Below are 72,089 nucleotides of genomic sequence, written 5' to 3' on the forward strand. Positions count from 1 at the left end.
GCAGCACGCCAGGCCTCCCTGTCCATCACCAACTCCCAGAGTTTACCCAAACTCATGTCCAGCGAGTCAGTATGCCATCCAGCCATCTCATCGTCTGTTGTCCCCTTCTCCTCCTGCCCCCAATCCCTCCCAGCATCAGGGTCTTCTCCAATGAGTCAACTCTTTGCATCAGGTGGCCAAAGTACTGGAGTTTCAGCTTCAACATCAGTCCTTCCAATGAACACCCAGGACTGATCTCTATTAGGATGGGCTGGTTGGATCTCCTTGCGGTCCAAGGGACTGTCAAGAGTCTTCTCCAATACCACAGCTCAAAAGCATCAGTTCTTCAGCACTCAGCTTTCTTCACAGTCCAACTCTCACATCCATACATGACCACTGGAAAAACCATAGCCTTGACTAGGAGATAAATAAAATAGAGGAGAGAAAAACAATATAAAAAATCAACAAATGGTTCTTTGCAAAGATCCACAAGAATGACAAAACTTTAAATACATTGCCAAGAAAAAAGACAGAAGATTCAACTACTCAAAATAAGAAATGAATATTGTGAGCATTACTGCTGAAATAATAGAAACAAAGAATTCAAAGAGAACACTATATACAATTGCACATCAGCAGATTAGATAATCCAGACAAAAGGAACAAATTCTTAAAATATTCCATCCAAGACTGAATCAAGAAGAAATAGAAAATCTGAATAGACCTATAATTAGTAAGACGATTGAATCAGTAATCCAAAAATTCCAATAAAGAACAGCCTTGTGCCACTGTTGCATTCTACTAAACAAAAAAATTAGTTAATAATCATCATTCTCAAATGCTTCTCAAAAATTGAAGAGAAGGGACTCTCTCTAACTCATTACATGAGGCCAGTATTACTCTTCTACCAAAGCCAGAAGAAAACAATATAAAAAAATAAAACAATAGATGGATATACTCATGAGTAATAATAGAAATATCTTCAGCACATACTAGCTAGCTGAATGCAGCAGCACATTAAATGGATTGTGAAAAATAACCAAATGAGATTTATTCCTGGAATCTAAAGATGGTCATTGATTAATTCTCTACACATGGACATCACCAGATGGTCGACACTGAAATCAGATTGATTATATTCTTTGCAGCCAAAGATGGAGAAGCTGTATGCAGTCAGCAAAAATAAGACCGGGAGCTGACTGTGGCTGGGATCATGAACTCCTTATTGCCAAATTCAGACTGAAATTGAAGAAAGTGGAGAAAACCACTAAATCCCTTATGACTATACAGTGGATGTGAGAAATGGATTTAAGGGACTAGATCTGATAGAGTGCCTGATGAACTATGGATGTAGGTTCATGACATTGTACAGGAGACAGGAATCAAGACCATCTTCAAGAAAAAGAAATGCAAAAAAGCAAGATGGCTGTCTAAGGAAGCCTTACAAATAGCTGTGAAAAGGCGGGAACCAAAAAGCAAAGGAGAAAAGGAAAGATATACCCATTTGAATGCAGAGTTCCAAAGAATAGCAAGGAGAAATAAGAAAGCCTTCCGCAGTGATTAATGCAAAGAAATAGAGGAAAACGATAGAATGGGAAAGACTAGAGATCTCTTCAAGAAAATTAGAGATAGCAAGGGAACATTTCATACAAAGATGGGCTAAATAAAGGACAGAAATGGTAGGGACCTAACAGAAGCAGAAGATATTAAGAAGAGGTGGCAAGAATACACAGAAGAACTTTACAAAAATGATCTTCATGACCCAGATAATCGTGATCCTGTGATCACTCACCTAGAGCCAGACATAATGGAATGTGAAGTCAAGTGGGCCTTAAGAAGCATCACTACAAACAAAGCCAGTGGAGGTGATGAAATTCCAGTTGAGATATTTCAAATTCTGAAAGATGATGCTGTGAAAGTGCTGCACTCAATATGTCAGCAAATATGGAAAACTCATCAGTGGCCACAGGACTGGAAAAAGGCAGTTTTCATTCCAATCCAAAAGAAAGGCAATGCCAAAGAATGCTCAAACTACCGCACAATTGCACTCATCTCACACACTAGTAAAGTAATGCTTAAAATTCTCCAAGCCAGGCTTCAGCAATATGTGAACCGTGAGCTTCCAGATTTCAAGCTGGTTTTAGAAGAGCAGAGGAACCAGATCAATTGCCAACATCCACTGGATCATCGAAAAAGCAAGAGAGTTCCAGGGAAAAAAGCATCTATTTCTGCTTTATTGATTATGCCAAAGCCTTTGACTGTGTGAATCACAATAAACTGTGGAAAATTCTGAAAGAGATGGAAATACCAGACCACCTGAGCTGCCTCTTGAGAAATCTGTATGCAAGTCAAGAAGCAACAGTTAGAACTAAACATGGAACAAGAGACTGGTTCCAAATCGGGAAAGGAGTACATCAAGGCTGTATATTGTCACCATGCTTATTTAACTTCTATGCAGAGTACATTATGAGAAATGCTGGGCTGGAGGAAGCACAAGCTGGAATCAAGGTTGCCGGGAGAAATATCAATAACCTCAGATATGCAGATGACACCACCCTTACGGCAGAAAGTGAAGAACTAAAGAGCCTCTTGATGAAAGTGAAAGAGGAGAGTGAAAAAGTTGGCTTAAAGCTCAACATTCGGAAAACAAAGATCATGGCATTCGGTCCCATCACTTCATGAGAAGTAGATGGCAAACTGGAAACAGTGGCAGACTTTATTTTTTTGGGCTCCAAAATCACTGCAGATGGTGACTGCAGCCATGAAATAAAAAGACGCTTACTCCTTGGAAGAAAAGTTATGACCAACCTAGACAGCATATTAAAAATCAGAGACATCACTTTGTTAACAAAGGTCAATCTAGTCAAGGCTATGAATTTTCCAGTAGTCATGTATGGAAGTGAGAGTTGGACTATAAAGAAAGCTGAAAGCTGAAAAATTGATGCTTTTGAACTGTGGTGTTGGAGAAGACTCTTGAGAGTCCCTTGGACTGCAAGGACATCCAACCAGTCCATTCTGAAGGGGATCAGCCCTGGGATTTCTTTGGAAGGAATGATGCTAAAGCTGAAACTCCAGTACTTTGGCCACCTGATGCAAAGAACTGACTCATGGGAAAAGACCATGATGCTGGGAAAGATTGAAGGCAGGAGGAGAAGGGGACGACAGAGGATGAGATGGCTAGATGGCATCACTGACTTGATGCACACGAGTTTGAGCAAGCTCTGGGAGTTGGTGATGGACAGGGAAGCCTGGCGTGCTGCAGTCCATGGGGTAGCAAAGAGTCGGACACAACTGAGCAACTAAACTGAACTGAGACAACTGTGAATTCTTTGCCTTGGGAGCTGATGTTGTGAGCTAATTCATCTCCCTTAGTCTGAGTCTTTCTAATAAACATACAAACATGTTCAATTTCATCCCATCTTAAATATTTAAAGAGTGACTTCAGTTCAGTGCACACATCTTCAAACTTAATACTCTAGTTTACAATTCCCCTTAACTGTAAACCTCCTCAACTGTGTTCTAATTTTACTGGAACCATTTTATGCTTCCTTTCCTTCTTTGTCCTCATTAAACTGAACTTCCTTCCCCGCTGTTAGTTATAACAGTGACCCTCATATTTCTGAGTTGAAAAGACATTTCTTTTTTAGGTATATATATATTAATGAATTGTAGATAAATTAGTCTACCTAACAAAGAAACATGACAATCTCTCATCTCAGGGCTAGGGTTGTTTGGATCTCAGGTGAACTTAGGTAAAAATTTTCAGGTTCATTTCTCTCTGAACCTTTCTTCACATACCTACTGAGTTCTCAGATGTACCTGGGTAATGTCTCTAACAGGAGAATCTCTGTGCAGATGTCTGAATTACTCTGGGTAATTGATGATGGAAGTTGAAGCTCTGTTCCCAAACAGGCCAATAGGAACGACTAAAACATTGGTTTCTGAGCCACAATAGGGACTCCAAATGCAACAACCAAGTCTTTCCAGTACCAGGGATTTACACACTGTAGGGCTGTAGTAGAAATAGTTATAGCTCCCTAAACTGCTCATTAGACACTGTTTCCATTGTTACTCCCATCTCTGAGCACACGAATTCCCTGTGGGAACACTGGTCTAAACACAAAGAAAATGATTCCTGTTCATTCTCTGTTCCCAGGAGACCAGATTAGAAATCAGGTGAATCTAGTCTTTATTCTTCCTTCTCCATGAACTCTCCTGCATTCCATAGGTTTCACCTCTTTACAGCTTATTGAGAGAATTAATTTTTATATAGATTGATAAGGAGTCTGGTACCCTCAAGGAGGAGAAAGGGGTCCGGAGGAAAAAAGGACAAACTTTTTTTCTACATTTCTGCCTCTTAGTCACACAAGACATTTTTTTCTTAAACTCTGAGTTGCTATGGCAACAAACTACTTCTTCTAAGACTAACTTTCTTTTCAGTTCAGTTCAGTTCAGTCGCTCAGTCATGTCCAACTCTTTGCGACCCCATGAATTGCAGCATGCCAGGCCTCCCTGTCCATTACCAACTCCTGGAGTTCACCCAGACTCACATCCATCGAGTCAGTGATGCCATCCAGCCATCTCATCCTCTGTCGTCCCCTTCTCCTCCTGCCCGCAATCCCTCCCAGCATCAGAGTCTTTTCCAATGAGTCAACTCTTCACATGAGGTGGCCAAAGTACTGGAGTTTCAGCTTTAGCATCATTCCTTCCAAAGAAATCCCAGGGCTGATCTCCTTCAGAATGGACTGGTTGGATCTCCTTGCAGTCCAAGGGACTCTCAAGAGTCTTCTCCAACACCACAGTTCAAAAACATCAATTCTTCAGCATTCAGCCTTCTTCACAGTCCAACTCTCACATCCATACATGACCACAGGAAAAACCATAGCCTTGACTATATGAACCTTTGTTGGCAAAGTAAGGTCTCTGCTTTTGAATATGCTATCTAGGTTGGTCATAACTTTCCTTCCAAGGAGTAAGCGTCTTTTAATTTCATGGCTGCAGTCACCATCTGCAGTGATTTTGGAGCCCAAAAAAATAGTCTGACACTGTTTCCACTGTTTCCCCATCTATTTCCCATGAAGTGATGGGACCAGATGCCATGATCTTAGTTTTCTGAATGTTGAGCTTTAAGCCAACTTTTTCACTCTCCTCTTTCACTCTCATCAAGAGGCTTTTTAGTTCCTCTTCACTTTCTGTCATAAGGGTGGTGTCATCTGCATATCTGAGGTTATTGATATTTCTCCCGGCAATCTTGATTCCAGCTTGTGTTTAATCCAGTCCAGTGTTTCTCATGATGTACTCTGCATTTAAGTTAAATAACAGGGTGACAATATACAGCCTTGACGTACTCCTTTTCCTATTTGGAACCAGTCTGTTGTTCCATTCCAGTTCTAACTATTGCTTCCTGACCTGCATACAGATTTCTCAAGAGGCAGATCAGGTGGTCTGGTATTCCCATCTCTTTCAGAATTTTCCACAGTTTATTGTGATCCACACAGTCAAGGGCTTTGGCATAGTCAATAAAGCAGAAATAGATGTTTTTCTGGAACTCTCTTGCTTTTTCCATGATCCAGCAGATGTTGGCAATTTGGTCTCTGGTTCCTCTGCCTTTTCTAAAACCAGCTTGAACATCAGGAAGTTCACGGTTCACATATTGCTGAAGCCTGGCTTGGAGAGTTTTGAACATTACTTTACTAGCGTGAGATGAGTGCAGTTGTGCGGTAGTTTGAGCATTCTTTGGTATTGCCTTTCTTTGGGATTGGAATGAAAACTTTCTTTTAGCCCAGAGCTATTGATTACACAACAAAATAATTCCTCTTGCTCAATGGTATGTTTTTTCCTAAGCTTCATACTAATGATTATATAACAACAATGTATCTTGCTTGAGAACATGTTTCTCCTTCTTAAGAACCTTCTGACTAATTCTCTTATCTTAAGATGTATGTTGTGGGAGTGGATCTGGTAAGACCTTTCCAAACTTGAGACATTCTTTTGATCTATTGTTAGTAACCAACTGAGAAAACTATATAGCTCCCTCGATAAAGACTAGTGTTGGGGCAGTCTCTGCCCTCTTCTGATGTCTGTGTTAGAAGCTTTCTCTATCCCTTTTTCACTGTAATAAAACTTTTGCCATATGAAACTGTGAAGCCACGTCTCTGGTCCCATCGTGAAATTCTCTCCTTTGTAGATCACAAGTCTGACACAGTTCACCGTTAAGTTATCATTATCCCAACCTTGAGTTACTGTTTCTTTCAAATCTGAGACTGATTACCTGTGTTTACTAGGTCCCATGAACTTCCAAAATATTGACTTGTGACAGGGATATCTCCCAATATATCTAGAAAATTAGTATCCTTTCCTCAACAAGAAACCTATGTGTACACAAATTAACCAAATATAAAACACCCAGTTGGTTAAAATAATAACAACAAAAAATTCTTTATCTTTTTAACAAATGGGAAAATGGGGATAAAAACACTATGATCTCACTATAGAAAAGGAAAGGACTCATAGAGACAATTTACAGTAGAGAAAATATGTATCTAACAAACCCATAAATACACTCAGCTTCATGGATAACAAAATAAATGGAAACTAAACATATTATATCATTTCTTTTCATGTGAACACACACAATGAGATGTGTGTCTTGAGATGTGTGTCTCAAGAACTGTTGTTGCAAGAATACATTTTCAAGCATTCCTTGGACTGGGTTTTCCTCATTAATATGCAAACAGTCAAATATGCTCTGTCTTAAAGCTAAAAAGAAAGCTCATCACTTCACTGTGTATCTCTCCTCAGTTAAAAGGATATTTCTCTATTCCAGTTAATTGCAAATGTCCTTGAACTTATATTCTACTTTTACTGAAATCATTGCACCCCTTCCATTCACTCTTCTAATCCAGCTTCCATTTAACTTTCAACATTGACCCTGCATTGCAGAGTAAAATATTCCATTCTCTTTGGGCATCATAAATAAATATATTAGTTATTTAATGAGGCAATCAAACAAAAAGTCACAGTAATTTTCATGCTCCAGGTTAGGCAGGAATGGATCTCAAATGACCTCAGGTAAACATTCTTGGATTTCATTTTCTCTGACCCAGTCCTATTGCATCTATGGGCTCTCAGACTCACCTGGTAAGCAGAGACTTGACTTTGTTGGCAAAGATCTGTATAGTCAAAGCTATGGCTTTTCCAGTAGTCATGTACAGATGTGAGAGCTGGACCATAAAGAAAGCTTAGCACCAAAAAATTGATGTTTTCAAACTGTGGTGTTGGAGAAGACTTTTGAGAGTCCCTTGGGTTCCAAGGAGATCAAACCAGTTTCCTAAAGGAAATCAACCCTAAATATTCATTGGAAGGACTGATGCTAAAGCTGAAGTGCCAATACTTTGGCCACCTGATGTGAAGAACTGACTCATTGGAAGAGACCCTGATGCTAGAAAAGATTGAAGGCAGGAGGAGAAGGGGACAACAGAGAACAAGATGGTTGTTTGGCATTACCGACTCAGTGGGCATGAGTTTGAGCAAACTCTGGGAGATGGTGAAGGACAGGGAAGCCTGGTGTGCTGCAGCCCATGGGGTCTGCAAAGAGTTGCACACGACTGTGCAACTGAATAACAGCAACACACTCTTTATTAATCTCTTATATTTAAGGTTTACAAATTTTCCTTCCATATATTGTCTTTTCTCTTGCTGCTTTTATTCAAAAACGTATTAGAAGTTCTAGTCAGAGAAATAGTGCAAGGAAAAGATAAAATGTCTTTAAATTGGAAGGAAGAAGTAAAATTTTAACCAGGTATAGATGACATAATTTTATGTTTAGAAAATGCTAGATACCATTTAAAAATTGTTAAACATAAATGAAGTCAACAATGTGCAGAACAGAAAATAGGTTGCAAACCTGTTGCATTTCTATACATTAACTACAAACTATCAAAATAGAAATTAAGAAATAATCCTTTTTAAAATTACATCAAAAAAATTAAATACCTAGGAATATATTTAACTGGGGAGGCATAAGATCTCTACAATAAAAGTATAAGATATTGTTGAAAGAAATTGAAGCAGACACAAATTAATGGAAAGATATACCCTGCTCATAGCTGAAAGAATGAATACTATTTAAATATCCATATTACCCAAAGAGCAATGAGCAATATGAGATCTCTAGTCCATCTGTTTATGTCTATGTACACATTGTATTTGAGATATCACTACTTCTAAAAAGTAATATCAAAATTAAGACCACAGAAAGAGAAAAGTGTGGCCACAATATCCTTTAGACCCCAGAGAAAATTGGCTAAGACAAAATTTCTTTTGCGATTACAAGCCAGTTCTTTTTGCATGTGCAATTAAAAACAGCTAGCTTGTTAAAAACATCCCTAGGAAAAAAAAACTTAACATTAACTCTTATGATGTCCTTGAGATACACAGCCCACCTTGGCTGAAATTTAAACATCCCGCAAAAAAACAGAGGAAGTAGGTCTGGCTTACAGGTGACTGTTTTTGAATGGAAAAAGATACAGAAAGTTAAAAAAGGCTTGTGAAAAGTGGAACCTGAAGAAAGAATTTTGTCCACAGTACAAGTTTTCTTCAGATGTTGAACTTTGCCTGTGAAATCTTCCATTGTTACCTTGGCTAAGTGAATAACATTTAAATCAAACAGTCAAGGCTATGGGAGATCCAAGACAGCCACTTGGCTTTTCCCGTCCCCCTGACAAACCTCATTTTTATTTGATGGGATAAAGCCTCCCCTAATCGAGAGGTTAACACCCTCACAATAAAAAAAAATTTTTTTTACTCATGTTCAGTCCACTGTTGATATAACAAGATGAGGTCCCCTCATGTTATCAATCAATAATACCTGCCCTGACCTTGGCCATAAATAAAATTTTTCCACTATTACTCAAGCTCAATCAGAGCAACAAACAAAATTTCAACCAAGGAATAAAACCTCCCACAGTTATGGGATGGATTTATGTAGTTAACATTAGGCTGCTGCTGCTGCTGCTAAGTTGCTTCAGTTGTGTACGACTCTGTGGGACCCCGTAGATGGCAGCCCACCAGGCTCCCCATCGCTGGGATTCTCCAGGCAAGAACAATGGAGTGGGTTGCCATTTCCTTCTCCTAACATTAGGCTACAGTAATTTAAATTTAAAGGCTCTTCTATACTGGGCACAATTAAATCATATTAAGGATAATCAGTCAGTAACACTAGAAAATAGTGTGGGTGCCTTATGGACAATACCAATATATAGTTTCCCTAAGAAATAAGGATTGGTATAGAACAAACTGAGTCAGATGACTTAGGTATATACTGGGATATACTGGGCTACACCTAATGGAAGTTCTGAAGTTCTTACTTATGACTTTACTATTACTGCTAGCTACACTGTTTTGTATATTGCCTGTTTCATAAAGTGTTGCCCCTTATGTTACCAAGTGTGTGACTGAGCCACTGATAAAATGATAGTATACAATTCATATGAGATCAATGATTGTAACAGTGTGACTCTAGATATGAGAATAAACAACAAAAGGGAATATCTTCCTGGACCACAAGAGACCAATAAGGACAAGTAGTCCAGAGAATTTTGAATACTCTTTTATGGCCTAGTCTAAAGCAATGGCACCCCACTCCAGTACTCTTGCCTGGAAAATCCTATGGACCGAGGAGCCTGGTAGGCTGCAGTCCATGGGGTCGCTAAGAGTCAGACACACCTGAGTGACTTCACTTTCACTTTTCACTTTCCTGCATTGGAGAAGGAAATGGCAACCCACTCCAGTGTTCTTGCCTGGAGAATCCCAGGGATGGGGGAGCCCATGGGCTGCCGTCTATGGGGTCACACAGAGTCGGACACGACTGAAGTGACTTAGCAGCAGCAGCAGCTAGTAACAGCACATTGAGTGGCCTGTCAATGAAATCTTCACAAGATCTGGGAATGACCATTCCTGGCACCATGGGACAAAATGGTCATGTAATGCCCCCAAACCAAGGTCAGATTCATGACCTTGAAGGGGCTCTGATAATTAGAAATTGGCACTTGCCAATATATTTCAGTTCGGTTCAGTTCAGTCACTCAGTCGTGTCCGACTCTTTGCGACCCCATGAATTGCAGCACGCCAGGGCTCCCTGTCCATCACCAACTCCTGGAGTTCACTGAGACTCACGTCCATCGAGTCAGTGATGCCATCCAGCCATCTCATCCTCTGTCATCCCCTTCTCCTCCTGCCCCCAATCCCTCCCAGCATCAGAGTCTTTTCCAATGAGTCAACTCTTCATGTGAGGTGGCCAAAGTACTGGAGTTTCAGCTTTAGCATCATTCCTTCCAAAGAAATCCCAGGGCTGATCTCCTTCAGAATGGACTGGTTGGATCTCCTTGCAGTCCAAGGGACTCTCAAGAGTCTTCTCCAACACCACAGTTCAAAAGCATCAATTCTTCAGCATTCAGCCTTCTTCACAGTCCAACTCTCACATCCATACATGATCACTGGAAAAACCATAGCCTTGACTAGACAGACCTTTGTTGGCAAAGTAATGTCTCTGCTTTTGAATATGCTATCTAGGTTGGTCATAACTTTCCTTCCAAAGAGTAAGCGTCTTTTAATTTCATGGCTGCAGTCACCATCTGTAGTGATTTTGGAGCCCAAAAAAATAAAGTCTGACACTGTTTCCAGTGTTTCCCCATCTATTTCCCATGAAGTGATGGGACCAGATGCCATGATCTTTGTTTCCTGAATGTTGAGCTTTAAGCCAACTTTTTCACTCTCCACTTTCACTTTCATCAAGAGGCTTTTGAGTTCCTCTTCACTTTCTGCCATAAGGGTGGTGTCATCTACATATCTGTGGTAATTGATATTTCTCCCAGCAATCTTGATTCCAGCTTGTGTTTCTTCCAGTCCAGCGTTTCTCATGATGTACTCTACATATAAGTTAAATAAGCAGGGTGACAATATACAGCCTTGACGTACTCCTTTTCACTCTCTTCTTTGACCTTCATCAAGAAGTTTAAATCATGGCCACTGAAGCTGCTCACCTTCAACACTCTCTGAAAGGAATTCGGGGTGGAAATTAGGAATGAGGCACTCTGTGCTCTGGAAAAAACTGCCTGAAGGGGACTTCAGATAGTTAGACACTTTCAGGAGATTTTTATGAGCCCTGATTCTTGCATCTTCTCGTACCTAGAGAAACACTAACATTATTGACAGGGACAGTTGCTTTGGCTATTAAGGAAAAATTACAGTTAAAGTCAAAATAGAGTAGCTATGAAAATAAGTAGGTGACACTGTGGTGTGATTTCAGACAAGTCCTTGTATTGTTAAGAACTTGAGTTTTCTGAGCTGTGTCAAACTTAAGATGCCATCAGACATTCTAAAAACAAAATCTGCCATCAGCAGGTGACTACAACCTTATTTTTTAAAGGTCTTTTCTTTTAACTGTTATATATTTTGACAATGAAATTACTCTGGATCATATGTTGGGAGAAAAAATGCATAATGACCAATAGCCACATGAAGGGTTAAGACCTACTTAGACAAACCTAGATAACTGGCTACCTGGCTACAAGTCTCCTCCAAGTGTTAAACCTAAATTAAGATTCAGGCTTAAATCTTAGGCTTAACTTTTTCTATTTTGTCTATTAGTGTTCAGGTTGCAATTCCTTCAATTACTTCTGAGTCCATTCCTATGGAGAGGATGACCCAAGCACTGACCCTGCCTGGACCACAATCAAAATTGTCACCAAACATAACTTGGTTCTTATTCTCTCTTTGACCCCTAGTTACAATAACTCTTTCACTGATTTATAACCTCTGTTTTTTTTTTTTTTTAATATCTGTTAAGTTTTATCTTCCTCAGATGACAACAGATTTACATCAAGATAATTATGATGCAGAAAGAAAACCCATGCCCCCAAAAGATTACAGCTATTCCTCTGAACAGATCCTGCACGAATAACCACAAAAGTCACCCTGGGGCCCCTTAATAAAACAAGGTGAAAGCTCTGTGACCCTAACTAAGTAGAGTCTACGAGCAGAAGACTGTCCATCTGTCCTTCATAACCTCAATTAAAATTTCTTGGGGTTCACGTCTCTCAAGGAATACTTGAAGTAGGAGATAGATGGGCCACTGGGCTGAATAGCTGGTGATTGTCAAACAAAGAAAAACTGAAGTTTTGTCCTCAGCCAGGTAAGAACAGCACCCAGTTCCCTTCCTCCATTGATATGGAGGGAGTACACTGACAGCGGGGAATTTGTTGCAGTGAAAAGGGAAAAAGAGGAGGGAGTTTTTCCCTTTCCTGAGAACAAAGAAGATAAAGAGAATGGTAAGCATGCCTGAACATTCCTAGTTTTTTACTTACCTACTCCTAACTCTGAAAGTCTGTAACATAAGCTTGCTTTTCTGCCCCTTAACTCTGCAGGAGCTACAATTCACATTTTTCCCTTTGCTGCTGCTAAGTCACGTCAGTCATGTCCGATTCTGTGTGACCCCATAGACGGCAGCCCACCAGGCTCCCCCGTCCCTGGGATTCTCCAGACAAGAACACTGGAGTGGGTTGCCATTTCCTTCTCCAATGCATGAAAGTGAAAAGTGAAAGTGAAGTCGCTCAGTCGTGTCCGACTCCCAGCGACCCCATGGACTGCAGCCTACCAGGCTCCTCAGCCCATGGGATTTTCCAGGCAAGAGTACTGGAGTGGGGTGCTCTAGCTAAATACATCCCCTATCTGGTGTTTACAACACCCTTCCCCTTGTAGTTACATATCAGAAATAAGGCCTCAAAGCTACCAAATGGCCACACTCAATTACTCGGTTACTGACGCCAGTTTATGACTGTCTTTGAAACAATGCAAGAGGAAGAAATCAAGATCCTATCACCTTTATTCCCCATCACAGACTCCCTACTGCAAGCTCTTGCCTTATATAAGCCCTTAGACTCCTCATGAAGGCGGGGATAGGGAGCCACAGTTCTTGAGGCAAGAGCCTACTGTGTTCCCCTCTCTGCCAGCTGAGAATTAAAACCACCTTTCTGTTTCCTCCAAACTTTGTCTCCATATTTTTTCATTCGGCTTCAGTAGTCAGAGAAGGTCAAGATTTTGGCCAGCAACAATTTCTGAAGAAGGAATTTGGAAAATCCTTAAGCTAACTGACAAAATTCAAAAGAGATAGAGTCTTAGAGCTGCTCTTGTTACCTGGACTTTGGGTTCAGCTTTTGTTTCTAGTGTAGAAAAGAGTGAGCATTTTAATTACAGGAGATTTGATGGAAGAAAATAAACCTGACAAATAGTGGGAAGATTTGGCTAGGAGGAGCCCCTGTGTGGAAAATCCACCCAGTACAGTCTTAGAGCCTGGCATGGGGACCCCTACTCTGGACCCAATGCTTTGAGGGCCCTCTTTGGTCCTCATCCAACTGCTCCTGTCTCTACTAGGTGAGAAGCTCTTGGGGTCCATGGTGCTTGTCATCTTGATCCCTGGCTCCTTCTCCCTTAGATCTCATACCTAGGTCCCCTGTACCATGAATCCCTACCCGAATGGCACTGATCTTGCTTCCTGAGTCTGCAAGAGCTATTCCTAGATGTTATCCTCTGAAGTGCAGCGGAGCCAAAAGACGGAGACGTTGAATGAAAGAGTACGCTGTTTGCACTGGTGGATGGTGGAGACTGCACCTAGATGTGCAGTCTAGGAATGTGAGTGAACTGGAGAAGTCTCTCATACAGGAGAGTGTGTCTAGGTAGAGACAGCACAAGCTGGAATCAAGACTGCTGGGAGAAATATCAATAACCTCTGATATGCAGATGACACCACTCTTACGGCAGAAAGCAAAGAGGAACTAAAGAGACTCTTGATGAAGGTGAAAGAGGAGAGTGAAAAAGCTGGCTTGAAACTCAACATTCAGAAAACGAAGATCATGGCATCCAGTCCCATCATTTCAAGACAAATAGATGGGGAAAGAATGGCAACAGTAACAGACTTTATTTCTTGGGCCCCAAAATCACTGTGGATGGTGACTATGTTGTTGACTCCAGGCTCACTCTACTCACAGCAACACAGGCCAGTGAATCAAAGAGACGAGGTGTTGAGGCAAGGAAAATGACTTTAATCAGGAAGCTAGCAGACTGAGAAGATGGCAGGTTAGTGCCTCAAAATAACCATCTTATCGGGTCTGGATGCCAGGTTCTTTTATGCCAGAGAGAAAGCAGCAATGAGGAACTAAAGTCAAAAGGCAGAAGAGAGAGGAAGAGGCAGTGGGGAAGTAAAGTGAAAGGGTCTTCAGTCTTCCAAAACATCTCTAAGAGAATGGCCAGCCTTTGGAAGGGGTATATTAATCTCTCCTGTTTCCAGGTGGGCAGGGACAAACTATCTCTCCATGAGCTGAACAAAGGCATTTTACTTTACAGTCAAGCAGAAAAGTAGAGTCCTCCAAACAAGCCACTGAGTATGATTATAGTAACAAGAGCGATGAAAAGCAAGTCAAAGGAACAGTTTGCAACAGAGTCAGAACTGGCTTCCTCCCTGCAACAATTTTAGCCATGAAATTGAAAGACTTGCTCCTTGGAAGAAAAGCAATGACAAACCTAGACAGTGTATTAAAAAGCAGAGACATTACTTTGCTGACAAAGGTCCATTTAGTCAAAGCTATGGTTTTTCCAGTAGTCGTGTACAGATGTGAGAGCTGGACCTTTTTTATAGGCTGAGTGTCAAAGAATTGATGCCTTCAAACTGTGGTGCTGGAGAAGACTCTTGAGAGTCCCTTGGACTGCAAGGAGATCAAACCCGTCAATCCTAAAGGAAATCAATCCTGAATATGCATTGGAAGGACTGATGCTGAAGCTGAAGCTCTAATACTTTGCCCATCTGGTGAGAGCTGACTCACTGGAAAAGACCTTGATGCTGGGAAAGACTGAAGGCAGAAGGAGAAGGGGATGACAGAGGATGAGATGGTTGGATGGCATTAGTAACTCAGTAGATAGGTTTGAACAAACTCCAGGAGATGGTAAAGGACAGGGAACACTGGCATGCTTCAATCCATGGGGTGGCAAAGAGTCAGACATGACTGAGTAATTGAACAAGAAAAGAAACACCAGAGTAAACAACAAGAGATGCCAGGCAGGCAGTGGATGGGGTCTTCACATGTTCTCTTCCCAATCTTGGGAACCAGAACCCCTAGGTTTGGAGGAAAAACTGAAGATGTGCAGGGAGGGACTTCTCAAGACCCTTAAGTCTACAAGCTCAGAACTTGGAGACCTGGTCCTGCAACCTGAAGGCATCTGGTATCGTTTGCATTGGGCAGACAGCCAAGCTAGATCTTGGGACCAAGAAGTGTCTGGAGCACTTAGAAACACATTGCTTGAGCTCTCCCAGAGAGCTGAGGCTGATAGAGCTAGAAGTGGCCCAACACTGAAGTCCCCAGGTGTCTGGGAGGGAGGCCCCCTGCAGGGTCCAGCCAATCTGGATAATTTCTCACATAAGCTGAACGCTTTAACTCCTCTGCTTTCTTAGACCTGGTTGCTTTATTACATCACCATGCTCGGCCCACACGTTCCCAGTCCAGACCAGAAGGCTCTCTGGGACTGCGCTTCCCAGCCCTCTTAGAGTATCCCATGAGCTCCATGGTCCAGTCCAGCAGTCTTCAGTAGTGAACTGGAGCACCCTAATTGGCTTCATCACCAGGAGCCCTGAGCTCTGCTTTGCTACCCCAGAGCTCCTACCCTCTACCTCTATGCTGTGTGCCAAGTGGCCTTAGTCATGTCCAGCTCTTTGCAACCTTGTTGACTATACCTTGCCAGGCTCCTCTGTCCATGGGATTCTCCAGGCAAGAGTACTGGAGTGGGTTACCATGCCCTCCTCCAGGGGATCTTCCCCACCCAGGGACAGAACCCAAGTCTCTTATGTCTCCTGCATTGGCAGGCGGGTTTTTTTTTTTTTCCACTAGCGCCAGCTGGGAAGCCCATTTCAGGCTCATGTCATTTGGCTTTCTGAACTTGTATTTGAAGCCTGCTAGGAATGAATCTTCCTGAAAAGCCAGGAATTTAGATTTCCCAATGAAAAGACAAATTCATGATGTCTTTACCCTCAACTGGCTTCTTTTCCCCTTTGGTTGATGGGGATAAGGGAGGGGATGTTGCTGCTTGAAAAACAGTTTTTGTTCCTTTTCTTTTCTATTTTTTTTTTTTAACCCTAACTGGGGCAAAGATTGCAATCTTCTGCCAGGAAGATTACAGTCTTCCCAGGAAGGAAGGACAGAGGAATGTGAAGAGTTGAGGTATGCCTTGTCTTGCCTCCTGGGCTTTCTAAGACCAGCAGGGACACTGAGATGACTTGTTAACCTGGCCAGCCTCAGCCCCTCAGTTCAGTCTCTGTACTCAGAGAGGCTGAGGGTGGAGGGGGTCAGTGGTGCAGAAATACCCTCTGCCTTCCTTCCCTGGCTCCTCTTCTCTCTCTTGTAGTGTGTTAGTGGGTGGGGCAGTGGGCGGGAGGCTGAGAGGCCTAGGGAAGGCAGGGAGGAAGAGCAGAGAACTTGACCATCAGTCTGCCAGCTCACCCTGTCCACTGAAAAAATATAAGGGGCCGAAAAGTTGAGAGGTTTATTCAGTGGGAATCCTGAGGACTTCAAGCCCAAGACACAGCAACTCAGGTGACCTGGAGAGAAATGTTTCTCTGTTGGGGGCGGTTGCGGAGGGGAGGGTGGGTATGGTGGGAGGAAAGGAGCCAGGTTATATAGAAGTTTGCAACAAGGGGCAGGTAATCTGAATATTAAAAGATTAATTAAGAAAAACTATAACCAGGAAGGGTTTTGAATTCATCCTGGATTTGCTTCTGTGATTTTATCCCTTATCTTGTTGCTTTTGTTATTATAGGCATACAAAATGGCCTGCCTCAGGGAGATAGCCTGACCCTGCCTACCTGGGGCCTCTGAGGTGACTCTGTGGTAAAGAATCCACCTACCAGCTTTTTCGCAACGGGTTTGCCACCAGGACACAGGTGTTGTAAAAACCACCATTAAACCTAAGAGAAAATGGGAAAGGAAAAGACCCACATCAATATGATTGTCATTGGACAAGTAGATTCAGGGAAGTCTACCACGACTGGCCATCTGATCTACAAATGTGGCTGGATCGACAAGAGAACAATTGAAACATTCGAGAAGGAGGCTGCTGAGTTGGGAAAGGGTTCTTCAAGTATGCCTGGGTCTTGGAGAAACTGTAAGCTGAACATGAGAGTGGTATCACCACTGATACTCCCTGTGGAAATTTGAGACTGGCAAGTACCATGTTACCATCTTTGATGCCCCGGGACACAGAGACTTCATCAAAAACATGATTACAGGCACATCCCAGGCTGACTGTGCTGTCCTGATTGTTGCTGCTGGTGTTGGTGAATTTGAAGCCAGCATCTCCAAGAATGAGCAGACCCGTGAGCATGCCCTTCTGGCTTACACCCTGGGTGTGAAACAACTAATTGTTGGAGTTAATAAAATGGATTCCACGGAGCCAGAAGAGATACAAAGAAATTGTTAAGGAAGTCAGCACCTACATTAAGAAAATTGGCTACAACTCTGACACAATAACATTTGTGCCAATTTCTGGCTGGAATGGTGATAACATGCTGCAGCCAAGTGCTAACATGCCGTGGTTCAAGGGATGGAAATTTACCTGTAAGGACAGCAATGCCAGTGGAAGCACCCTGCTTGAAGCTCTGGATTGCATCCTGCCACCAACTCACCCAACTGACAAACCCTTGCGTTTGCCCCTCCAGGATGTCTATAAAATTGGTGGTATTGGTACTGTCCCTGTGGGTCGAATGGAGACTGGTGTTCTCAAACCTGGCATGGTGGTCACCTATGCTCCAGTCAGTGTAACAACTGAAGTGAAGTCTGTAGAAATGCACCATGAAGCACTGAGTGAAGCCCTTCCTGGGGACAATGTGGGCTTCAATGTCAAGAACGAGTCTGTCAAAGATGTTCGTCGTGACAATGTGGCTGGTGATAGTAAAAAGGACCCACCAATGGAAGCAGCTGGCTTCACAGCTCAGGTGATTGTTTTGAACCATCCAGGCCAAATCAGTGCTGGATATGCACCTGTGCTGGATTGTCACCCAGCTCAGATTGCTTGCAAGTTTGCTGAGCTGAAGGAGAAGATTGATCGTCACTCTGGGAAAAAGCTGGAAGGTGGCCCTAAATTCTTGAAATCTGGTATTGCTGCCATTGTTGATATGGTTCCTGGAAAGCCCATGTGTGTCAAGACCTTCTCTAACTATCCTCTCAAGGGCTGTTTTGCTGTGCTTGACATGAGAGATGGTCGCTGTGGGTGTCATCAAAGCAGTGGACAAGAAGGTAGGTGGAGCTGGCAAAGTCACCAAGTCTGTCCAGAAAGCTCAGAAGGTTAAATGAGTATTATCCCCAATACCTGCCACCCCAGTCTTAATCAATGGTGAAAGAACAGTCTCATAACTGTTTGTCTCAATTGGCCATTTAAGTTTAATAGTAAAAGACTGGTTAATTACAACAATGCATCTTCCTTCAGAAGGAAAGGAGAATGTTTTGTGGACCGTATGTTTTGTGTGTGGCAATTTAAGTTAAGTTATTGGTTTTTAAAATCAGTACTTTCTAAAGAAAACAACTTGACCAAAAATATGTCACAGAATTTGAGACCCATTAAAAAAAAGTTTAATGAGAAAAAAGAAAAATCCACCTGCCAATGCAGGAGACACAGGAGATATGGGTTCAGTCCCTGGGTTGGGAAGATCCCCTGGAGAAGGAAATGGCAACCCACTCCAGCATTCTTGCCTGGAAAATCCCATGGACAGAGGAGTCTGGCAGGCTGCAGTCCATGGGGTCTCAAAGAGTCAGACGCAACTGAGCATGCCTGTTCAACTCAGCCCACCAATGAAGGAAGTGAAACTAACATATCCCCCTTCTGAGGCTTGCAGCTGTAGAAGATACTTGCAAGAACTGAATGGTCTTTATTTTGTTTTCTCACCTCCTGTATCTCCGATCCATAAAAGAACCTGGCATCCAGGCCCCAACATGATGGGTTTTTTTGAGCTTAATTTTGAGCCACTAGCCTGCCATCTTCTCAGTCAACCAGTTCCCAGAATAAAGTGCCTTCTTTATCTCAACATCTTGTCCCTTGGATTTATTGGTATATCCTGGGGCAAGCAGAGCAAACTTGGACTCATTAACAAAACCAAATCTCTCGTGTTAAGGAATTTAGCACTCTGATGCTGAAGCTGAAGCTCCAATACTTTGGCTACATGATGCAAAGTGCCGACTTATTAGGAAAGACCCTGATGCTGGGAAAGATTGAGGGCGGGTAGATAAGGGGACGACAGAGGACGAGATGTTTGGATGGCATCACCAATTCAATGGATGTGAGTTTGAGTAAGCTCCGGGAGATGGTGAAGGACAGAGAAGCCTGGCATGCTGCAGTCGCAAAGAGTTGGACACAACTAAACGACTGAACAATGTATAGGAAGATGAAAGTGTCCAGGCTTACTGAAATCATTTCTTTCATATGTATCTCAGCTATCTGGAACCAAAGCCTGCTTTTTGACTGTTCCCATCCTTAATTCCTCATTTACCATAAGGGGTAGTGGATGTGGCAGTTGGCTGCCTCCTGTGCTTTCTCACACCCTACCCCAGGTCCTCAGCCCTGGCTGATGGCTGTCAGATAGCTGGTATTGTTTCACCTGGGCTCAGAAGTTTACATTTGGAAGTCTGGAATCCCTGATGGCTGTGGCATGGCTTGTTTATTGGTATAGCAGAAAATATTTCATTTCACAAAAATATTTCATTTCACAACCAGCAGGAGGCGAAAGGTGAGGGGGGGACCCCAGGTACATGCCAATGCTTGTATGATCCTGGAAAGCTACCGAGAGAACCGACTCTGGAGTATAGAACCAAGAATAGATTTTAAAACCTTCAGTTCAGTTCAGTTCAGTTCAGTTGCTCAGTCGTGTCTGACCCTGTGACCCCATGGACTGCAGCACACCAGGCTTCTCTGTCCACCATCAATTCCCGGAGCTTGCTCAAACTCATGTCCATCAAGTCAGTGATGCCATCCAACTATCTCATCCTCTGTCAGCCCCTTAACCTCCCACCTTCAATCTTTCCCAGCATCAGGGTCTTTTCAAATGAGTCAGTTCTTTGCATCAGGTGGCCAAAGTATTGGACTTTCAGCTTCAGCATCAGTCCTTCCAATGAATATTCAGGACTGATTTCCTTTAGGATGGACTGGTTGGATCTCCAAGGGACTCTCAAGAGTCTTCTCCAACATCACAGTTCAAAAGCATCAGTTCTTCGGCGCTCAGCTTTCTTTATAGTCCAACTCTCACATCCATACGTGACCACTGGAAAAAACCATAGCTTTGACCAGATGGACCTTTGTCAGTAAAGTAAGGTCTCTGCTTTTTGGTATGCTCTTCTTCCAAGGAGCAAGCATCTTTTAATTTCATGGCTGCAGTCACAATCTGCGGTGATTTTGGAGTCCAAGAAAATAAAGTCTGTCACTGTTTCCATTGTTTCCCCATTTATTTTCCGTGAAGTAATGGGACCAGGTGCTATGATCTTAGTTTTTTGAATGTTGTCTTATAGACATATGCATAAATCCCATTCCCTAGAGGGTCAGTTGACTTCCCTCCTCAACCAGGAGACAATTTTGCCTCCATTTACACATTGATTTCACTATTTCTTATCTATAAATATGTTTGTTCTTTGTCCTATGAATTGGCTTTGACATCTTTATCATTCTTTTTTTTTTTTTTTACTATTATTTGATCACAATTTATTTTAAAGTCATGAAAAGCCAGCAACAGTCAGGCTGGACAAATACTTAATTGTATCCATGTTTCCATGGGGGTGGGGATGCACATCTTTATCATTCTTTGCCTTATTAACAATGAGTTAAATACAATTTTCATATCTATGAAAGTCATGATTTTACCTTTTTCTGAGAATTATCTTTTAATAAGACAACTGCAGTGACATTTGTGGTGGTAAAACAAAACAAAGTATCAAATCAACTGTGAGTCTCAAATGACAGGTGAATGGTTAAGTGGCTCATAAAACTGCCAGTTAATGGAATGAAAACAGTAAAATCTATGTGATCCACTTGAAAGATGTTTTTATGTCTATATCCACTTATGGTAGGATCTCATTTTTATTTTTAAAAAGGAAAAAATTAGTGTGTGCATACCTATATATTTTTCTATGAGTAAATTAAATTTTGGACAGATACACACTACTAATGTTGTTTATCTCATGTTGAGTTGAGTTTGCTTAACATGAAGTTTTGTGATTAATCCAGTTAATATATATAAATATATATTCAAGGTAATATATATTCACATATATAATATATGTCATATATATATATATAAATCTTTTGAGTTGACTGTTACAACCAGCATACTTAACTTTTGTAAGTTATAAAACTCCTATTAAGATTTTTTTATCGTATATGGAATCCAGAAAAATGGTACTGATGAAACTATTTGCAGGGCAAGAATAGAGACTCAGACATAGAGAACAGACTTACAGACACAGATAGGGAAAGAGAGTGGGACAAATTGAGAGACTAGCTTTGAAATATATAAATTACCATACGTAAAATAGATAGGTGATGGGAAGTTGCTGTATAACACAGGGAGATCAATCTGAGTCTGTGACAAACTAGAGGGGTGTGGTGGGGTAGGAGGTGGGAGGGAGGTTTAAGAGGGAAGGAACATATGCATACCTATGGCTGGTTCACGTTGATGTCTGGCAGAGCCCAACACAACATTTTAAAGCAATTATCCTTCAGTTAAAAATAAATAAGTAAATAAAAAGATTTGTTTTATGAAAAAATATCCAGAAGTTTCCTGAGGAACATAAGAAAAGGCTGGGAAAAAATGACCAGAGTCACCTTGTATTTGAATAAGGAAATTTAACATTTTAGAGATATCAATAATCCTTACAATGTTTGATAATTAAGACTCTATGTAACTGATACCAGAATAGAGAAGCTACTTGGTGGAAAAGAATTAGGCATCTACAACTGTCCCATATGAGAACTTAGTATGTGGGGAAATGTTTTTGCAAACCAGTGTTAAACTGTTAAATAAATTATTTGGGGAAAAACCAGTTAGCTGATTGAGGGGAAATTAGATGACTATTTTACTGCACAAACTAAAATAAATTTAAGATGATTCAAGGCATAATATTTTGATCCAGATAATGAGGAAAATATGGGTGAATCCAGAAAAAAGAAGGGGCGATCCCTCACCTGTGGTTCCTGAAACACTAATAAAAGATGACTAGATCAATACACAATTATACAAATAACTCAGAGAAGCAAGGCAGAAGAGAAAAAAAAGTAAATTGTCAATAAACATGAAACTATCTTCAACTTTCACTAGCAATTGATTAATGAAAACTGAAAAAACTAACCAGCAAGGAAACATCACTCTCAGGGAATACATTTTCCAAAATGATCAATGTCAATCATTTTTGATACTGATACTGATATTTTGAGAGGCATGCAAACCAGTATTATCTTTCTGGAAGGCAGTCTGGCCCAAGGGGATAATTACATGGAAATGGAATTGTCCCTCACAGAGGTTTTGACATTTTTTATGTAATATCAATACATATAAAAAACTGTAAACAAAATCCCTAGAGGCTTGTTTACTCAGAATTCTTCTATGGACCTACCAGTAAGTGAGGTAGGCCTACATTTAAATAAGTTATGAGTAAAATAAGTACCTTATAAGCAATAAGGTATATAAATGACATCACAAACTATACCACACCATGTTTCTGTTGGGAGAGCTCAGACTGAGGTACTTCACCGGGAATGACCTCTTATGAGCCACAAGACTCATGGTTTGCGAATGGAAAAGTTTTCCTTTAACCAAACTGTTCCTTCTCTGAAACTGAGCCTCTCTAAAACTGAGTTCCTTTTTGTGAGTTTGTGATTAATCTCTCTATTCAAAACTGTATTCACTTTTATTCTGACCTCAATCCTGTGTCAAACGAACACTAATCAATCAGAATCAGACAACTAAAATTGCTGCTGTAGGTATTACTATTAACACGCAAACTCAGGTTTGTTTCTCCAGAGTAGGATAAGCTCACAGAAGCCCCAGGCATGGACCACCTGACTAGAGAATCATAAACTAGAGATATTCTTATTTCCACAACTATGATTAAGAGATGTCACAGAAATGTCACAAGATGATGATTAATCTCAACTTATTTGTTCTTCTCCTTTAAAAACACCCCCAACTCAAAGACCAAGTGGGAGTGGATCTGACTTGCCTCCCATTCCCTTGCTTGGAGCCCTGTGATAAAACCTTACTGTGCTGTAAACATTCACCGTCAGAGTTTGGCTTTCTGTGCCACAGGAGCCTTTGCTCAATAACAAAACCACATGCAGTTGACTTAAAAGTTAGGTTGAAAGTAACACTGAAGATTCTTACAGGCTGAGTATGTGTTTTATCAGTTATTATTTATTTATTGTTTATAACACATTGGAGAGCTATTCTTATGTTATCAGACGTGCACGGCCTGTTGGAAGTGGGAAAGACTGGACCTAAGGGAACCAAGAAGGAGGATTAATTAGAAAATGTGGGCCAGTAAAAGCAAAGTGTCTGCTGGAATAGAAAGGAGAGGAATAAATTCAGGAGCTATTTTCAGAATGTGTGCTTGCTAAGTCCCTTCAGTCATGTCTGACTCTTTGCAACCCCATGGACTGTAGCCCACCAGGCTCCTCTATCAATGGGCTTCTCCAGGCAAGAATAATGAAGTGGGTTGCCCTTCCCTTCTCCAGGATTTTCAGAATAGAATGAACAAAAGTTAATGACAGATTTGGGCGGTGGTGATGGGGAAGGGATGTATAAGTAGACTTACACATCAAATGCCTGACTGAAATCAGCTAGAAACAACAGGAATAAAGGTTCTCAGCTGTGATCTCAATGAATGAAACCCACAAAGTTCTATACCCTACAACCATTTCCATTCATCAGCAGCAACCATTGCTTCCCTCAATTCCACCCTTCCACCAGTCACCTACACTGGGGTTTTTTCCCTACATCTTCCAGTAATTTCACCTCCTTAAATTTACTCAGTCACCTCAGTGAGACTTCATCATAATCTCCCATTTCTACATTCCCAATTTCTGTGCTACCCCTCACCATATTTTTACTTCACCCTTAGAAGGAAAGGAAATCACCCAGTTTTCTCTGTTTTGTGAGGGTCACAGACTGGGAAATTACCTTATCAGTACTTGTTTACTTTAGTTCCAGGACTTTGGTGGCTCAAGGCTGAGGGGAAGCATGGGTGGGGGTGGAGGGCAGGCCAGATGACCAGCAGGGGTTGGGTGCAAGTTGGGGTACCAGTCTTCAGACTGGTAGGGTCGAGCAAAGGAACTACCTGTGGAGGGCTGAGATGGAAGAGCATGGTTGTAGGGGTGAGGGAAGCAGGTCATTGGGGGAGGTGGTGTTGGGTACGAGTAGGGACAAGAAGGGGGCTCAGGCAAGAAACCAGAGAAGGTGGCAGGAGACAGGTGGGCCAGTGGCTGGAGCAGTGACCGCTCTTGCTTCCTCTGCTTAGCTCTGCGGTTCTGGAACCAGACCTGAAGAGGGGGAAGAAGAGCCGCATCAGAGCCTCTCTCTCAAATAGGTGGCATTATCACATGCATACTCTCTCCTTGAAGACTGAAGGTACAGGGCATAAAATTCCCCCACATCCCCAGAGGAGGCAAAGCTCTTGCAAAAGGCATAACTGAGCCAGGCCCAGTGACAAAGTAAGACCACACCATTCCTCCAGTCCATGTCTAAATTTGCCCTGCTTCAATTTTAGGTGAGTAATAAATGTCAACTTCCAACAGGAAAGAGATAAACATGACAAAATGACATTTCCCTTCCCCAGAGAATGGGAAACTTCCTCTAGGGTTATTAGAGTTTAAGACTATGGATGAGTTTAATTGTCATAGACCAGATTGGCTTTAGAGTATAGTTTATTCTAAGATTAAGATTCCTAAGATATGGTTTCCCTCGTGGCTCAGATGGTAAAGGATCTGCCTGCATTGCAGAAGACCTGGGTTCAATCTTTGGGTCAAGAAGATCCCCTGGAGAAGGAAATGGCAACCCACTCCAGTATTCTTGCCTGGAGAATTCCATGGATGGGCTACAGTCCATGGGATTGCAAAGAGTCAGATACAGCTGAGCAACTAACACACACACACACACAAGATATGGTTAGAAATAAGGGTGTATCAGGCTGATCAAGTTTCAAGGCCATGGTTAGAGACAAGGTTACATATGTGTAGAAATAGTTAGGACTGAAATTCTGTGGTTCAGATCACTATTAAGGTTGGGGGTCGATACTGGGGGTTGATGTTGGAATTTAAGTTAGATTAGGTTAGTGTCAGGGTTAAACTCAAGTGACATTCCTGGTACAGATGAGGTTACCTTGACTGTTGGATAAGACTCTGTTCTGGTGAAGGTTTGGGTTAGGGTTATAATGCCCTGAGAATTTATGCCCCAGTAGTTCCCAGGCACTGAATCTGCATTTCTTCCTGGGGGGTGGAGGCACGGAATTCTGGGCCATCACCTGGATTCTGGCCTCACTGAGGCCTGTGTCCTGAGCGAGACTTTCTCGTGCCCAAATATCAGGGTACTGGTTCCTCCCAAAAGCTGACTCCAGCTGTTCCAACTGCGCTGGACTGAAGGTGGTGCGGTGACGGCGCCGGGAGTGTGGCCGACCCCTCTGTACTCCTTGCAGGGAAAGCTTTGGTCTCCCCAGTCTTACACCAGAGAGGTTCCGATAGGGCTGAGTGTTCATGTCTGAGGAGAAGAGGGGAGGGAGAGGTTGCTGCCTCAGAGACCCATCCATCCATCCCAGACCACATATGCTGGAATCCCCAGAGTCTACTCGGGCCAATGTGTTGCTCATACACTCTGCCCCAGCCAGAAATTCTTCAGCTTTCAGAACCAGCTGAATCTAGCTCAGCCTTGGCTCCACTTTGCTTCTCAGTCCCCTAACTCAGGCTGCCATCTCCAGATGAGGTCCACACCTCAGATTCATTTGTCCTGGACATTCACACTCTTTCTGTCTCACTTCTGCACCCATATGCCCACTACCTATTACATTCCCCCAGATGGGTCCCCATGTAAGGCATGCTCCTCAACAGCCTTCCACCTCTCTAAGCATACATACCACCTTCCTGATCTTACCCTATGTACCTTATGTTCACTCTGACACGGTAACAAATTGCCCAGGTCTCTAAGACCCCTATTACTTGCTCCCTGCTCTCATGGCTCATATGCAACTTAAAACTTTATATTGTTCCCATCCTATACCCTTCACTTGGGAAGATGGAACATCCCTCCCTCTTCTGCTCAGATGCACCCTCCCCATGCATGCATTTCATCTTCTCCCCTATCCCAGTCCTGGCCCGGCCACCAGGCTGCAGGAACCTGAGCTCGTGGGAAAGGCTTGCCTCTTCTCCCTCCAGGCTTACTAAGCCCCCACACTAATTAGTCTGAGAGCCAGTCAGGGAAGAGAGAACAGGAGCAAAAGGAAACACCTGGAAGGCACACACAGAAAAAAACACGTCTGGAGTGAAGATCCCATCCCCATGGGGACCCAGGAGGTGTCCCCACCTGGTGCTCAGTGTCCACCTCGGCCCCTTACTCTACTCAGATCCAAAGCTCTGGTCCCTCCAGCTCTCTTCCTCAGAGAAGGCTATGCAGTCAGTGAACTCTGAGGTCAGGAGTGAGGAGACAGATTTCAGCTCTGACTCTGCCCCCTCCTCAGGGCAGGGCCTCAGTGACACCAACTCTGTAAAGCAGACAAGTTGTACCACCCCATGCCTTCTAAGGTTCCCTTATTTTTAACATTCTAGGATTCTGGTTTTCTATTTCTCCTCTTCATCTTCCTCATGGCAAACAGTTGCCCCCATGGTGCCCACACACCGGCTGCTTCCTCAGGAACACCACCCAAAGATTCACTCACCCACTGAGGAGGTCACAGTCTCAGCGGCTGGGTAGCCCTCGGGCCACAGGCTGCTGCAAACTTGCTCCTTCGTTTGCTTACCCTGCTCACTGCTCCCTTCTGTGTCCATGGCTCACTAAAGAGACCAAAGACAGTCCAGTCCCGTGTCCTAAGTCTCTGATTTTGGATCAGTCTTTCTAAGTTTCTGTTCCCCTCTATGCCTGGTATCTTGATTGTTCTCCCTCTATTTATACCTCTCTGAATCTCTCTCCCTAGGTAAATATAAATATAGATATAGATAGATATCTCTGTCTTCCTCCCTCTCTCCTTTTTTCTAACTTTTGTTTCTAATTTTCCATTCTCTCACTTAAGTATGCTCTCCTTCTGGCTGTCTTGCCCTCACTCTTTTTCCTCTGTTTTAGTCTCCATTTTTCTCTCCCTACCCCTTCTCTCTGGGTTGCCGTTCTCTCCCTTTGCTCTCAGCTGCCTACTTTCCCAGCTTGCAATCCCACACTACCTCTATTCTCCCTGAGCCTTGGAGGAGTGACCTCCTCCTCACCCCTGTGGGCCCATCCAATCACTGCCTGGTCACCAGAGCCCCCATCATCAAGGGAGGATCACAAGCCGGATGAGAGAAGGTGCTCTGTTGGAGGGTCCAGGGACTGGGGCCAAGAGCTCATATTCCCAGAAGGCCAAATTCTTTTGTCCTTTTAAATCCCCTCCTGGGAGCAGACAGGGGAAGGAGGAGAAAATGCATTATGCCTGAGACCCCTCCTCAGAACCCCATCATGAGAAGGGAGAGGGGGTACAAATGGGGGCCAGGAGTAGGGCCTGCCTGGTATCTCATTATGCAGGTGATTCCCAAAGACTTCTTTCTAGGAAACTAAAAAGCTAAAACACGCAAGTACATTCTGATCCCTCCTCAGCTCAGTTCAGTCACTCAGTCCTGTCCTATTCTTTGCGACCCCATGAATCGCAGCACGCCAGGCGTCCCTGTCCATCACCAACTCCCGGAGTTCACTCAGACACACATCCATCGAGTCAGTGATGCCATCCAGCCATCTCATCCTCTGTCATCCCCTTCTCCTCCTGCCCCCAATCCCTCCCAGCATCAGAGTCTTTTCCAATGAGTCAACTCTTTGCATGAGGTGGCCAAAGTACTGGAGTTTCAGCTTTAGCATCATTCCTTCCAAAGAAATCCCAGGGCTGATATCCTTCAGAATGGACTGGTTGGATCTCCTTGCAGTCCAAGGGACTCTCAAGAGTCTTCTCCAACACCACAGTTCAAAAGCATCAATTCTTTGGCACTCAGCTTTCTTCACAGGCCAAATCTCACAACCATACATGACCACTGGAAAAACCATAGCCTTGACTAGACGAACCTTTGTTGGCAAAGTAATGTCTCTGCTTTTCAATATGCTGTCTAGGCTGGTCATAACTTTTCTTCCAAGGAGTAAGCGTCTTTTAATTTCATGGCTGCAGTCACCATCTGTAGTGATTTTGGAGCCCAAAAATATAAAGTCTGACACTGTTTCCACTGTTTCCCCATTTATTTCCCATGAAGTGATGGGACCAGACGCCATGATCTTAGTTTTATGAATGTTGAGCTTTAAGTCAACTTTTTCACTCTCCACTTTCACCTTCATCAAGAGGCTTTTTAGTTCCTCTTCACTTTCTGTCATAAGGGTGATGTCATCTGCATATTTGAGGTTATTGATATTTCTTCCGGCAATCTTGATTTCAGCTTGTGCTTCCTCCAGCCCAGCGTTTCTCATGATGTACTCTGCATATAAATTAAATAAGTAGGGTGACAATATACAGCCTTGACGTACTCCTTTTCCTATTTGGAACCAGTCTGTTGTTCCATGTCCAGTTCTAACTGTTGCTTCCTGACCTGCATACAGATTCCTCAAGAGGCAGGTCAGGTGGTCTGGTATTCCCATCTCTTTCAGAATTTTCCACAGTTTATTGTGATCCACACAGTCAAAGGCTTTGGCATAGTCAATAAAGCAGAAATAGATGTTTTTCTGGAACTCTCTTGCTTTTTCCATGATCCAGTGGATGTTGGCAATTTGGTCTCTGGTTCCTCTGCCTTTTCTAAAACCAGCTTGAACATCTGGAATTTCACAGTTCATGTATTGCAGAAGCTTGGCTTGGAGAATTTTGAGCATTACTTTACAAGTGTGTGAGATGAGTGCAATTTTGTGGTAACTTGAGCATTCTTTGGTATTGCCTTTCTTTGGGATTGGAATGAAAACTGACCTTTTCCAGTCCTGTGGCCACTGCTGAGTTCTCCAAATTTGCTGGCATATTGAGTGCAGCACTATCACAGCATCATCTTCAGGATTTGAAATAGCTTGACTGGAATTACATCACCCCCACTAGCTTTGTTCATAGTGATGCTTCCTAAGGCCCACTTGACTTCACATTCCAGGATGTCTGGCTCTAGGTGAGTGACCACACCATCGTGATTATCTGGGTAGTGAAGATCTTTTTTGTACAGTTCTTCTGTGTATTCTTGCCACCTCTTCTTAATATCTTCTGCTTCTGTTAGGTCCACACCATTTCTGTCCTTTATCGAGCCCATCTTTGCATGAAATGTTTCCTTGGTATCTCTAATTTTCTTGAAGAGATCTCTAGTCTTTCCCATTCTGTTGTTTTCCTCTATTTCTTTGCATTGATTGCTGAGGAAGGCTTTCTTATCTCTTCTTGCTATTCTTTGGAACTCTGCATTCAGATGCTTATATCTTTCCTTTTTTCCTTTGCTTTTCACCTCCTCTTTTCACAGCTATTTGTAAGGCTTCCTCAGACAGCCATTTTTCTTTTTTGCATTTCTTTTCCATGGGGATGGTCTTGATCCCTGTCTCTTGTACAATGTCACAAACCTTTGTCCATAGTTCATCAGGCACTCTATCTATCAGATCTAGTCCCTTAAATCTATTTCTCACTTCCACTGTATAATCATAAGGGATTTGATTTAGGTCATAACTGAATGGTCTAGTGGTTTTCCCTACTTTCTCCAATTTCAGTCTGAATTTGGCAATAAGGAGTTCATGATCTGAGCCACAGTCAGCTCCTGGTCTTGTTTTTGCTGACTGTATAGAGCTTCTCCACCTTTGGCTGCAAAGAATATAATCAATCTGATTTCGGTGTTGACCATCTGGTGATGTCCATGTGTAGAGTCTTCTCTTGTCTTGTTGGAAGATGGTGTTTGTTATGACCAATGCATTTTCTTGGCAAAACTCTCTTAGTCTTGGCCGTGCTTCATTCCGTATTCCAAGGCCAAATTTGCCTGTTACTCCAGGTGTTTTTTGACTTCCTACTTTTGCATTCCAGTCTCCTATAATGAAAAGGACATCTTTTTTGGGTGTTAGTTCTAAAAGGTCTTGTAGGTCTTCATAGAACCGTTCAACTTCAGCTTCTTCAGCGTTACTGGTTGGGGCATAGACTTGAATTACTGTGATACTGAATGGTTTGTCTTGGAAACGAACAGAGATCATTCTGTGGTTTTTGAGCTTGCATCCAAGTACTGCATTTCGGACTCTTTTGTTGACCATGATGGCTACTCCATTTCTTCTAAGGGATTCCTGCCCACAGTAGTAGATATAATGGTCATCTGACTTAAATTCACCCATTCCAGTCGATTTGAGTTTGCTGATTCCTAGAATGTCGACATTCACTCTTGCCATCTCTTGTTTGACCATTTCCAATTTGCCTTGATTCATGGACCTGACATTCCAGGTTCCTATGCAATATTGCTCTTTACAGCATCAGACCTTGCTTCTATCACCAGTCACATATACAGCTGGGTATTCTTTTTGCTTTGGCTCCATCCCTTCATTCTTTCTGGAGTTATTTCTCCACTGATCTCCAGTAGCATATTGGGCCCCTACTGACCTGGGGAGTTCCTCTTTCAGTATCCTATCATTTTGCCATTTCATACTGTTCATGGGGTTCTCAAGGCAAGAATACTGAAGTGGTTTGCCATTCCCTTCTCCAGTGGACCACATTCTGTCAGACCTCTCCACCATGACCAGCCCGTCTTGGGTGGCCCCACAGGCGTGGCTTAATTTCATTGAGTTAGACAAAGCTGTGGTCCCAGTGTGATTAGATTGACTGTTTTCTGTGATTATGGTTTCAGTGTGTCTGCCCTCTGATGCCCTCTTGCAACACCTACCGTCTTACTTGGGTTTCTTTTACCTTGGACGTGGGGTATCTCATCACGGCTGCTCCAGCAAAGCGCAGCCGCTGTTCCTTACCTTGGACGAGGGGTATCTCCTCACCACCACCCTTCCTGACCCTCAACGTGGGATAGCTCCTCTAGGCCCTCCTGTGCCCACGCAGCCACCGCTCCCATATCTTGATTCTCAGAATACTCTGGACACCCTCTCAGAACAACATAAAGCATAGGATGAGTCTTCTGGCCAAGCATAGTTCTCAAGTATTCTCTGCTTTCCTTTCCCAAATGTCACCTCCTTATTCATCCAGAACCCCGCAGGACTCCCTGAACTTCCAAGGTTGTGCAGAACTTCAGAGTACCCTGACCCTGAAGAGTGTCTGAATTCCAGGTACATCCTGATTCTCCCAGACCCCAAAACTCTGCAGAGGCCAGACATTCTGATTCTTCAAGGACACCCTGACACATCGAGCATCCCTGAGCAGTCAGGACACTCTGACACCTGCAATAGTCTGCTTCTTGAGATTACTTAGCTCCAGGAAGTACATTCTGACGTCCCTAGGACATTCTGACCCTTTAAAGACAACCCAGTATCCTCGGACTCTGGGTTCTCTAGGACACACTGAAACCTAGAACATTTCACCTCTACTAGGAGATAATCCCTGTCACCCGCCATGAAGTTTTGAAATCTCAGTATAGACTGAAACCATGAGAATACTTTATTAGTCTTGGAACACACTGTACCCATAGAATCCCCAAGGTCATGCTAATCCTTCAAGCATATCCTTTAAAAGTACAATTCAATTCAGAAAGCATGGTAATCTTCTAGGATTCTTAAGATTACAATATGATCCATGGATCAGAATAGTAAGCAGCACATGAAAGCTTGTTAGAAATGCAAATTTGGGAACCCCACTTGAGCCCTACTGAATCAGAATCTTCACTGTAACAAGATCCCCAGGAGAACTGACTATACACTTGTCTTCATTAGCTCTGGCTGCCATAACAAAATACCAAAGGATGGGTGGTTAAAACAATAGATTTCCATTTCTCACATTTCCAGAGTCTGAGAAATCCAAGACTAAGGTGCTAGCTGATTCAGGTCCTGAGAGCCCTTTTCCTGGATTGCAGACAGCCACCTTCTGCCTTCACAAGATGGAAAACTCAGCCCTGGTTTCTCTTCTTCTTCTTAAAAAGATACTAATCTCATCTTGTGGTCTCACCCTCATGATCTCTCTCAACCCTAGGAGAGAGAGATCATCACCCTCTCTCTCCCATAGGCCCACCCTCCAAATATCATTGCACCATATTAGGTTTAGGGTTTTAATATATGAGCTGATTGCTGGGAGAAATATCAATAACCTTAGATATGCAGATGATGCCACCATTATGGCAGAAAGTGGAGAAGAACTTAAGGGCCTCTTGATGAAAGTGAAAGAGGAGAGTAAAAATGTTGACTTAAAACTCAACATTCAGAAAGCTAAGATCACGGCGTCTGGTCCCATCATATCATGGCAAATAGATGGGGAAACAATGGAAACAGTGAGAGACTTTATTTTGGGGGGCTCCAAAATTACTGCAAGTGGTGACTGTAGCCATGAAATTAAAAGATGTTTGCTCCTTGGAAGTAAAGTTATGACCAACATAGACAGCATATTAAAAAGCAGAGACATTACTTTGCCAACAGAGGTCTGTATACTCAAATCTATGGTTTTTCCAGTAGTCATGTATGGAAGTGAGAGTTGGACTATAAAGAAAGCTGAGTACCAAAGAATTGATGCTTTTGAACTATGATGTTGGAGAAGACTCTTGAGAGTCCTTTGGACTGTAAGGAGATCCAACCAGTCCATCCTAAAGGAATTCAGTCCTGGGTGTTCGTTGGAAGGACTGGTGCTGAAGCTGAAACTCCAATACTTTGGCCACCTGATGTGAAGAACTGACTCCTTGGAAAATACCCTGATGCTGGAAAAGACTGAAGGCTGGGGGAGAAGGGGACAACAGAGGATGAGACGGTTGGATGGCATTACTGACATAATGAACATGAGTTTGAGTAAACTCCAGGAGTTGGTGATGGACAGAGAGTCCACGTGGTTGCAAAGAGTCAGACACAACTGAGCAACTGAACTGAACTGAACTGAGAGGAGACACAAACATTCAACTCATAACAACATGAGAGTCAAGAAGCAGTGGTCCAAGATGTGAAACTTCTCCCTCAACCCCAGAATATACTATGACCTCCTAGAGAAGCCTGAGCCCCATGACAAAAAGTCTCTTGTAGCCAACTTGGACCCACAAGCAGACACTGAATTCCCATACTCTTGCTGCCTCAAGAGACCCTAATCTTATAAGGGAACTCAGGTTAGCCATCCAGAGCAGCCTGATGATCCCAGGACACTCAGATGTTACAAAGAAATGCTACTACCCTGTTTCCCAAGGACATTGAGACATTACAGGTTTGACTTAACAACACAGAATACTATTATCTCTAAAGAGGCTGGGATGCTGAGAAGAGTTGGTTTTCCAGGGCATCCTGTTTCCTACTTCCAACCCTGACCTTCAAGGAAGACTGATACCCAGGATACTCTCACCATACAAGAGGCAGGATGGTGTGGTGGGGAAGAATACAGGTTCTGGAGTCAGACTGCCCCAAGTTCTAATATAAGCTATACTATTTACTAGCTATGTGATCCCAGGCTAGGCTAATGCCTTATATCTCTGCACCTCAGCTTTATCATCTAGGGATAATAATACAATCAATTCTCTCTATGTGAAGTAGTTATATTCAATGAAGTCATGATAAACACTTAATCAGTGAATACTGAACCACTGCTATTAGGAGAAATAGGTTCCTGTGAACCTCTGCTCACACTGTTATTGGTCAACCAATCAATACATAACCTTGTTGTATGTGTGTTTGTGCTTAAAGATACCTTACTTAATATATATATTGTAAATTCATTAACATTGAACTGATAGCCAATAGCACTGTACTTGGTGCCTGAACAAAGATTATTTTCTCCATTAAACACATCATGGCCTTCCTGCACTTAGGAACAGTAGAAATCATTGCAACACCATGTCTGGGAGCCATTTTGAATTGAAAAAGCAAGAGAGTTCCAGAAAAACATCTACTTCTGCTTTATTGACTATGCCAAAGCCTTTGACTGTGTGGATCACAATAAACTGTCGAAAATTCTGAAAGAGATGGGAATACCAGACCACCTGACCTGCCTCTTGAGCAACCTGTATGCAGGTCAAGAAGAAACAGTTAGAACTGGACATGGAACAACAGACTGGTTCCAAATAAGAGTACGTCAAGGCTATATATTGTCACCCTGCTTATTTAACTTATATGCAGAGTACATCATGAGAAATGATGGGTTGGATGAAGCACAAGCTGGAATCAAGATTGCAGGGAGAAATATCAATAACCTCAGATATGCAGATGACACCACCCTTATGGCAGAAAGTGAAGAAGAACTAAAGAGCCTCTTGATGAAAGTGAAAGAGGAGAGTGAAAAAGTTGGCTTAAAGCTCAACATTCAGAAAACTAAGATCATGGCATTTGGTCCCATCACTTCATGGGAAATAGATGGGGAAACAGTAGAAACAGTGTCAGACTTTATTTTTTGGGCTCCAAAATCACTACAGATGGTGACTGCAGCCATGAAATTAAAAGACTCTCCTTGGAAGGAGAGTTATGACCAACCTAGATAGCATATTCAAAAGCAGAGACATTACTTTGCCAACAAAGGTCAGTCTAGACAAGGCTATGGTTTTTCCAGTGGTCACGTATGGATGTGAGAGTTGGACTATAAAGAAAGCTGAGCACCGAAGAATTGATGCTTTTGAACTGTGGTGTTGGAGAAGACTCTTGAGAGTCCCTTGGACTGCAAGGAGATCCAACCAGTCCATCCTAAAGTAGATCAGTCCTGGGTGTTCATTGGAAGGGCTGATGTTGAAGCTGAAATTCCAATACTTTGGCCACCTCATGCGAAGAGCTGATTCATTGGAAAAGACCCTGATGCTGGGAAAGATTGAGGGCAGGAGGAGAAGGGGACGACAGAGGATGAGATGGCTGGATGGCATCACTGACTCGATGGACATGAGTTTGAGTGAACTCCGGGAGTTGGTGATGGACAGGGAGGCCTGGTGTGCTGTGGTTCATGGAGTCGCAAAGAGTCGAACACGACTGAGCAACTGAACTGAACTACGGCCTGTAGTGTTTTGTAGAGAAATTAGCTGATAGTCTTACAGGGGTTCCCTTGTAATTAACTCTTTAACTTTCTCTTGCTGCCTTTAGAATTCTTTCTTTAATAGTTAGTTACTTTTATTACACATAATGCATCCTGGTGTAAGTCTTTTTGGGTTCATCTTGTTTGGGACCCTATGTGCTTCCTGTATCTGGATATTTTCCTTCTTTAGGTCTGGGAAACTTTTAGCCATAAATTCTTTAAATATATTTTCAATACCTTTTCTCTTTCTTCTCTTCTTGGAATTCCTATTATGCTTAATTGGCTTGCTTTATATTATCCCATCGGTCTCTTACATTGCTTTCATTTTTTCTTTTTTTAAATTTGGTTCTCTGCTTCTTTGATTAGGTAATTTCCATTAGTCTATCTTCCAGGTCACTTATCTTTTCTTCTGCATTGTTAATTCTGCTATTCATTGCCTTGAGCTCAGTTTTCATCTTGGAAAATGGATTTTCTAATTTTTTTGGCTCCCTCTTAGAGTTTCTGGTTCCTTTTTTACAGTAATCTGCATTTTTTAATAACCTTTCTTAATTTCTTCAGTATTTTCATTACCTCTCTTTAGGACTCAGTGTTTGTTAGACTGAAGAGTTCTGTTTCATTGCTCAGGGGAATTTTCTTGGTCTTTTGACTAAGAGTGTATCCTCTGCTTCTTCATTTTGTTTGTATTTCTCTTATTATGTGAGTTTAGGAGAAACAACTATCTACTGCAGTCTTGGAGGGCTATTTGTAAGCGAGAGCATCCCTGTGTGGCTGGTGTGGGTTTAATATATTTGGGGGATGAGGGCTGTTTGTGGTTTGGATGCTTGCTCTGTCTCGCCTCAGCACGTGCTGGCTGATATCCCCTCAATAGGGGGCATGCAGGTATGAAGGCATACAGCTTGTACAGGTTCCCAGGAAGGGCAGGGGATGAGGCTGGCTCCCAGGCATAGGTCACTTTGCAGCAGCAGTGATAGCAGTGGCAGATCGCATGTGGTTGGCACCAGGTTCCAGGGCCCTTGGCAGCCGTGACAGGCCGTGTTGGCTCCCAGGAAGGTGAGGCAGTGGCCTGCAACACTCATAGGAGCCTTGGTAGTGGCACTGGCAGTGATCTACATCCACCTCTGGAGCTAAGATGGCAGCCATGACTGGCACCTGCCCCTGAAGCACATGTGGGCATGCCCTGCCACCTGAGAGCAACTGGAGAAAGCAGCTCCTATGGCAGGCCCACCCCCCGCTTGAGTGTCCCTCAGTGGTCCCTTGTCTCCCTGTCCAGGCCCAGGCTTCTCCCCATACTCCCTCAGTTGTGGTGCACTACACCCTAGCTCCCTCAGGCTGTCTTCATGTACCTAACCCCAGTCCACTCCCCAGGGTTTGAGCTCCAAAGCCCAAGCCTCAGTATCCAGTCCCGACCCAGTGCAGTGAGCCAGCAGACAAGTGTCTCAGAGTAGTGAGTGTTGGTTGGCACTGACCCTTTGTGCAGATCTCTCTCTGCTTTGCCTTCTGCACACTTGTTTCTGTGCTCTTCTCTGAGGCTCCAAAACTCCCCCTCCATTCCTTATTCTCACCAGTGAGGGGACTTCTCAATATATGGAAACCTTTCCTCTTTCACAACTCCCTCCCAGAGAGGCATTTTGCTGTGAAACTAACACTGATCTAAAACAAACAAACAAACAAACAAAATCTATTAAAAACATTGGTAAAACTAACACTGCTGCTGCTGCTGCTGCTAGGTTGCTTCAGTCTTGTCTGACTCTGTGCGACCCCATAGACGGCAGCCCACCAGGCTCCCCCGTCCTGGGATTCTCCAGGCAAGAACACTGGAGTGGGTTGCCATTTCCTTCTCTAATGCATGAAAGTGAAAAGTGAAAGTGAAGTCGCTCAGTCATGTCCGACTCTTAGCAACCCCATGGACTGCAGCCTACCAGCCTCCTCCTACTGGAGTGGGGTACCATAAACTAACACTAAAACTAACTAAAAAAGCAAACAAACAAAAAAAAAAATGTTGGTTTGGATGAAAAGATGAAATATCCAATTTAAAACACACTAAGTTTGAGACAGAAAACAAAACATAAGAAACACAGCACCAAAATCCACTCTCACCTTGTCTACTGCTTAAAGAGATCAAGCCCTGAGCCTTTGGAGTGGGAGCACTGACTCCAAGACCCTAGACTACCAGAGAATTAACCCTAGGGAGTATCAAGTACTGAGAATTCACACAAAGGAAGCCACCTGAATACAACACTTGGCATCACCCAAAGGCCAGTAGCACCCTGTGCAGGACACCTGCTCTAAACAACAAACAAAGCAAAAAATACAAACCCAGTCATCAGCAGGAAGGATTGCCACTTCACTTAGCCTTGCCCATCAGAGGAAAGACAAACAAAAACTCAGCACAAATCTCACCCCATATGAAGCTTACACAAACCACTGGATCAACCTGAGGAGGGCAGAAATCAAAAGGAAGAAAGAATTCAACCTTGAACCCTAGGAAAAGGAAACTTCAAACACAATAAGTTAAAAAAAAAAAAGAAAAGGCAGAGAAATACCACACAAATGAAGGAACAAACTAGAAACACAGAAGTCCAATTAAATGAAGAAGAAATAGGCAAACTACCTGGAGAAGAATTCAGAATAATGAGAGTAAAGATGATTAAAAACTTTGAAAACAAAATAGATAAAATGCAAGAATCAATTAACAAAGACCTAGAAGAATTAAAGAATAAACATACAGAGACAAACAACACAATTATTGAAATTAAAAATACTCCAGAAGGAATCAATAGTAAAATATCTGAAGCAGAAGAATGAATCAGTGAGCTGGAAGATAAAATGGTGGAAATAACTTCAGAAGAGCAGAATAAAGTAAAAAGAATGAAAAGAACTGAGGATAGTCTCAGAGACCTCTAGGACAATATCAAACGCACCAACACTATGAGAAATTTTTGAAGAGATTACAGTTGAAAATTTCACCAACATGGAAAAGGAAATAGTCAATCAAGTCCAAGAGACACAAAAAGTCCCATACAGGATAAACCCAAGGAGAAACATGCCAAGACACATACTAATGAAACTAACAAAGACTAAACAAAAACAAAGAATACTAAAAGCAGCAAGGGAGAAGCAACAAGTAACATACAAGGGAACCTTACACTTAACAGCTGATCTTTCAGCAGAAACTCTGCAGGCCAGAAAGGAACAGCAGGACATATTTAAAGTACTGAAAGGGAAAAATCTACAACCAAGATTATTGTACCTGACAAGGATCTCATTCAAAATTGATGGAGAAATAAAAAGCTTCTCAGACAAGCAAAAGTTAAGAGAATTCAGTACCACCAAACCAGCTTTACAACAAATGTTAAAGGGGCTTATATGGTCAAGAAATACAAGAGAAGGAAAAAGATCTACAAAATTAACCCCAAACAATTAAGAAAATGTCAATAGGAATATATATATATGTAAATAATTACTTTAAATGTAAATGGATTAAATGCTCCAACCAAAAGACACAGACTGGTTGAATGGATACAAAAACAAGATCCATATATATGCTGTTTGCAAGAAGCCCACTTTAGACCTAAAGACACATATAGACTGAAAGTGAGAGGATGGAAAAATACATTCTATGCAAATGGGAAGCAAAATAAAGCTGGAGTAGCAATCCTCATATCAGACAAAATAGGCCTTAAAATAAAGAAGATTCCAAGAGATAAGGAAGGACACTACATAATGATCAAGGGATCAATCCAAGAGGAAGACACAAAATTGTAAATATCTATGCACCCAACATAGGAGCACCTTAATACATAAGACAAGCACTAACAGACATAAAAAGGGAAGTTGACAGTAACACAATAATAGTAGGAGACTTTAACACCCCATTCACACAAATGGACAGATCATCAAAACAGAAAATTAATAAGGAAACACAAGTCTTAAAAATGATACATTAGATGAGATGGATCTCATTGATATCTTCAGGACATTCCATCCAAATGCAGAAGAATACACCTTCTTCTCAAGTGCACGTGGAAAATTCTCCAGGATAGACCACATCTTGGGTCACAAATCAAACCTCAGTAAATTTAAGAAAATTGAAATCATATCAAGCATCTTCTCTGACCACAACGTTATGAGACTAGGTATCAGTTACAAGAAAATAAAAACTGTAAGAAATACAACACATGGAGATTAAACAACACATTTATAAATAACCAACAGGTTACTGAAGAAATCAAAAGGGAAATCAAAAGATTTCTAGAAACAAATGACAATGAAAACACAACAACACAAAACCTATGGGATGCAGCAAAAGCAGTTCTAAAAGGGAAGTTTATAGCAATACAATCGTACCTCAAGAAACAAGAAAAACAACCTAACTTTACACCTAAAACAACTAGAAAAAGAAGAACAACAACAACAAAAACACCAAAATTAGTAGAAGGAAATAAATCATAAAGATCTGAGCAGAAATAAATGACAAAGAAACGAAAGAAACAATAGTAAAGGCTAATAAAACTAAAAGCTGTTACTTTGAGAAGATAAAATAGACAAACCTTTAGCCAGACTCATCAAGAAAAAAGAGAGAAGAATCAAGTCAACAAAATTAGAAATAAAAAAGGAGGGGTTACAACAGATAATGCAGAAATACAAAGAATTATAAGAGACTCTTATGAACAACTGTATGGCCATAAAATGGATAACCTGGAAGAAATGGACAGATTCTTAGAAAAGTTCAATCTTACAAGACTGAATCAGGAAAAAATGGAAATTATGGACAAACCCAATTACAAGCTCTGAAATTGAAACTTTGATCAAAAATCTCCCAAAAAACAAAAACCCAGGACCATATGGTTTCACAGGAGAACTCTGTCAAACACTTAGAGTAGAGCTAATGCCTCTCCTAAAATTCTTTCAAAAAATTGCAGAGGAAGGAACACTTCCAAACTCATTCTATAAGACCACCATCACCCTGATACCAAAACCAAATACAACACAGAAAACTACAGGCCAATATCACTGATGGACATAGATGCAAAAATCTTCAACAAAATTTTAGCAAACAGAATTCAGCAACACATCAGAAAGCTCACACACCATGATCAAGCTGGATTTATTCCAGGAATGCAAGGATTCTTCAATATATGTAAATCAACCCAAGTGATACATCATATTAACAAATTGTAAGATAAAAACCATATGATAATCTCAATAGATGCAGAAAAAGCCTTTGACAAAATTCAGCACCCATTTCTGATTCAGTTCAGTTCAGTTCAGTCACTCAGTCATGTCCGACTCTTTGCGACCCCATGAATCACAGCACGCCAGGCCTCCCTGTCTATCACAAACTCCCAGAGTTCACCCAAACTCATGTCCATCAAGTCGATGATGCCATCCAGCCATCTCATCCTCTGTCGTCCCCTTCTCCTCCTGCCCCCAATCCCTCCCAGCATTAGAGTCTTTTCCAATGAATCAACTCTTCGCATGAGGTGGCCAAAGTACTGGAGTTTCAGCTTTAGCATCATTCCTTCCAAAGAAATTCCAGGGTTGATCTCCTTCAGAATGGACTGGTTGGATCTCCTTGCAGTCCAAGGGACTCTCAAGAGTCTTCTCCAACACCACAGTTCAAAAGCATCAATTCTTCGGCGCTCAGTTTTCTTCACAGTTCAACTCTCATATCCATACATGACCACTGGAAAAACCATAGCCTTGACTAGACGAACCTTTGTTGGCAAAGTAATGTCTCTGCTTTTTAATACACTATCTAGGTTGGTCATAACTTTCCTTCCAATGGGCATAGAAGGAACCTACCTCAACATAGTAAAGGCCATATATGATAAGCCTACCACAAACATTATTTTCAATGGTGAAATACTAAAAGCATTCCCCCTAAGATCAGGAACAAGACAAGGGTGTCCACATTCACCACTGTTATTCAACATAGTTCTGAAAGTTCTAGCTACAGCAATCAGAGAAGAAAAAGAAATAAAATAATCCAGATCAGAAAAGAAATAAAGCTCTCACTGTTTGCAGGTGACACGATACTGTACATAGAAAACCCTAAAAATAGTATCAGAAAATTACTAGAGCTAATCAATGAATTTAGCAAAGTTTCAGGATACAAAATCAATACACAGAAATCACTTGCATTTCTATATACTAACAATTAAAAATCAGAAAGAGAGAAATTAAAGAATCAATCCTATTCACCATTGCAACAAAAACAATTAAATACCTAGGAATATGGCTTCCCTGATAGCTCAGTTGGTAAAGAATCTGCCTGCAATGCAGGAGACCTGGGTTTGATCCCTGGGTTGGGAAGATCCCTGGGAGAAGGTAATGGCTACCCACTCCAGTATTATGGCCTAGAGAATTCCATCGACTGTATAGTCCATGGGGTCACAAAGAGTTGGACACGACTAAGTGACTTTCACTCACTTAAACTTACCTAAGGAGACAAAAGAACTGTACATAGAAAATTATAAGACACTGATGAAAGAAATCAAAGATAACATAAACAGATGGATAGATATTCCATGTCCCTGGGTAGGAAGAATAAATATTGTGAAAATGACTATACTACCAAATGCAATCTACAGAGTCAATGAAATCCCTATCAAATTACCAATGGCATTTTCACAGAACTAGAAAAAAAATTTCACAATTCATATGGAAACACAAAAGATGCAGAATAGCCAAAGCAGTCTTGAGAAAGAAGAATGGAGCTGGAGGAATCAACCTTCCTGACTTCAGATTATACTACAAAGCTACAGTCATCAAGGCAGCATGGTACTGGCACAAAAACAGAAATATAGACCAATGGAACAAGATATAAAGCCCAGAAATAAACCCATGTACCTATGGGTACCTTATTTTTGACAAAGGAGGCAAGAATATAAAATGGGGCAAAGACAGCCTCTTCAATAAATGGTGCTGGGAAAACTGGACAGCTTTGTGTAAAAGAATGAAATTAGAACTCTTCCTAACACCATACACAAAGATAAACTCAAAGTAGATTAAGGACCTAAATGTAAGACCAGAAACTATAAAACTCCTAGAGGAAAACATATGCAGAACAATAGATGACAGAAATCAAAGCAAAATCCTCTATGACCCACCTCCTGGAGTAATGGAAATAAAAACAAAAGTAAACAAGTGGGACCTGATTAAACTTAAAAACTTTTGCACACCAAAGGAAAAGATAACCCTCAGAATGGGAAAAAAAATAGTAGCAAGTGAAACAACTGACAAAGGATTAATTTCCAAAATATACAAGCAGCTCATACAACTCAATTCCAGAAAACCAAACAACCCAATCAAAAACTGGGCAGAAGACCTAAACAGACAGTTCTCCAATGAAGACCTACAGATGGCTAATAAATACATGAAAAGATTCTGAACATCACTCATTACTAGAGAAATGCAAATCAAAGCTACAATGATATATCACCTCACACCAGTAAGAATGGCCATCATCAAAATGTCTACAAATGATAAATGCTGGAGAGGATGTGAAGAAAAGGGAACCTTCTTGCACTGTTGGTGGAAATGTAAATTGATACAGCCACTATGGAAGACGGTATGGAGAGTCCTTAAAAAACTAGGAATAAAACCACCATATGACCCAGCAATCCCACTCCTAGTCATATACCATGAGGAAACCAAAATTGAAAAAGACACATGTATCCCATTGTTCATTGCAGTGGTATTTACAATAGCTAGAACATGGAAGCAACCTAGATGTCCATCAACAGATGAATGGATAAAGAAGTTGTGGTATGTATACACAATGGAATATTACTCAGCCATAAAAAGGAACACATTTGCGTCAGTTCTGATGAGGTCGATGAATCTAGAACCTATTATACAGTGTGAAAGAAAGATAAATATCATATTCTAATGCACATATATGGAATCTAGAAAAATGGAACTGAAGAATTTATTTGCATGGCAGCAGTGGAGAAACAAACATAGAGAATAAACTCATGGGGAGAAAGGAGGGGAGTATCAGATGTATGGAAAGAGTAACATGAAATCTTACACTACCGTATGTAAAATAGATAGCCAAAAGGAATTTGCTGTATGGCTCAGGAAACTCAAACAGGGGCTCTGTATCAACCTAGAGGGGTGGGATGGGGAGGGAGACAGGAGGGGATTACAAAAAGGAGGGGATATATGTATACCTATGGTTGATTCATGACGAGGTTTTACAGAAAACAACAAAATTCTGTAAAGCAATTATCCTTCAATAAAGAAAAAAAATTTTTTTAAATACTGAGTTTGAGATACCTAAAAGAGACACTTGCTGAAGGATGAAAATGATACTGCTAACTCTGTCAATTAACATTGTGTTTGGTGTGTTAAATAATGTTATACTATTATTTGCTAGAAATTTTCCTATAAAAATATCATGATACTAAAAATTATTTTGATTAAAAAGTCACTTAATTATTTAATAAATAAACTGGTTGTCAATGGCTCACTTTACAATATAAGCAAGGCTGTATATTGTCACCCTGCTTATAACTTATATGCAGAGTACATCATGAGAAACGCTGGGCTGGAAGAACCACAAGCTGGAATCAAGATTGCCGGGAGAAACATCAATAACCTCAGATATGCAGATGACACCACCCTTATGGCAGAAAGGTAAGAAGAACTAAAGAGCCTCTTGATGAAAGTGAAAGAGGAGAGTGAAAAAGTTGGTGTAAATCTCAAGATTCAGAAAACTAAAATCATGGCATCTGGTCCCATCACTTCATGGGAAATAGATGGGGAAACAGTGGAAACTGTGTCAGACTTTATTTTTGGGGGGCTCCAAAATCACTGAAGATGGTGATTGCAGCCATGAAATTAAAAGACACTTACTCCTTGGAAGGAAGGTTATGACCAACCTAGATAGCATATTCAAAAGCAGAGACATTACTTTGCCAACAAAGGTCTGTCTAGTCAAGGCTATGGTTTTTCCTGTGGTCATGTATGGATGTGAAAGTTGGACTGTGAAGAAAGCTGAGCACCGAAGAATTGATGCTTTTGAACTGTGGTGTTGGAGAAGACTCTTAGAGTCCCTTGGACTGCAAGGAGATCCAACCAGTCCATCCTAAAGTAGATCAGTCCTGGGTGTTCATTGGAAGGACTGATCCTGAAGCTGAAACTCCAATACTTTGGCCACCTCGTGCAAAGAGTTGACCCACTGGAAAAAGAGCCTGATGCTGGGAGGGATTGGGGGCAGGAGGAGAAGAGGACGACAGAGGATGAGATGGCTGGATGGCATCACCGACTCAATGGACATGAGTTTGAATGAACTCTGGGAGTTGGTGATGGACAGGGAGGCCTGGTGTGCTGCAATTCATGGAGTCGCAGAGTCGAACACGACTGAGTGACTGAACTGAACTAAACCTTAACTATATATTCTTGGATAGAAGATACATCTAAATTTTATGTATGTTAAGATGTATGCGTACATTTACTAATCATAATTTTCCACCTTTTCCTGTTGGGATAGAGAATGCTCACTTCAGCCAAGAGACTGTTTCTCAGATTTGTCCTTCTATGTGGGTTCATTTTTACCTGGTGTCTAGAGGCCCTTAGAACACACAGAATCACATGCCTTATGAGCATACTGCTTTGGGCACAGGAGGAAATCTGTAAAGGGTATCTTGAAATCTTTACAAAATATATGCTGGGGTACCAAGAGGTTAACATGCCACAGTTTGCTGCTACTTGATGTTTGCTAAACAAGTTATCACTACTTGATTTTTGTTAATGAAGGGAACTCAGACTTTATGAATTTTTCCTCTTCAAAATATTATTCTTGTATCAAACAAAGGTAGCCTAGGTTGAAATACTGCCACTCATAGGTTACTAGAAGTGATATAAGACTAGAATTGTTTGTTGATATTGCACCACCAAGTCACATTTCTTGGGCCAGTGTACTGCTGAGCTGAGAAATGAAAGAAAGTATTAATGTAATGTCATCAATAACATGAATGAGAACAGAAAAAGTGTGGGTTACTTGCCATAACTTGATCAACTGTAAATGTTTCAAAATATGTGCACCTAAGTCAACCAATAATTTTTGCTGAAGCTCCAGTATTTTGGTCATCTATGCGAACAGCTGACTCACTTGAAAAGTCCCTGATGCTGGGAAAGCCTGAGGGTAGGAGGCAAAGAGGGTGTCAGAGAATAAGATGGCTGGATGGCATCACCAATGCAATGGACATGAACTTGGGCAAACTTTGGGAGATGGTGAGGGACAGAGAGGCCTGGTGTGCTGCAGTCCATGGGGTCATGAAGAGTCAGACATAATTGGGTGACTGAATAACAGTAGGACAAGATTAGATTTGTATTTCAAAGTTATTAGCTGGTATAGGTATAAGGCAAAAAGCAAAGAGGAACTAAAGAGCCTCTTGATGAAAGTGAAAGAGAAAAGGTGAAAAAACTCGCTTAAAACTCAACGTTCAAAAAAACTAAGATCATGGCATCCAGTTCCATCACTTCATGGCAAAAAGATAGGGAAACAATGGAAACAGTGAGAGACTTTATTTTCTTAGGCTCCAAAATCACTGTGGATGGTGACTGCAGCCATGAAATTAAGACACTTTCTCTTTGGAAGAAAAGCTATGAAAAATCTAGACAGCATATTAAAAAGCAGAGGTATCACTTTGCAAACAAAGGTCTGTCTACTCAAAGCTATGGTTTTTCCAGTAGTCATGTATGGATGTGAGAGTTGGACCATAAAGAAGGCTGAATGCCAAAGAATTGATGCTTTCAAACTGTGGTGTTGAAGAAGACTCTGGAGAGTCCCTTGGACTTCAAGGAGATCAAACCATACAATCCTAAAGAAAATCCACCCTGAATATCTATTGGAAGGACTGATGCTGAAGCTGAAGCTCCAGTACTTTGGCCACCTGATGCCGAGAGCCAACTCATTTGAAAAGACCCTGATGCTGGGAAAGATTGAAGGCAGGAGGAGAGGGGATGACAGAGGATGAGATGGTTGGATGGCATCAGCGACTAAATGGACATGAGTTTGAGCAAGCTCCAGGAGATGGTGAAGGACAGGGACGCCTGGCGTGCTGCAGTCCATGGGGTCACAAAGAGCCAGATAGGACTGAGCAACTGAACAACAACAATAGGTATAATGATATACAGTACTGATTACAGATATATGTTGTTATGTATTAGGCAGTTCAATAATTAAACCTTATATAGAAAAATTTTTAAGATGATGCAAGGATTGGAACCAAGGATGATGTGCAGTGTGACCCCTGAAGTCTACTGATAGAATGAGCAGTGTGCTGCCAACTGGGGTCATCTGCAGACACAGAGCTGTGCTCAGGTACACAACTGAGCAATGATGAACACAGCATATAATGAGAATGTAGAATCTCTGCTCAGGATAAATTTCTTAACAGCATGAAATAACTGAACTGAGTTGATAAGTTTTGATACAAATTTTTATCAATCTGAGTTTGAAACAATTCAGCCAGGCCTTTCAAAGGAATTCCCTACCTACAGAATCATTGACACAATTAAATTTACCAGGGGAAGTTTAAGAGCAGCTAAATTAAGTTAATGTGATCAAAAGACTAAGGGACAGTTTACATTTATACAGCATCTAGAGGTTTAATAAAATTTAATTTACGGCTGGGAAAATAAGAAAAATAGCTGTAATGGAGGGCATTGCACATCACTGCAATTCCTATCTCCCCTCAGGCCTGCTTGTATCCTTTGGTACCAAATAAATCATATTTCACAAAGGCCTTGAAAACTGTGATTGTGACTTTAAAGAGACTTGAGCAGACATTTCACAAAAGAACATATAAAAATGGCCCATGCACACCTGAAAAAGGGCTCAAATCATAAGTTTTCAGGGAAATGCAAATTAAAAGTACAATGAGATGCCATGAATACTCAATAAAGAGGCAAAAATGAAAGAGATGACAGTATCAAGCATTGGTGAACTTGTCAGACAAATGGAACTCTCCTACATTGCTCCTGCATGTATAAAATGATACAATCACTTTGGAAAAATATTTAATAGTTTGTTTTAAAGTTAAACATTCTCTATTGTTATGTACTGAATGTCTATGCCCCTCCCAAATTCATATGTTGAAGTCCTAACCCCAATGAGATGGCGATGGTATTTGAAGATGAAGCCTTTGGAAAGTAATTAGGGCTTAGATGAAGTCATGGGGGGGGGGGGGCCCTCCTGATGGGATTAGGGCTTTTATAAGAAAAGACACTAAAAAGCTTGCTCTCTTTCTCTTTCCTACACTCACAAAGAAGAGGTCATGTGGCAACAGCCTTCAAGCCAAGAGAAGAGGCCTCAGAATAAATCCACCATGCTAATGCCTCAATCTTAGACTTCTCAGATCAGAACTCTCCAGGACTTTGTAGCCTCCAGAACTGTAAGAAATAAATTTCTGTTTTTTAAACCACTCAGTCTGCGGTATTTTGTTATGGCAGCCCAAGCACAGTAATACCCCTACCCCACAATCAGTTGTTCTGGTCTTAGGTATTTACTCAAAAGAAATAAATGAATGCCCACCAAAATATCTGTGAACCAATGTTTGTGGAAGCTTTATTCATAATAACTTGTTATTGTTGCTGTTTAGTCACTCAGTTGTGTCTGACTCTTTGTGAACACAAGGGCTATATCTTGCCAGGCTCCTCTGTCCTCCACTATGTCCCAGAGTTTGCTCAGATTTATGTCCACTGAGTCAGTGGTGCTACCTAACCATCTCATCTTCTGCCACTCCCTTCAATCTTGCCCAGCATCAGGGTCTTTTCCAGTGAGTCAGCCCTTTGCTTCAGGGGGCCAAAGTATTAGAACTTCAGTTTCAGCATAAATCCTTCCAATGAATATTCAAGGTTGATTTCCTTTAGGATTGACTGGTTTGATCTCCCTGCAGTCCAAGGGACTTTCAAGAGTCTTCTCCAGCACCACAATCTGAGAACAATCCAAATGTCCATCAACAGATGAATGAATAAACATTGTACATTTGTGCAATAAAATATTATACAGTAATAAAAAGAAATATCAATACACAGAAAAAATTATACAAAAGAATTAAATTCAAATTAATTAAATAAAATTAATACAAAAGAATTTCATAAATATCATGTTGAGGGAAAAAATGAGACACAAAAAGTATATACCACATGGTTCCATTTATATGAAGTTTTAGAACGGGCAAGACTAATTTACAGCAAAAGATATCAGAGCAGTGTTTGCTTCTGGGTGGGTCGTTCTGAGTGGGAAGTAGTTTGAAGGAACTTCCTGGGATGATGAGAATGTTCTATGTTTTACTTGGGGTCAAACAAATTTATCAACATCTATGAAAATGTACACTTAAAAATCTGCAGTTAAAAAAGAGAATAGACAAACTAAGAAGCATCATTAACAGAACTGCTGAAAGTTGCTGCTTTGGCTAGTTTGTGATATTGTGATTTATAAAACAAGTATATATATATTTATATATATATATGTATATATGATGATGATCTTCTTCCAGTTTCCCAAAACCCTTGGGATTTCCTAAGTGATAATCAAATTCTGCTGAACTTCAAAGTCAGATTCCCTGGGGATTCCCAGTTTCTTTCCCAGATCCCCAGATTGGGAAGTCTGTTGTGGGGCCTAGACCTTTACCAGCAGTGCAAGAACCTCTTTGGTATAACTGTTCTCCAGTTTGTGGATCATCTGCCTGTGGCTGTATCGTAGGGCTAATGATAACCTCCTCCAAGAGGAGTTATGCCACAACACCACACCTCCCAGGACTGCTGCTGTCAGTGCCTCTGTCCCCACAGCAGGCCACTGCTGACCCATGCCTCCGAAGAATACCCTCAAACACTCACAGGCAGGTCTGGTTCAATTTCTTGTAGGGTCACCTCTCCTTTCCCAGGATCCTGGTGTGCACAAGGTTTTGTTTGTGCCTCCAAGAGTCTGGCAGGCATGAGGTTTGATTTTAACAGGACTGTACCCCTCCTACAGTCTCATTTCGGCTTCTCCTTTGTCCTTGGATGTGGAGTGTCTTTTTTCAGTGGGTTCCAACATCCTCTTGTCAGTGGTTGTGTTGCAGGGAGGAAGCCAATTCTGACTCCATGTTGGAAACTGTTTCTTTGACTTGCTTTTCACTGCTTTTATTATTATAGTCATACTCAATGGCTTGCCTGGAGGCCCCTGCCTCTCTGCTTGACTGTAAACTAAAGTGCCTTTGTACAGCTCATGGAGATAGTTTGTCCCTGACCACCTGTGAATAGAAGAGATTAACACACCCCTTCCAAAGGCTGGACATTCCCCTGGAGATGTTTTGGAAGACTGAAGACCCTTTCGGTTTACTTCCCCATTGCCTCTCCCTCTCTATTCCGCCTTTTGATTTTAGTTCCTCATTGCTTCTTTCTCTCTGATCTATAAAGGAACCTGGTATCCAGACCCCAATAAGATGGTTATTTTGAGCTGCTAGCCTGCCATCTTCTCAGTCTGCCAGCTCCCCAATTAAAGTCATTTTCCTTGTCTCAACACCTCCTCTCTCAGATTCAGTGGCCTGTCATGCAGCAAGCAGAGCGAGCTTGGACAAAGTAACAATTGTTCAGTAGCTAGTTGTGATTTTGGTGTTCTTGCAGAGAAGATGAGCACACATCCCTTCTACTCCTCATACTGTGGACAGTGACTCCAGCCATGAAATTAAAAGTGGTGTTGGAGAAGACCTTTCAGAGTCCCTTGGACTGCAAAGAGATCCAACCCATCAATCCTAAAGGAAATCAACCCTGAATATTCATTGGAAGGACTGATGATAAAGCTGAAGCTCCAATACTTTGGCCACCTAATGTGAAGAGCTGACTCACTGGAAAAGACCATGATACCGGGAAAGATTGAAGGCAGGAGGAGAAGGGGGTGAGAGAGGATGAAATGGTTGAATAGCATCACTGACTCAACGGACATGAGTTGAGCAAACTTCGGTAGATAGTGAAGGACAGGGGAGCCTGGTGTGCTGCACTCCATGGGGTGGTAAAGAGTCAGACACGACTGAGTGACTAAACAACAACGACAACAAAGAGTGATAAATGTGTCTTTTGATATTCATAACACCCCGTTTTCAACCACACCAGATCTTATGTTCTGGTGCTTCTCTGGTGGTTCAGATGATAAAGAATCTGCCTGCAATGTGGGACACCCAGGTTTGACCCCTGGGTTAGGAAGATCCCCTAGAGAAGGAAATGGTAACCCACTCCAGTATTCTTGCCTGGAAAATCCCATGGACAGAGGAGCCTGGTGGGCTATAGTCCATGGGGTTGTAAAGAGTCAGACACAACTAACTAAACAGCAGCAGACTTTATGTTAATGAGGTAATTTCTGGAAAACACCTAAGGATGGGGGCTAACTGCCAGAGACCAAACGTTATTAGAGGGTTGAAAGTAGCCCCACCCCATTCTCAGGGGAGGGAAGAGGGGCTGGAGATTGAGTTCAATCACCAATGACCAATGATTCAATCAATCATGCCTATGTAATGAAAGCTCTAAAAAATTTCAAAATGACCTAGGGTTCAGAGAGTGAATCTGTGGAGGTGCTGGAAGAGTGGTCCTCAGAGAGAGCAAGAAAGCTCTGCATCCTTTCCCCATACCCTGCCCTATGAATCTCTCCCATTGGGCTGTTACTGATTAATACCCTTTTATAATAAACTGATTAGTAAGTAAAATCCTCTCCCAAATTCTGTGAGCTGCTCTAGTAAATTAATCAAACTGGAGGAGGGGGCAAAGAAACTTCTGATTTATAGCCAGTATGTTAGAGCCACAAATAACAACCTAAACTTGAGATTGGTGTCTGAATTGGGGGTGGGCCTAGGAGTACGGGACAGTTTTGTGGGACTGAAGCCTTAACTTGCGGCATCTGATGCCCTCTCCTGGTAAGTTCAGTTCAGTTCAGTCACTCAGTTGTGTCTGACTCTTGGCAACTTAACTGCAGCACTCAAGCTTCCCTGTGCACCACCAACTCCCGGAGCTTGCTCAAACCCAGGTCCATCGAGTCAGTGATGCCAACCAGCCATCTCATCCTCTGTTGCCCCAGCCATCTCATCCTCTGTTGCCCCCTTCTCCTCCTGCCTTGAATCTTTCCCAGCATCAGGGTCTTTTCCAAGGAGTCAGTTCTTCACATCAGGTGGCCAAAGTATTGGAGTTTCAGCTTCAGCATCAGTCCTTCCAATGAATATTCAGGACTCAGTCCCTTTAGGATGGACTGGTTGGACCTCCTTGCTGTCCAAGGGACTCTCAAGAGTCTTCTCCAACACCGCAGTTCAAAAGCATCAATTCTTTGGTGCTCAGCTTTCGTTATAGTCCCTCATATCCATACATGACTACTGAAAAAACGATAGCTTTGACTAGATGGGCCTTCGTTGGCATAGAAATGTCTCTGCTTTTTAATATGCTGTCTAGGTTGGTCCTAGCTTTTCTTCCAAGAAGCAAGCATCTTTTAATTTCATGGCTGTAGTCACCATCTGCAGTGATTTTGGAGCCCAAGAAAATAAAGTCTGTCAGTGTTTTCATTGTTTCTCCATCTATTTGCCGTGGAGTGATGGCACTGGATATCATGATCTTAGTTTTTTGAATGTTGAGTTTTAAGCCATCTTTTTCACTCTCTTCTTCCACTTTCATAAAGAGGCTCTTTAGTTCCTCTTCACTTTCTGCCATAAGCATAGCATCATCTGTGTATCTGAGGTTATTGTATTTCTCCCAGCAATCTTGATTCCAGCTTATGCTTCATCCAGCCCAGCATTTCTCATGATGTACTCTACAGACTCTTTGCGACCCCATGGACTGTAGCCTTCCAGGCTCCTCTGTCCATGGAATCTCCGGGTAAACTATGTCACAATTGAGTTTACAGTTTGGTGGGTGTTATAAAAAAAAGACAGGTCTGGCATTTAACATCCTCTCCTGTAGATGAATACTGAGCAGAGCTGAAGACAAAGTTGACTTCAATGAGTAAGCTCATTATGGTTCTCTGGTTGGCATCCATTTAGAAATATTTTTCACATCATCTCTTGCAGAAGAACAATGCTTGCTTTAAAAAAAAAAAAAGTGGGTATGTGCCATTTTAACCATTCAATATTGTCTTTATCAGAGCCCTCATCGCTTTGTTCTCACCATACATTCTTTCTTAAAAGCAGTGCATTATTAGACGGTTTGTTGACTAGATGAGAAGTGAAGTGAAGTGAAAGTCGCTCAGTCGTGTCCGACTCTTTGTGACTCCATGGACTATACAGTCCATGGAGTTCTCCAGGCCAGAACACTGGAGTGGGTAGCCTTTCCCTTCTCCAGAAGATCTTCCCAACCCGGGGATCAAACCCAGGTTTCCCACATTGCAGGTGGACTCTTTACCAGCTGAGCCACAAGAGAAGCCCAAGAATACTGGAGTGGGTGGTCTATCCCTTCTCCAGTGGATCTTCCTGACCTAGGAATTGAACCAGGGTCTCCTGAATTGCAGGCGGATTCTTTACCAACTGAGCTATCAGGGAAGCCCCGACTAGATGAGAAGGCACTATTAAATTACCACAACTGGCATATAAGTATCTAGTTCCAGAGCCTGCTTAGGGCCTGCTGCTGCTGCTGAGTCACTTCAGTCGTGTCCGACTCTGTGTGACCCCATAGATGGCTCCCCCGTCCCTGGGATTCTCCAGGCAAGAACACTGGAGTGGGGTGCCATTTCCTTCTCCAATGCATGAAAGTGAAAAGTGAAAGTGAAGTCGCTCAGTCATGTCCGACTCTTAGCGACCCCATGGACCGCAGCCCAACAGGCTCCCCCGTCCATGGGATTTTCCAGGCAAGAGTACTGGAGTGGGGTGCCATCACCTTCTCCCGCTTAGGGCCTGTAAACCCCATTTTTAAGAGAAACATGACTGAAGACAGGGAAGTCCCATATGTAGGGTCTTTCAGTAATCAGGGAAGAAGTCTTTCTAGAAAAGACTCATTTCAGTATTCCTAGATTGTGGTACTCCAGAGAGTTTAACACCATTGGGCACTGCATAATTTTAAGAGTCCTCTGGTGACTGGGAAGAGGGCTATTTGAAGAGAATTAAAAGAGAAGAGAACCGTCCTTGCTCAGGAGAACAATGGAAATTGTAGCCTAGACATTAATTCCCTTACAGCTAATTTTGTTGAAAGACCTTAGGGGAAATAGGTGGTCTACTTGACCTATCATTTACACAGATGCAGAGCTACAAGACACTGTCCTCGATGAACGTCCGTTTCCTCGCAGAAGAACTGGGAACCCAGGAGTCAGCAGCCCACAAAGCGCGACGACGAACAGGGGTCTGGGTTTGTGCGAGTAAGGAGCTCAACGAGCCCTCTCCTCGCAGACAAGCTCAGCGAACTACACGTCCCAGAATCCTTGGGTTCTCACGTGAACTACATTTCCCAGAGGGGTATAGCGACAGTCCCTGCCCCGCCCCTCCTGTACCTACTTGGGGTGCCCAGCTTTTGCAGCTGGCGTGAGCAGCCACCCGACCTGAGGTTGGCCCAGGCAGCACCTCGGGCGAGTCCAGACCCCAAGCTGCTGTCAGGCTGTGGCAGTTCCGGAGCCTCCCGCCTGCAGCCCACGGAACCCCAGAGGCCTAGGAGAGGTGAGCGGCGGAGGGTCGGCGGGATGCGGGAGGGAAGACCCGGCCTCGGGAGGATGCGTTGGGGCGCGGGACACAGGCCCAGCAGGAGCAAGCTGGGCCTTTGTGGGCGCCAGCGGGCCGAGGGCCGGGCATCCGGGCTCCGTCCTCCTGACGCCACCGCCTCCCACAGACGTGCCCTGAACGCCAGAAGTCGGACACTTCCTCCCTTTTGGCCGGGCTCAGCCATCCTCCTGCTTCCTCCAGATAGGTTCCCCTCGCGCTACCTGCCCTGCTCCTTCCGGCGTTTGAATTGCTCTGGGCCGGCAGTGAACGTGAGAAAATAATTTCCTTCCCCTACCGTCGCCGCAGCTCTCCCTAGTGACAGGCTTGTTTTGCCTGAGAAGTGAATCGCCGGCTTCCCCCAGTGGCAGAATCAGGACTGGAATCCAGGTCTCTGGTTGTCTGTACCTTGTTTCTCAAGACAGCAGCCTCCTCCGCCATAGGAGTACTGATACTTTCCCTTTCCAAAGCAGTTTTCTCTAAAAATCTGGAAATTATTTCCTTGCAAGGAGGAGGACGAGTTGGGTGGGAAGACTCGAAATGCAGAAAAGTTGTCACATATGCACGCACGGAGTTTAGAGCAGATGCCAGCCTCCCTGGCAAGTTGCTCCCACTCTGCCCTCAGTTTCCTGATCTGTAAAATGGGAGCTGACAGTGTCAACCATGCTCAGTAATGCAGGTAGTGCCTGGCACTTCTTGAGGCTCAAGGAGTTGCTGCTGCTGCTGATTGAGTCCTAGGACGTTTTTCACTGAGCCAGGGAAAGAGCTGGGCCGGGAACAGGATGACCCAACTCCTCTGTCTGGTCCTGTCTACCCCTGGCTGCTTCTGACTTCCTTCTCTGAGGACACTTGGCATCATTCTCAGGGAGTGTAAATGATTCAGAGCTGCTGATTCAGAGGGGTGGAAAACAAGGGGCTTCCTCCTGGCTCGCTTTGTCTTCCCTCAGATCTGGCTTCTGGAGACTTCACCCATCCTCAGGGGACACTGCCCAGAAAGAAGATATGGCTACTGAACAGAGGGAAGCAAGGTCTCAGGTGAGTTCATTGTCATCTCAAGTCTTAGGGACAGGTGGGGTTTTTAACCCTCAAAGTAAACTTCTCTACCTAATACAGTTTTCGCCAGGATTTGGAGCTCAAGTCCTTTTCTGTTGAAAGAACTCTTACAACTGGTCCACCGTGGTGGATGATGGGTTCTGTAGAGAATATTTGCCTTCCCCCTCCCCACCCCATCCTTCCCCATCCATGTCTGCTGCTGCTGCTGAGTCGCTTCAGTCGTGTCCGACTCTGTGCAGCCCCATAGACAGCAGCCCACTAGGCTCCTCTGTCCCTGGGATTCTCCAGGCAAGAATACTGGAGTAGGTTGCCATTTCCTTCTCCAATGCATGAAAGTGAAAAGTGAAAGTGAAGTCACTCAGTCGTGCCCAACTCTTATCGACCCCATGGACTGGAGCCTACCAGGCTCCTCCGTCCATGGGATTTTCCAGGCAAGAGTACTGGAGTGGGGTGCCATTGCCTTCTCCGCATCCATGTCTAGTGTTTCTCTTTTTTTTTTTTTCCCTAATAGGTGCTCTTTTAGTCATTAACCTCAATTTACTATATGATTACTGGTTTGAGAAGTAAGATACCACATGTCTTATACCACTTGGGGTCAGAACAAACAAACATATACTCTTGACAGAGTTCCTTTCTGATATACTCCCTTTGCTCATTCATGTCCCCCTCCCTACCCTTGGCCAGAATGGTTTTCTTTTTCTTTTTTTCTTTCCACCCCTGAGAATCCTCATGATACTTTCCAAGGCTTTGCCCAGTCCGTAGTTTTTAGTTTTTTCTCCTTCTTAACTTTCTGGATCATGCAGCTTGTTTCCATCACTGTCTTGAAAACTGATCTTGACCTGCCATTTTCATCTTTATGCTGTGAAAATGAGAGTGGGACCCCATCCAGGTGAGCCAGTGTGCAAATAAAGGATAACCATGTTGGAGGGGACATAGATAGAGTAGTCTCTTGACTCCAAGAGTAGAGAGAAGACTCCTCAGGAAGCAGCAGTGAGAGTTCCATAGGATATTAGTAGTGGAGAGCAGGGTATACAGTGATTACTGAGTGGTTCTTTTGAGCTGTATGGCCAGGTTTGTGCCCATCTTCTCTGTTGCTGTTAATGTGCCTCAGTTTCTTCACCTGTGAAAAGAAAACAACAACCATACCTACCTCCTAGCATAGATGACAGGATCCTGGGAGTTAGTGTGTAGAAAAAGTTTTGATCAGGGCCAGGCACATAATAGATGTTCAGTATGTGATGGTTGGGAGAAGGCAATGGCACCCAACTCCAGTACTCTTGCCTGGAAAATCCCATGGATGGAGGAGCCTGGTGGGCTGCCGTCTATAGGGTCACACAGAGTCGGACACAACTGAAGTGACTCAGCAGCAGCAGCAGCATGTGATGGCTGTGGTGGCTGAATGATAATAATATAATATGTGATACTATTATTGTTGGTAGATAGAAATGCCTGTACAGTGTCCTTCCTCATCTAACCATAATAGGTGATGTTGCTAGGGAATATCCCAAGGGCTTTAGCTTTATTCTCACTGTTACAGCAAAGTAGAAGTTATTACCCCCATTTTACACTTGCCACTGAGGCTCAACAAAGTCAGGTAATCTGAAATCAAACCCAGGTTCTAAGTTCATGTTGGTTATTGTCCAGTCATTCCTCTTGTACCTCTTTTCAGAACACAGGGCAAGCCTAACCCCCAAGTTACCGGAGCTGTCTGCAATGGGATATTGTATATTTTCTGGACCCATGAAATGTGGTGGTTGATCTTCTGCGCCTATGGCTAGGACCTGCCTTTGCACATTGGGGTTGCTTTCTTCTAAGGCTTTCACATTCCATTCCAGCAGAGCCAAGCTGCTCTCTTGCCCCAAATCTTCTCTGTCCCAGTGTAGAAGTCCTGTATGACCTTTCTCCCTAACCTCACCTGCTGCCTGTACATCAGTACTACATGGACTTGTGTATAAAACTCAGTGACAGGACATTTAAGACCAGAGAGAGAATATACCCACCAAGTGCTGGGTTAAAAGAAAACTTCAGTTACTGTCTTGTCTCTGCCCTGGATAAAGTATGTGCCCTGGATCTTATGTTCCTCATCTCTAAAATGAGGATTAAACTAGGAAATGGTATGTAGTCTTGTCTAGCAACACTTTTTTCTTTCATTGCTCAAATTATTCATGCATTTTTCCTGTCTGCCAATTGGATTGTTATTTCTTTTGAGGGCAAAGATCATTTCTTGTATCCCTCCCCTGTGCCAATAAATTATCTTATTATATGGCACTGGATGTTAATGTTTAAAAATTCAGAAAATAAAAAATACATATATAAAAAAGAAAGTAAAATCACTCTTACCCCAACATCCCCTGGACAAAATAATGGTCATTCCTTTGGTATGCAGCCTTCAGAATAATTTTCTATGTACCTTTATTTATTCATTATTTATTTATGTACATATGTATGTGTGTATTTTTCTTTTCTTTGCATTGTTCACTTAAGAAGACTTTCTTTTCTCTCCTTGCTGTTCTCTGGACTTCTGCATTCAGTTGGGTATATTTTTCCCTTTCTCCTTTGCCTTTCACTTCTTTTCTCAGATTTGTAAGGCCTCCTCAGACAACCACTTTGCCTTCTTGCATTTCTTTTTCTTGGGGATGGTTTTAGTCGCCACCTCCTGTACAGTGTTATGAACCTCCGTCCATAGTTCTTCAGGCACTGTCTACCAGATCTGATCTCTTTTAATTTTTCATTGTGATAATATATACATAAGATTAAATTTACCACTTTAACCATTTTTGAGTATATAATTCATTGACATTAAATACATTCACATTGTTGCGTTACATCAATACTGTTTATCTTCACTGTATGGATTATCTCATTTATTTCTTAACCCTGTTACATAGGCGTTGAGAAGAAGTTTTGCAGAGTGGTTAAGTATGAAGCCTTGGATGTTCCCTGGATTGGAATTCTATCTCTACCACTGACCAGCTGTGATATTGTGACTTATAATATGAAGTATATATTTGGTCTTTGTCCTTGTTTCTGGCAAATAATTTCCAAAACCCTTGTGATTTCCTAAGGGATTAGTAATAAATGATTTTTATCCCTGAAATTACTTCAGAGCAATGAAGGCAAAATGGATGTACTTTGTTATTCATAACAAGCCCTTTCATTCACACCAGAGTTAATGAGGTGACTTTTGGACCCCACCTAAAGATGGGGACTAACTGCCAGGGAACCTCGATTAAAGGGTTGGAACTTTCAGTCCTGCCCCCCTATACCCACCACCACCCTAGGAGATGAAAGTTGAATCAGTTGCTAATGGTCAATTATTTCATCACTCATGCCTATGTAATGAACCTTCATGAAAATCCAAAAGGGTTCAGAGTTCTCCCAGGTTGGTGAACATTTTAAAGAGTCAGAGAGAATGGCAAATCCATGGTGCACCCCCTCCCTGTACATCTCTTTCATCTGCCAGTTCCTGAGTTACATTCTTTTTATCATAAACCAGTAATCTAGTAAGTAAATGTTTTCCTGAGTTCTGTGAGCCACTCTGGCAAATTAATCAAACCTTAGGAGAGGGTTGTGGAAACCTCCAATTTATAGCCAGTCAGTCAGAAACACAGGTAACAACCTGGACTTGTGATTGACACTGAAGAGGGGCCAGTGTTGTGGTACTGACCCTTTAACCTGTGGATCTGACACTATCCTCAGTGTCAGAATTGAGTATCCTTGTAAGACACCCAGCTGGTGTTGCACAGTTGCTTGGTGTATGGAAAACCCCCCACATCTGGTGTCAAAAGTGAAATAGTACTGTATTTAGAGTTGAAGAGACTTGCAAGAGAGTGATGTTTCCTTCATACCAACTGTGTGACTTGGGTAAATTTCTCCTTTGCTTTCTCATGTGTAAAATGGAGACAGTTTCATAGGGTTGCTGTGAAGACAAAATAAAGGTTTATACTAAAGATTAGTATAAAGTTCTAAGAATAGTACTTGGCCTGAAAAAAGCTTTCAATAAATGATAGCTGTTTTACTTTCCATTGTTACTGTCTTCAAGTTTCAGGGAGCACAAAGATAGTGCCTTAAGTTATGTAAACTAATCCCTCTCAGTGATTATTTCTGTTTCCATTTCTTTGCTGTTACTAGGACCATGATAAACATCCTTTTATGTACATTTTTGTTCACTGTTCATTATCAAACAAATACAGTAATTGGAGCATTAAAGAATATGCACATTTTAAAGCTTGTAATGTGTGTTATCAAATTGCCATCAGAAAGATTATTCTAATTGACACTCCAACTAATGGCATTAATACCTCCACACATCTTTTGTAGTGGTTAACAGGGCCTGGTTCATACTTCATGCTACTCAGTATATATTTGTCACAGGTCAATTGTTCATTAAACAAATGATCTGGAAGTTTCACAACCCAGAATAGTATAGAAGCATTTCATGGTAGCCCATCTACTACCCACTGCCACCTTTTTCACCCTGTGTGATGGGTGGTCCTGGCTGAGCTGGGATGGCTTGTCTCTACAGGTGTCAGTGACGTTCGAAGATGTGGCTGTGCTCTTTACACGGGATGAGTGGAGAAAGCTGGCTCCTCCTCAGAGAAACTTGTACCAAGATGTGATGCTGGAGAACTATAATAATCTTGTCTCCTTGGGTAAGGAAATTTCCCCTGTAGATACAGAATTCAGAAATCTGGATACCTCAGTACCTGATTCCCTGGATAAAAGCCCTGGGTCATTTAAAAACTTTATCTGAGGGTTTTTTTTGTTTGTTTTGTTTTGTTTTGCCTTAGCACTGTACAAATTGGATCTCCATAAATAAATCCGAAAAACTTTTTCCCCCTCACAGGCATGGAATTGCCCCTTGGATGGGACAGTCTACAGAGCTGCACATTAGAAATTCCCTCATTGTAGGCACTTCCCTTGTTTTCCCTCTGAGACTGAGCTTTGATGTGTTTGCTCATCTCTTAACAGAGCATCCCTCAACCCTCTTCTTTGACCCAACACTTGCTTTTCTCAATTCTCTTTTACAGGGGTCAGCAAACTTTTTCTTTAAAGGGCCAGGGAGTAAGTATTTTAGATTTTGTGGGCCATATATGGTCTCTCTAACATATTCTTTTTTTTTCAACCATTCTTTGCTCAAGAGCCATACATAAACAGATGGTAGTCTAGATTTGGCATATGAGACCCATAGTTTGCTGACCGCTGCCATCTTTCAAAGGGGTCAGATAGTGTTTTCTCATTTTAGACAAGCTTCTTGATACATAATCCTTTCCATAGATACCTGTTACAAATGTTAATTTAGTCTGTATGTATAACAATGCATTTAAGAGTGTGCATATTCCCTCTTGTATAGAAAACTGTTTTCCCTATTAATCAAGGCTGTACAAGTATCATGCCTCACTGACATACAACTAAATGTTGCGTTGTCCCCTGCCTTTGCCCTAACATACGCCCTCACATCGTGGGTCACAACCCAAACACCCCACAGAAGTTCTTTGTATCATCCTTTGAGTTTTCTACTCAGATTTCAGAGTCTTCTTTGCATCAAGGCAAAATCAAGTCTTTTTGTTTTCTTTTTTGCTCTATGAGCAGGACACCTATTTCCCAAACCCAAAGTGATCTCCCTGTTGCAGCAAGGAGAAGATCCCTGGAAGGTAGAGAAAGAAAGCCCTGGAGGCTCCTCTCTAGGTGAGTGGGTGGGGAATCTCTGCAGGCAGCAGTCTGGTAAATGAGTGGGTGTGTGACTTGAAGATGTTGGTCAGGGAAGTTTTTCTGGCTTCTCAGTGCTCAAGAAGTGGTAGGGAAGGGATGCCAAGGCCCCCACTTGCAAGCTTCCTCTGTTTCTCTGATACTTCACAGGTGAATCTCTCAGGATCTTTTTTCTTATTCTTTCCTGTTGTTTCAGAGGAGAGCCGCATTTTTAAGTATTCATTCAGCAAGCTTAGTGTATTGAAGGAACTGCAGCAGATTCATTCTGACTGAAGCCCAGGATCATGGGAAAAGAAAGAGATGAGGAAGGAAATAGATTAGAAAGCCAGGTGGGGGCCACACTATGAAGCGCTTTGGTTCAGTTCTTAGGGATGGGAGCTGTCCATGGTTGACTGGACAAAATTCAAGGATTTTAAACTGAAGAATTATATAGTCCTTCATATTCTAGAAAAAATGGCCTCAGTCTGAGACACTATAGATAACCTTCGATAAAATCATACCTAAAGACGCTGAGCACACCTACACTGGCAGATAACACCACAGTCATAAAGCAGGAGCACTGGTGGAGGCAGAGCTCCAAGGCATGTAAGGGACTAAAAAGCGCATCATGGAGCATGATTATGACATGTCACCATTTATGTCTAGAGAAACTTACATGTATGTTTGTCTGTATGCATACTAGGTGTCTAAGTCCTGAGAGAAAAGTCAGGGGACACCTAACCTGGTAACTAGTTCCATTTGGATTAGGATTGAGAATGGACATGATGAAAAGCGACTTTATTTACATGTAATATAATTAAAATTTTCACAGAGAATATATTAATTAAGTCCTTATTTTGTAATTTGAATTTAATAAGAATGGTCACTTCAGAAACATTGTTGGGCTTAGATTTGAAGTGAGGAAAAATTAGAGGTGGGAACCTTCTGGAGATTATTGCATAATGTAGGCAAGACATTACCTAGAAGGCACATGCAGTGGGTTCAGGAGGAAAAAATAGGGGCCCCTTTTTTAACGGTATAGGACAAGTTTGGTATGGGATGGGTTTCATTTGAGATGTGAGCAAAATACAGGTACAGGTTACCGGTAAACAGCTGTAAAAGAATTTATGGGTTGGAACTGAACAGGGAGGTCAGGGAGGCGTCAGTGCAAAGGTGGCATTTGAAGTCTTTAACTGTGCAGGTAGAGGAATAGAGGAGCAGACAAGAGTCCTAGGAAACCTCAGTGTTTATGAGATGGGTTAAGAAGGAAGAATCTGTGATTGAGCCTGAGAAGAAGTCACCAGCAGATGGACTGCAGGACAGGCTATATCCATCCCTAAAGCCCACACACCTTTAGAACACTTTCTTCCTAAAGTGAGATTGTACAAGGTGAGATCTTTTGAGCTGGAAACCACACTTGTCTCTGTTTATATCTTTTAACTGTAATTTGGGAGAAATACACTAATTTTGTGGGAATTCCTGGAGACCACCACAGAGTAAACAGAGAATTCAGGCAGCAAGGAACCAGTGAAGAGTTAGGAAGGATATCAGTCCCACTGTGAGGTGTGGGCCGAGTCTGGCATGAAAGATCAGAGGAAGAAAAGGAAGAATTGTTCCCTTTCCCTTCACCTCAGGAGACTCTGATCCATGAGGAGTCCCCCTTCCTGAGTGAAGTATTAGTTGGATTAAACTGAATAGAAAGTATGACTGGAGTCCAAAGCTGTCCAGAGAGACCCCAAGGCCACCTAGCAGAGATCTGGAGTCCTTCTTAGGTTTGGGATGTTGGAGGAAAACTCTGAGTGGGTGTCTGGAGGGAGTAAAGACGTCAGAGCCAACCAGTGTGTGCGTTTCTCTTGATGCAATGAACTTCCTCTCTTTGGTCAAAGGTGACAGTCAGATGGGGTGTCCTGGGAGTGCTGGCATGTGTCGTGTCCCTCCTGCACCCCTGGTGAATCCCCCATCTTCCTCGGCTAAAGTACCCTCGGAACAATTTCCTTCCAAGAGGAACTCACTTCCCTGGGAGCTCAGGTTAAGGACCTGGATGTTCTTGGAAGCACTTCGATTATTAACTCTAAACCAAAGCCAAAAACCAACCCTTTGAACAACCAGTGACAGAAAAGCTTATGCTTCCGAGGTAGGACTCCTAGGATCTCTGCTGCTGCTGCTGCTGCTAAGTCACTTCAGTCGTGTCCGACTCTGTGCAACCCCATAGACGGCAGCCCACCAGGCTCCTCCGTCCCTGGGATTCTCTAGGCAAGAACACTGGAGTGGGTTGCCATTTCCTTCTCCAGTGCATGAAAGTGAAAAGTGAAAGTGAAGTCGCTCAATCGTGTCCGACCCTCAGCAACCCCATGGACTGCAGCCTTCCAGGCTCCTCCATCCATGGGATTTTCCAGGCAAGAGTACTGGAGTGGGGTGCCATTGCCTTCTCTGCCTAGGATCTCTAGTTGCCTGCAAATATGTTTTTTAAAATATTATTTTCACTTCAAAACTATTCATAAATAGGAAAAACAAACAAAAAGGGAAAACAAACTGTCATCCTTGGATCCATATGTTTTATATTGAGAGATAGGAGGGAATGGCTCAAAAGGTACACATCTCATCTGAGTCTCTTCCTTAAGAAATGAGTCCAAAGTCTATAATCAGTTTTCTGAAATATTATGTATATGTGTGTATGTGTGTATAATAGTTGTTTAACCACTCTGTCGTGTCTTACTCTTTGACTTCATGGTCTGCAGCATGCCAGGCTCCTCTGTCCTCCACTATCTCCCAGAGTTTGTTCAAACTCATGTCCATTGAGTCAGTGATGCCATCCAACCATCTCATCCTCTGCCATCGCCTTCTCCTATGCCTTCAATCTTTCCCAGCATCAGGGTCTTTTCCATTAAGTCGGCTCTTTGCATCAGGTGGCCAATGTATTGGAGCTTCAGCTTCAGTATTGGTCCTTCCAGTGAATATTCAGAGTTGATTTCCTTTAGGATTGACTAGTTTGATCTCCTTGCTGCCCAAGAGACTCTCAAGAGTTTTCTCCAACACCACAGTTTGAAAGCATCGATTCTTTGGCACTCAGCCTTCTTTATGGTCCAACTCTCACATCCATACATGACTACTGGAAAAACTGTAGCTTTGACTATATGGGCTACATTGTCTAGATTTGTCATAGCTTTCCTTTCAGGGAGCAGTCTCATTAGATTGTTGCTATAGCATGCAGTGGTATATATATATACACACACATACAGGAATAATGTGATTAAATCAACTTGAACATCTCATGAGTTTGGTTTACACCCAATGTAAAAATATTCTTTAATTCGAAAATTTAAAAACCCAATGATGATCTGGGTAAACAATTCCCTCCAATGAGAAAGTGCTTTTCTTTGTTTTTTTTTCTCTTCCTTTGTTGTATTTATGCAAGAATTCAGGGCAGATTGAACCTGGCCAGATGGTCAGCTGAGCAGTCATTTGTGGGCTGCCTTCAACTTGCTGAGATTTGTTGGGGCTGCATCTGCACAGAGAGTAGGGGTCTTTTTCTAATTTGCAGAGAAGTGCTGTAGAGGATATAGCAGCAATCTAATTAAAGAGCATGCAGTGGTTTTAAACAGTGGATTCCTTACAAGGTGAAAGTGTGTTTAATATGTTTAAGTTAGTCTTGTGCTTGTCCCCTGCCCTCACCTCCTGCCACCAATATCTTTTTTCCTTGTAGCTGCTAGAATGGTTTATTTAAAATGTAGATCAGGTTATCTTACTGTCATGCCCAAGCCTCTTGTGGCTTCTGTCACATAGAACACAATATAAAGCCCCCAGCATGGCCCTCAGAGGCCTCTGTGGTCTGGTTCTGGCTACCTTTTCACCTTCATCTCTTTCCTCTCTGCCCTGTATTGGAGAACTCTAACCACCCTGGTCTCTTTGTAGTTTGTCAGGCAGGCCAAACAGGCTCCCACGTCAGGGCCTCTGCACTTGCTTTTTCCTCTCCTGGACCATTTTTCTTCCTGGCAGCCAGGAGCCCATATGACTCACTTCCTTGTACTATATAGGTTTCTGCTCAGTTTGCACTTTATCAATTAGTCACAGCTCATCTGAACATGGTCTTTTATCCTCCACATTCTTTTTTCCTTCACCATACTTTATTTTCTCTGAGTACTCCTCACTGCAAAATAGTACATATTTATGTATTATCTGCTCTTACTCTGGACTGTAAGTTCCCTTATGCTGGATTGTAAGTTCCCTTATGCTGGATTGTCTGTTTATTTGTTCCCATCTCCTCAGTACTTAAAGTAGTGCTTGGTTAGAGTCAGCTCCCAGTTAGTGAATCCATGAATAACTTCGTTAGGTAGTGGTGACAGAGCTAGAAAAAAGGGAACCAATTTCAGAGGTATTTGGCAGATAAAAGCAGCAGGACTTAGAGATGGATCGGATATGGAAGATAGAAGAGATGGAGTTGTCAAGGATGCTTCGCTTGGTTTGTGGCCTATTCTGGGATGGACAGTGATATCATTCACTGAGATAGTGGTGCTAGGAGATCAGATTTGGGGGTTAGTATAAATATGGTTTTAGATGAATTAAATTGAATCATCTTTTGGTTGATCCAGGTATTCAAGTGAAGATGTCAAATAGCCTAGTAGATTTAGAGTTCCATCCCTCATAATATACACTGAGCATTAAATGTGAAGACTCGGTCACTAAAAGATAATTGAAGCAATGCTTGAGTTTGAGTTAACCTGTAGAGTGGATTCAGGGTACAGCAAGAGCAAGAAAGAGAATAGGACTCAATCTAGAGAAACTCTGGCATTTCATGGCTAGGTAGAGAGAAATGAACCTGTAGGGATGATAAAAATAAGGTGTACTATAGAAGGAAACTCAGGAGTCTAGTGTCATTGAAGTCAAGGCTCATAAAGGATGGTATCAATAGAGGTGGGGAAAATTAAATGAATTTGAGACTTATTTAGATGTTAGAAGAAACAAGTCTTGGTAATCGATTAACTGAGGGAGAAGTATGAAGGATGCCTTTTAAAGTTTTGATTCAGAACTGGTGCCATTTATAGGTTATACAGGTTGGAAGGAGGGAATAGTCATAAATTCAGTTTTAGGCCTGTTGAATTTGAGCTGTCTTTGAGACATCTAATTGCTGTTTTGAGTAGGATGTTGTATAATTAGGTATGGAGAATAGAGAAGTCTTGCCTAGAATATGTCTGTAAATGAACCTGGCCTGTGCAAAGGGTACAGAGTGAAAAGAATTGGGGGCCTAGGACTCAACCCTGTGGAACTCCAAGGGTTAAAGATCAGATAGAGGAAAAGGAGTGCACAAAGGAGACTGAAAAGCTGCAAAGGAAACTGAGGCTGGTGGACCATGAGGAGAATGTGGAGGCGAGCTCAGGCCGAGAACTCCGGCAGCTGCCTACTGTGGCTTAGGCAAAGAACTTCTCAGTGCAAAGGAGGAGTCACTCTTGGCTGCTGCTGAAACGTGAGTTAGGTGAGGACTGAAGAGCACGTCTTGCTTTTTTCACATGGAGGTCATTGTTGCCTTAAAGAGAGTGGTGGTAAGAACAGAAGCCAAAAATGAGCCCATGAGAGGTGCATGAGGAAATGAACACATGGAGGATACTATAGAAGGTGAGATGTGATGAGGAGGTAGCAGCAGCAGCTGGCAGAGCTCTTATATGGAAATATACATACATATTTCTTTTTTTCCTTTGTCCACTCCAATTATATTATACGGCATACATTATTCTACCCCTTTCACTTGGTATATATTGAAGCTCTTTGCATGTCAGTTCATAGAGGGCTTTCTCACTCGAAGGAGTAGTTCTGTGGTCTTCGGCTGGCTCTCTTCTAGGCAGAAGAGGTGATTTTGATTGTGTGTGGCTTTGGGTAATGTTAACCCAGTTAATCCAACTATCCATCAAGAAATCTTCTTGAATAAACTGGGTACATTCTCACCAAGAAATTCTTTGCAACTGTGAAAAGGAATGAGGGGAGATCTCTATAAATTCCATTGTGGAATGATAATATTACTAAGTGAGGAAAAATATAGATAGCAAAGAAAAGAGGAGATACCAAAAAAGAAAAAGTGTGTATTTGCTTGTATTAAAAAAAAAAAGATAAAAGCAGATCAATAAAGAACCCAGCTGCCAGTGCAGGAGACACAAATTCCATCCCTGGGTTGGGAAGATCCCCTGGAGGAAGGCATGGCAACCCACTCCAGTATTCTTGCCTGGAGAATCCTATGGACAGAGGAGCCTGATGAGCTACAGTTCATAGGGTTGCAAATCAGACATGACTGAAGTTACTTAGCATGCACACATGTATCAATAAAAAAGGTTACCTGTAAGGTGAAAGAAGAAAAACAAAAAAGATTAAGAGAATAAGGATAGAATTAAATAAAACTGGAAAAAGTGTTCCATAAATATTAAAAGCAAAATGAAACAAATGACTCTAATAGTATATCATGTCGTGGTTTAGTCACATAGAGAAGAATTATCTCAATTGCCTTTAAATCACAGCAGTTTAAATAAAGATCCGTAGTGGTTTATATCAGTGTTATGATTTATAATAAAAAATATACATTTGGTGCATGAGTGCTCAGTGTGTCTGAAACCTCATGGACTGCAGCCCACCAGACTCCTCTGTCCATGGAATTTTCCAGGCAAGAATACTAGAGTGGGTTATCTTTTCCTACTCCATGGGATCTCGCCGACCCAGGGATCAAGCCTGCGTCTTCTGCATTGGCAGGAGGATTCTTTACCCCTGAACCTGGGTACAGTTCTTAAAACTGTGGGAAATCCTAGGTGATGAGGGTCCCAAAGTTGTCTTTGTTATGTTAATGATGTTTCTCTTGGACCCTACCTTAGAATGGGATTTGGTTTCCAGGACCAGTCATGTGATGAAAGGGTTGAAACTTTTAGTTCACACCAGGGAGGGGAGGGGGCCTGGAGGTTGAACTAGTTGCCAGTGGCCAATGATGTAATTAATCATGCCCATGTAATGAAGCCTCCATAAAACCCCAAAAGGACAGATTCAGAAAGCTCCTGAGTTGCTGAACATGTGGAGATTTGGGGAGAGTGATTCACTTGGGGAGGGCATAGAAATTCCATGCCCTTTCCCCATACATTGCCCTGTACATCTGTTCCATCTGGTTCTTCTCAAGGTATATCCTTATAATTAACTGGTGATCTAGTAAGCAAAAGTGAGTTATGAGCCACTATAGCAAATTAATCAAACCTAAGAAAGGGGTTGTGGGAACCTTTGATTTATAGCCAATTGGTCAGAAGTACAGATGATAACCTGGGCTTGTGACAGATGTCTGAAGGAGGCAGGGGGAAGTCTTATAGAACTGAGCCCATAACCTGTGGGCTATGATACTATCTCTAGGTTTTAGTAGGAAATGGCAACTCACTCCAGCATTCCTGCCTGGGAAATTCCATGGACAGAGAGGAGCCTGCTGGGTTACAGCCCTTGGGGTCACAAAGAGTTGGATATGACTGAGCATGCATACTAGGTATTATAGATAATGTTAGAGTTGAATTGTAGGACACCCAGTTGGTATCTAAGAATTGTTTATTGATGTTTTAACCACCCCTGAGAAGCACATTGGATTTGAGCAAAGAACATTTACTATCTTACAGGCAAAAATAACTTCAAACAATTATGTTGATTTTGGTGGATATAGTAAAAGTATGTGGTTGTGTTTACAAGTGGAATTCCTATCTTTGAGAACTGTGTTCTGAAATATTGATGAAATGATATAATAGGGCATTAGCATACTTTAGCATACTCTAATGGAAGAGATGTAAGGGAGTTATATTGGGTTGGCCAAAAAGTTCATTTGAGCTTTTCCATAACATCTTACAGAAAAACCTGAGTGAACTTTTTGGCTTTCTCAGCCTGTTCCAACAAAGTACCATGGTTGTGTGGCTTTAAGCAACAGAAATTTATTGTCTCACAGTTTTGTGGGACTATGCTTTCTGTGCAACTCTGGATAGGGTCCTTCCTTGCCTCTCCCTACCTTCTCGTGGTGGGTTGCAGCTGCATCACTCCAGTCTATGCTTCTGTTGTTATTTGGTATTTCCAGGGGTATCTTGACATGATCTTTCTGTGCTTGCCTGTGTCCAAATTTTCCTATTATAAAGACACCAGTCATATTAGATCCCACACTAATCATCTCATCTTAACTTGATTGAATCTGTGAAGTTACTCTTACCAAATAAGGTCATATTCTGAGTTACTGGAAATTAGGACTTCAACACATCTTTTTGGTGATACGATTCTACCTATAAAAAGGTAATGAATGTAACAGCATTAGTAATTGTCAATGCTGGCTTGGCCATTCATTGTACAATTCACTCTACTTTTGTATGTGTTGAACATTTTCTGTAATACAAAGCTTTAAAAATTAGAATTACAAACAACAAAATTTTTAAAACAGCATTTCTCTTTTTCATGAACATATAAGCATTATGGAATACATTTTCAGATGTGTAGTTCTATCCCCATTGTGGTATTATGTTTAATTCTCAGCAAATAGCTCCCTCAGTTCTCTGACTGTGAAAAGTCTTGAGACTTCAAATGCATGTGACATTTTTATAGGAATAATTTTGAATCTGAACACCTGTAGAATAAGGTGGGGAAGGATATAGGTCTGGAAAGTTGACTTGGGTTCAAAGATTTTAATGCTGCCTTTAGCCTTCACACTACCCCATCCATCTAACCTATGGCTAAGCCTTTAAAATCCCATTTTAGACATTTCTTCCCCAAACTTTTGACCACACCTGTATGCCTTCCCTGCTTGCACTCACTACTATCTGAGGGTAGTTTGGATGTGTTCTAAGCTCACATTTGTATCCATTTCTGTCTTGTGTTTTTGTTGTATAAATTATCACATTGCAATGTGATTGCCTACTCCTTTTTTGTCTCTAATGCAAAACAGTGAACTCCTTCAAGAAGTTAACTGTTTCTTTTCATTACCAGATCTGAAATGTCTTGTGGATCATGTACCTAGGATAGAGCCTAACATATTGTAGGTGCTTTTTAAAAATTTGAAGAATGAGTTAAATAAAGTACAATCAATGCTTTTTGAAATAAGAGTTCTATATAGTAAGAAGGTTAAATTTGGTAGAAAGTAATATTGGAAAGGTGAAAAACAGATCAAAGGATTAAATTGAAGGTCAATAGCAATAGTCACTATAGAGTAAGAAGGTCCTGAACTTGGATTTATTAATGATGGTTGTTAGAAACATCTTAGTGATACAACTTAAGGGAATTTGATGACTGACTAGACATGGAATGCAGGAGAGAGAAGGTTCTGAGATGAAACTAAGAATTTATGGCAAAGGAGCTGAGGAGGTTATGATATAATTCAGACCTAGGAAGCACAGAAAGAAAAGTTTGAAAGGAATGCACTGGTTTCAGATTTGGACAAACTGAATTTGAAGAAAAATGCACAAATGGAAAATCTAGCAGGCAACTGGAAATAACTCTGTAAAGTGTTTTGAGAGTCAGTATAGTCATTGACATCGGAGGTGTGGGAGTGGATGAAATCATGTGGGAAGAGAAGATTGAAGAGAGATGCACAGAGATTCATAAGCACCAAGGGAAAAGAATCTAGACCTAATGACAGGTTTTAGTTGGGGTGGTAGTCATTGGCAAAATCACCTGGTCTCTAAACTTCTGACCTAAGTTATAGCCTTGTTTATGACATAGCTCAGGCCTAGGCTTGACTCTTGAGAAGAGCAGAAGTTGAACTGCACTTAAGGAGACACATCTGTAGACTTAACCAGAAACTTTCAACAGATCATAAAGAACAGTTAGGATGTCCACAATCCAGGACTCATGTCCCCTTCAGCAAGAAACATGAATTTTGGACTAAGGTATTGGCACTTGAAGTAGAGTGAAATGAGTTTCCTGTTATTGGTATGGAACCTTGTAGCTGTAATTACTTCCATTAAAAAATTAAAACTGCCCAAATCTGTTTTTTTATTCTCCTTTAAACAAAGCTTTTCAAAAGTGTTTCTATACTTGATGTTTCTCCCAGTGTTTCTTCTGTGCACTCCTCCTACTGCTAAGTCGCTTCAGTCGTGTCCAACTCTGTGCGACCCCATAGACGGCAGCCCACCAGGCTCCCCCGTCCATAGGACTCTCCAGGCAAGAACACTGGAGTGGGTTGCCATTTCCTTCTCCAATGCATGAAAGTGAAAGGTGAAAGTGAAGGCACTCAGTCATGTTCGACTCTTAGCAATCCCATGGACTGCAGCCTACCAGGCTCCTCTGTCCATGGGATTTTCCAGGCAAGAGTACTGGAGTGGGGTGCCATTGCCTTCTCCGCTGTGCACTCCAGTGGGGCTTTATTCCTGTTCCATGAAAAGTAGTTATTAAATCCCAGATAGTCTCCATCTTGGCACAATCAGGGTTAACTTTTTAGTTCTTAACACACACAGTCAACTAGCAATTCCACTTCCGTTAGTAGGTGATAAGAATGCAGTTACCACATAACTCTACCTTCTTTCTCACCTACTTAACTACAGGAGCCTCGTGATCTTCCCTGTTCCCTGCTTCTACTTGTGTGTCAACACTGTTCTCTACACAGTAGCCAACTTAAGTGAGGATGTAATGGCCTGTGACTTCCCAGCATACACAGGATAAAATTCCAGAGTCCTTACATCACCTGTTAGGCCTTATATGACTTGCCTCTACCTATTGCTTCAATATTATTTACCATTTTCTCTCATGCTCAATGCACTCTAGTAGCCACACAGCCTCTTTGCTGTGTCTCAGAAGTCACCACACTTTGAAATTTGCTGTTTGCTTTGCCTAGGAAGCTCGTGCTTCACACATCCATATGGTTGTCATTTATTTACTTATTATTTGTCACACCTTCCCCCTCCACACACACACACAACACAAAACACAAAACCAAGGTATAAGCTCCTTAAAGACTGAAATTCTTAGTCATCACATTCTCTACATTCCCTAGAACTTTACCTGGCCCATAGTAGGCACTTAATAAGTATTTGGGAATGGAAAGGATGTCTCCAGCATATGCAGAGATAACACACACACACACAAAAACAAAAATGTAGGGCTCTGGAAATTGCATGTAGTTCAGCATACCTGGCAAGAAGCCAGGGAAAGGAGATGAGTTCCAAGCTGAGCAAAGGTTAGATCATGACAAACTTTGTTCACCATGTTAAGTACTGTGTACCTTATAAGTTGAAGATAAGTTGGAGGATCTTAAGGAAGTTTGTAGCATGGTAAAATGTGAATTTTAGAAAGATTACTCTGTTACAGTGTGGAGACTGAATTGGCAGAGAGCAAGACTATACAAAAAAATCTTCATGAC

General features: G+C 42.1%; 2 protein-coding genes and 1 pseudogene across 7 annotated transcripts in view; 2 read left to right on the plus strand and 1 right to left on the minus strand.

The window, feature by feature from the left end:
• The first annotated feature begins 16,997 nt into the window (after window positions 1-16,997).
• Window positions 16,998-18,476, plus strand: LOC113895493 (annotated as a pseudogene).
• A 4,971-nt stretch (window positions 18,477-23,447) lies between these two features.
• On the minus strand, window positions 23,448-27,486 carry PROP1 (PROP paired-like homeobox 1). Its single transcript, XM_027546792.1, has 4 exons — window positions 26,976-27,486; window positions 25,572-25,804; window positions 24,233-24,591; window positions 23,448-23,550 (listed from the first exon to the last, which is right to left on the minus strand). The coding sequence occupies exons 1-3, from the start codon at window positions 27,082-27,084 to the stop codon at window positions 24,253-24,255; spliced, it is 681 nt and encodes a 226-aa protein (XP_027402593.1). The 5' UTR covers window positions 27,085-27,486; the 3' UTR covers window positions 23,448-23,550; window positions 24,233-24,252.
• Window positions 27,487-53,780: 26,294 nt separating this feature from the next.
• ZNF354A (zinc finger protein 354A) overlaps window positions 53,781-72,089 on the plus strand; it is a 25,372-nt gene continuing 7,063 nt past the window's right edge. Inside the window, exons 1-5 of one of the 6 annotated variants that reach the window (XM_027546769.1) lie at window positions 53,781-53,977; window positions 54,964-55,051; window positions 59,595-59,721; window positions 60,662-60,757; window positions 62,644-62,971. In XM_027546769.1, the coding sequence (XP_027402570.1) occupies window positions 55,019-55,051; window positions 59,595-59,721; window positions 60,662-60,757; window positions 62,644-62,858 (471 nt within the window). In that variant the 5' untranslated portion in view covers window positions 53,781-53,977; window positions 54,964-55,018 and the 3' untranslated portion in view covers window positions 62,859-62,971. Of the gene's footprint in view, window positions 53,978-54,146; window positions 55,052-59,594; window positions 59,722-60,661; window positions 60,758-62,643; window positions 62,972-72,089 lie in introns of those variants that run through there. The other 5 variants (XM_027546765.1, XM_027546766.1, XM_027546764.1 and 2 more) reach the window with 5 other exon arrangements.

The sequence above is a fragment of the Bos indicus x Bos taurus genome, chromosome 7, assembly GCF_003369695.1.
Source record: "Bos indicus x Bos taurus breed Angus x Brahman F1 hybrid chromosome 7, Bos_hybrid_MaternalHap_v2.0, whole genome shotgun sequence".
NCBI classification, from domain to species: domain Eukaryota; kingdom Metazoa; phylum Chordata; class Mammalia; order Artiodactyla; family Bovidae; genus Bos; species Bos indicus x Bos taurus.

Bases quoted from the DNA above. Each gene is read 5' to 3' on its own strand.
- PROP1 (XM_027546792.1), bottom strand. From the start codon at position 27,084: ATGGACACAGAAGGGAGCAGTGAGCAGGGTAAGCAAACGAAGGAGCAA. The intron at 25,805-26,975 runs GTGAGTGAATCT...TCTTCTCCTCAG, and splicing joins GACTGTGACCTCCTCAGTGG to ACATGAACACTCAGCCCTAT. The intron at 24,592-25,571 runs GTGATGGCCCAG...CCCCCTCTTCAG, and splicing joins TCAGTGAGGCCAGAATCCAG to GTCTGGTTCCAGAACCGCAG.